Source organism: Macrotis lagotis, chromosome 1 (genome assembly GCF_037893015.1).
Source record: "Macrotis lagotis isolate mMagLag1 chromosome 1, bilby.v1.9.chrom.fasta, whole genome shotgun sequence".
Classification (NCBI taxonomy): domain Eukaryota; kingdom Metazoa; phylum Chordata; class Mammalia; order Peramelemorphia; family Peramelidae; genus Macrotis; species Macrotis lagotis.
In genome coordinates, this window is record NC_133658.1 from 912,705,901 (window position 1) to 912,766,848 (window position 60,948).

The window sequence follows — 60,948 nt, forward strand, 5'->3', positions numbered from 1 at the left end:
TTCCTACCTTCCCTGTCTCCTTCCTATCTTCCTCCTCCTTTCCTTCTTTCCTTCCTCCCTTCTTCCTCCTGTCCTCCCCTTCCTCCATCCTCTCTTCCTTCCTCCTTTCTTCCTGCCTTCCCTTCTCTCCTTCCTTTTCATCCACGAGAGCTCATGCAGAGGCTCACCTTTGGGACGTTGTCACCAGGATCTATGAAAGGACGATCCCTGCAGGAAGAAACCACGTCTCCTAGTAACAAGGTGCTCATATAGTTCTCATTCAGACACTGGTTCAGTGGAGAGAGCCCAAAGGCCTGAGTTCAAATTTGGCCTCAGACACTTAATAGCATTGTGACCCTGGGCAAGTCCTGTTACTTCTAATAGCATCTACCTCTCAGGGGGTTATCGTGAAAGTTTGTAAAGCACCCTGAAGGCCTTAAAATGCTATATGAGTTGTTCTGAATTATTATTTATTAATATATGTGCATGTGTATCTGTGTGCATGTGAACATATAAAGACACAGTCACACACATGGCTTTAGAGCTATTTCTGACCCCTTCTTATATGTCTTTGCACAACTTTCCTATAATCACTATAATATATGTCACACCATCCTTCATTTGTTGCCATGGTCGTCTTTGCTTACGAAGGACCACTATCATCATCTCCTACAGAGCTGAATCCACAACAGGTGAATTGATGATACTCACCAGGTGCCTGGCAGCAGAAGCTGAACCCTGGATTGGAATGTGTTGGAAGCGGCTGCTGTTGTTGATAGTGTTACTGTTTGTTGTTGTTCAGTCATATCTGACTCTGTGTGACCCCATTTGGGGTTTTCTTGGCAAAGACATTGGCCAAAGTTTGCCATTTCCTTCTCCACTTCGTTTTATAGATGAAGAAACTGAGGCAAGTAGGGTTGAGTTGATTTGTCTAGGTTCACACAGCCAGTTTCTGAGGTCACATTTGAACTCAGGTCTTCCTACCTCCAGGCTTGTTGCTCTCCCCATTGTACCACCTAAATACCAGGAACCCAGCCAACTTCTCCCCTGCCTCAGGCCCTCAAGACCCAGTTGAGGGGAACGTCACAGTGAAGGTTCCTACTAAACTAATCCTGTCTTTTATACCCCATATTCCAGGATGGAGAAGTTGGCTAAGAATTCCTCTGGGATGCAGCCAAGATGATCCAACCTTCCTATCCTGAGGTCTTTCAGAGCAGAAAGTTCCAGAAAGGAGCAGATTCTGGGACTGTTGATCCTGGAGCCATTTCTGAACCTCCAGTTCTGAGGACAGGACTTGGGTAAATTTAAAATGTCAAAAAAATAATGAGAAGGGGGATGGCTATATAAATATGGAGGACCTGCTCTCAGTATTTAGGGATGGAAAGGGAAATTACTACTATGGGTAACATTGTGGGCAGCTGGGGACCAGCAGGAAGAAGAGGTGCTCACGAGATGGATGAGTGCCCTTCCTCTTGCATCTTCCAGTACATGTTCATCCCCAGGGATGATCAATTGAGCCAAAGTCCAAATCTTGGGTTGAAGATTGTCTTGTCTCTCTGTCTACTAAAGATGGCCATCTAGGCTTTTACTGTTTGACTTACCAAAATGCTTTCAGTTCCATGATTTCATTTTGTTCTCACAATTATCTGTGGGACTAGTAGAGCAGATGAAGAAACTGAGATTCCAAAAAATCAAAAGGATCTGAAGCAGTGGCCAAGCTGCCTCACTCCTGGGTTTGTGCCAGTTCCACCTGAGCACCTGGGTTACCAGAGCCTTCCTTCTAGAAATTGCTTTGTTTTGTGTTGAATTTTCTATGGAAATGCCACTGAAGAATGTGAGATGCCCCTTTCCCAGATTGTGGGCCCCTCACAAGGTTCCCTTTAACCATTCCCTCTCTGCTGGTCGCTGGGGAATTCTGCCCTGTACAGTGGCAGAGTTGGCCTTCACGACCTCTCTCTCGTTCTGCAGCTCTGCTCTTCAAGACTCCAAGAGCAGAGAGGAAGAAGTCATGGCATCCTCGCTGCTGCCAGCCAGACCCCAGGTGAGTTAGGGCTTCTTCCCTCCCGTCTTCCTTCTCAGAGTGAGGACACTTTGCTTTCCTTTGTCCTGTATCTTTTTGCCAGGTGCTAGGTGGTGCAGTGGATAGAACACTGGCCTTGGAGTCAGGAGGATGGGAGTTCAGATCTGGCCTCAGACACTTACCACTCTGTAGCTGTGTGACCTTGGGCAAGTCACTTAACCCTGCCTAGCATCCAAGATCACTCCAGTCATCCTGATTTCCATCTAACCACTGGACCCAGAGGGCTCTGGAGGAGAAAGTGAGACTGGTGACTTAGCACAGCACCCCTCCTCATTCAAATCCAGTTCATGTACTTGTCATGGTATCACCTCACTGATGGTCTTCTTTGAAAATGCCCCATCCAGGAACCCTCAAGCTCCAGAAGACTCTGACTTCTGATGGACAATTTAGGAGTCAGGTTATTTTGGGGTCAGAGAGCTGGTTGGGGTCTTACCTTGGGTAGTTCATTCCCTTTATTTAACAGATGAGGAAATCAAGGCTTGGATGGGTGAAGAATGGAGTAGTTCCAATACTCCACAGGGTAAGGGGATGTCTGTTTTTGATTTTTGTGTGTGCTGGAGGCTTTCCTTTTGGGTTGACATCAAACCCTTAGTGACTTCTCCATTCCAGATCTAACTAAGTATACTTCAGAGGCTTGAAGCCCATGTTGCTCCAGTGATTCCCTTTTTTTCCCCTGATTTTATTAATGCCTCACCTTATATATCACAAAAACAAAAATAGCCAAACATGAACAAAATAAAGGAAGTGGTTCTGAGAACCACTCACCTATTTGGACAAAAAATGTATAGCTTTAAGGAAGTCCCCACTCCAATTGTGTAGATATACATTCAAACCATACTGGCTGTGAAAGTTGAGGGAATCCCCGGTTCTCTAGCATAGTCAGTGAGTAGATTATATTATTGTGTCTTTGTTTTTGCCGTACCCTAATTTCTTTATTGTTGTTATTATTGCTTTTTTAACATTTTAAAATTTTGAGTCCCATAATTATCTCCCTCCTTCCAGCCCCTTCCCCATCCATTGACTAGGCAAACAATATGAAGCTTATTATTATATGAAGTCATGCAAAACATGGAACTGTGTTAATTATATGGCCAGAAGAAAAATATAGAGAGTGGAAAAAAGTGGACAACAAAGCTTCAGTCTGCACTCAGAGTCTGTTAATTCTGTCTGAAGATTCATCATCATGAGTCCTTTGAAATTGTCATGGATCATCATATTGATCGGAGTAGCCAAGGCTTTCACAGCTGGTCATCATTACAATATTGCTATTATTGTGTCCTCCATCAATTCCAAGTGAATATCATGGATGACATCATCCGATGTTAAGCTCGCATCTCGGTAGAATGGTGGTGTCACTGTGGCTGAACATTCTACCCCAGTCTCCTGACTACCAGCCCTGGGACTGTTGAAAAAAGAACTGACATGATTCCGGCAGTCCTTCTTCTTGTGGCATTCTGGATAGAGGCCCGGGTCTGCAGTCTGAAGAGCTGAGTTCAAATGTGACCCTAGACACCAACTAAATATGTGGCCCTGGCAAGTCATTTGATCTCCGCTCACCTCCACTTCCTCATCTGTGATATAGGGCTAGTCTGTGACCCAAGGTTGTTGTGAAGATCAGATGAAGTAATATTTCTATAAAGCATTTTACAAACCTTAAAGTGCTATTTAAATGTTAGCTATTGTGAAAATGATGGTGATGATGCCAATGCCATGCTAGAGCTTTGTGACCAATGCACCAACTGCCTTTTTAATAAATGCGCTAGTGTTAGGCATCGGGGCAAACCATCTGACCTGGGATTTCCATCCTACTCTTGCTTTTTTCTTTTTTGAAAATTGTTGTAACATTTATCTTTCTCCATGTCTATTCTCCATATCTTTTCTTTAAAAAAAAAAAAATGTGAGGGGCAGCAAGGTAGTGCAGTGGATAGAATACCAGCCCTGGAGTCCAGGGAACCTGAGTTCAAATCCAGTCTCAGACACTTAATACTTAGCTGTATGACTTTGGACAAGTCACTTAACCCCACTGCCTTGCAAAAATAAAAAAAAGAAAGAAGAAAAAAATGTGAACTAGAAAATTGTCAGCTAACTGGATCATCTAACTGGATCATTTCCATATATAGCAAAGATCAGAAATATGGAGATTGTATATGTTCCTTATCACATATGTTAAATTTAATATTATAGGACCAACATTTTCTTGCTTATCTGTCTCTATATTAACTCCTTTTCAGGTGTCCTCTCTAATCTTTTTTTATTTGTTTGTTGAGGCAGCTGGGTAAGTGACTTGCCCAAGGTCACACAGCTAGTCAGAGTCAAGTGTCTGAGGCTAGATTTGAATTCATATCCTCCTGACTCCAGGGCCAATACTCTATCCACTACACAACCTAACCACTCCACATTCTCTGTATTTTAAAAAAATGTTTCATTGATGTTGTTTTCTTTCCTCTCTACATTGTGACCTTCTCTCTCCCTACCTCCCCAGATAGCTGATGGCACAGAAAATAGAGATTAGGCCTGGGGTGAGGAAGACTGGAGTTCAAATTCAGCCTCAGATACTAGTTGTGTGACCCTGAACAAATTATTTAACTTAATCTTGCCTCAGTTTCCTCAACTGTAAAATTACATCACCCACCCACAGGCTTGTTCTGAGGATCAAATGAGGTAGTATTTGTTAAAGCTCTGGCAAAGTCCCTGGAGTGGATCAGGCTTAAATAAATGTTTGTTCTTTTCCCTTGCTCCTTTTTTTTTTAGGTTTTTGTTTTTGCAAGGCAAATGGGGTTAAGTGGCTTGCCCAAGGCCACACAACTAGGTAGTCATTAAGTGTCTGAGACCAGATTTGAACCCAGGTACTCCTGACTCCAAGGCCAGTGCTTTATCCACTACACCACCTAGCCGCCCCTCCTCCTTTTTTCTTTAATAAAAACTCTTTCTTATAACAAAAGTGTAGCCAAGAAAAACAGAAGCAAACCCCCTTCTGTCCCTGTTGTCCTCCAACTCTTGATCACAAGGTAAGAAGTTTGCTCTGTCATCACTCTTCTTGATTGGCCATTGATCCCATTGCTGGTCTTTCAAAGTGTCTTTATATGATTCTGTGAACCGACTCAGTCCAGGTTGGTCTTCCCAGAGCCTTCAAACAACTGTATTCCATTTCTTTTCTTTACTTTACTTTACTTTTCTTTTCTTTTCTTTTCTCTTCTCTTTTTTTCTTTTCTTTTCTTTCTTTTTTTAAGATTTTTTGCAAGGTAAATGGGGTTAAGTGACTTGCCCAAGACCACACAGGTAGGTAATTATTAAGTGTCTGAGGCCGGATTTGAACCTGACTCCAGGGCTGGTGCTCTAGCCGCTCCTCCATTTCTTTTCAATGGGCTCCATAGTCAAGCTTCACCTGGACCTAATGACCAGAGCTTATCCTCAAGGACACCCAAGTCATCTTTTGCTGTCCATCTTTCCTTGGCTTCCAGCTCTGTATTACGTATTTTTGCTTTACTCCTTTTAGTTCAAAGAAAATTCCAAAATAGAGACTAAAATGGCCTAGTTTTGCCCTTTCTCCATATCCATTATTGTCCCATGCACTCCGATTAATAATGCTATCCTTGGGGATGGCTAGGTGGCACAGTGAATAGAACACTGGCCCTGGAATAAGGAGTACCTGAGTTCAAATCCGGCCTCAGACACTTAATAATTACCTAGCTGTGTGGCCTTGGGCAAGCCACTTAACTCCATTGCCTTGCAAAAACCTAAAAAAAAATAATAATGCTATCCTTTACATTCTCTAAATAGGATGAAAGAATTCTTCTTCATTTACAGTCCCTAGTGGTGCTTGGCCTCCTCAACTTATTACCTTCAACTCATTCCACCTTTTTTTTTTATTTTATCACTCCTGTGCCATCCTGTTATAGTCATCCTCTCATTACCTGACCTTCTTTCCATCTTCTGGCCTGGGCCTGGAGTCAAGAAGCCTCATCTTCCTAAATTCAAACCTGGCCTCAACTCTTCCTAGCTTAGTGACCCTGGGCAAGTCACTTCATCCTGTTTGTCTCAGTTTCCTCATCTGCAAAATGAGCTAGAGAAGGGAATGGCAAAACTACTCCAGTATCTTTGCCAAGAAAACCCCCAATGGGATTGTAAAGAGTCGGACATAATTGGAATAAGAAAACAACAACTCTGTATTTATCTTGTAGTTATTTAAAGATTGTCTCCCCCATTAGAATTTCTACTCCTTGAGGTAAGAGGCTCTTTTATTTTTTATTTTTTTAGGTTTTTGCAAAGCAACCGGGGTTAAGTGGCTTGCCCAAGGCCACACAGCTAGGTCATTATTAAATGTCTCAGGCTGGATTTGAACTCGGGTACTCCTGACTCCAGGGCTTGTGCTCTATCTACTGCACCACCTAGCTACCCCTCTCTAATACCTTTCTAGGAAGTTGCCCCTATCCTTCATCTTGATACACGGACCAAATTCTATCACTCCTCTGCTCCACTGGCTTCCTCTTCCCCCCATAAGGAAGCTCAAACTATGTAGAGTGACATTCATTTCATGTGTGACAACATCTTAACTTTGGATTTAATTTTAAGTGGATTTAATTTAATTTAACTTAATTTAAGTGGATTTAATTCACTTCCACTTTGACATGCTTTTCAGCCAGACTAGACTGATTATCTTTCAGAAATCCTCTATACTATCTGGCCTGTGTGGCTCTCCTTATGCTATTTTGAAAAATACCCTTTTATCAATGTCCTTTTTTGTGTATGAGTCATTTACATATATATATATTACCCTCTGGCCCCAAAGTAGTAAACATTCCCTTGTAACCCAGTGAAATGGTCATTGATTAATTAACTTTATAATGGTTAATTCAGCCCATCTTTGACCTTTTGACTCATGAAGTCAAATAGAATTGACCACAAGTAGACTGTATATTGACTCGGGAAAACAACACATTAATGTTATCTATCTTATATTTTATTTGTATTTATCTTGTTATACATTTCCCAAGTGGATCAGCTTGGGAGGGACACAAGTTTGATTCCTTTGATCTTGGACTATTTGGGACATTCTGCCCCTTCAGATCTTCCATCTCTTTTGAGAAGTATTTTTCTTAATCTTCTTTAATGGACTCAGGAATTTAGAAAAGATCCTGGAAGATAGTTAGCAGGGTGTCACTAGCCATGTTCATTTCTTACTGAACAGTAATTTGCCATTACATTCATATTCAACTTTGTTCAGCCGTTCCCCAGTTGATTCATCCACATTGTTTTCAGTTTGTTGAACTATAAAAATTGCTGTTAGCCATATTAAGATACCAGTGGACCTGGGATTAAGAAGGAACTGAGTTCAAATCCTGCCTCAAACACTTACTGTGACCCTGGGCAAGTCATTTAGTTATGGTTGCTTCCTCAAAAACCCAAACAAATAAAAATACCACTTGTTTTTCTCATTCTCCTCTCTACCCACTTATGTTCTACCCCACTGTGAACTCTTTCCTGAAATCTCACCCTTTCCCTTCAAAACTAATTCAAAAAGGCTTTTCCCTTAGAACTTGCAAAGTACTTTCTGCTCTTGTCTATTTGTGTGTGTGTCTACTATATATACTCACAGGTATATGACACCCCCTGTAGTAGGTTGGGGTCTTCATGGGAGGAAGGGACCACGTTTCATTTGTTCTTTGTGGCTTTCCAAGCATCTAGTCTATGGTTCTGCATAGGTACTTGGGAAGCCCCAAAGAACAAATGGAACATGGCCCCTGCCTCTCATGAAGACCACAATAAGCCCCCTCCTTAAAATGCCATTTGTTCTTTGTCTACTGAGCATGTCTATCACAGATTTGGTGCAGCCATAGAGAGCTGCCATCTGATGTGGTACCTGGTTCAAGATTTGGGACATGAAAGAATTCCCCAGACTCAAACTCAAAGATATGAGGAACATATGAACTTTATTTATACTATAAAAAAGTGGTCTATTCCTTAAAGGAGCCGGCAACTTGGAGGGGCCTAGATAGATAGAGACTTATAAAGGGAAGCAGAGAATGATGTATGTGCTGGAGTGGATTTGGGGAGGGTTTAGGGAGGGATTAGTTTTTGTCTTCTGGGCAAGCATGATTTAGCTTTATTATGTGAGAAAGTCAACTAATTGTCAAAGCCAAGTTTTGTCATTACTTGGGCAACTGTGCAACTCCTTTTATCTCAGCTTCCTTCTTGAGCCCCAACCTGCCATCTTGATAAGATAGCTTTGAGGGACAGTGCCTACAAAATAAATTTCTGATAGTATAACTATCATAGCTATTTGAAAAAGAATCATATCTCAGAGGGAGCTAGATGACTCAGTGGATAGAGCACTGGGCCTGGAGTCAGAAGGGCAAGAGTTCAAATCCAGCCTCATATACTTGCCACTTACTAGCTATATGACCTTGGACCCCGATTGCCCTCCATCTAGGGTCATCTCCAGTCATCCTGATTCATATCTGGCCACTGGACCCAGATGGCTCTGGAGGAGAAAGTGAGGCTGGTAACTTAGCAGAGCCACCCCATCCCCCCACTCAAATCTGATTCACATGCTTGTTATGGCATCACCTTCCTGATGTCCTGGCCTTTAAGAACAAAGGATGAACATCATCATCATCATCATCATCATCTGGTAAAGTCTTTGGATTCCCTGCAGAATCATGTTTTGAAATGCATTAAACATCATTATCTCACTCTAATGAGATTATTGATGTTGATTCTCTTTATGATTATGAGTTTAATATTAAAGTTTTTAATTCCCTTGGAGCTCACTTTGGGTGATGGTTTGTAAATAAAGCAACTTATAGACTGCAGTTTCAACCGCAAGGGATGCTAAGAAAAATATTTGACATAGCCTCTTGAAAACCCTCAATGCAAAGAGATCCCTATACATTCTGCCAACTTCATTTCTCTTCCATGGTCTATAGGAGGAATTTCTCGTGGTGAACAGGAATATATCTGTTGTTTCAGTACTCAGTGACTTTCCAAGATGTGGCTGTGGACTTCACAAGGGAGGAGTGGAAGTGTCTGGACTCAGATCAGAGAGATCTATACAGGGATGTGATGCTGGAGAATTATCGGAACCTTGTGTCCTTGGGTAAGGACTTATTTGTTCTAGGAATCAACTAACTCTCCATGGGAGGAATGTGTATTTTCACTTGTCAAAGGCTGTGGGGTTTCTGAAGTGATACCCTGGTGTTCCGGGCTGGGTCTGATTGGGATTAGTCAGATAAGTAGTATATATTAACAGGTAGGTAGTATAGGTCATTCTGCAGTTAGCAAAAGAATACTTCCTAAGCTATAATAGGAGAGTCAGAGGATTCAAAGAGGCTTAACCTTGAGGATGCTCTAGGTTGATTCAGCCCAGAGAATCTCACTTGCCTGCCTCATCCATCATGAGCCACCAGTCAGACAGGCACCAGAACTCCCGTCGAGCTCCCTGTGGTAGCTTTATATCCAGGGATAAAGGATAATGGCAGCCATAACATTTAGTGCCCTAAGCTAGCCAAGTCTGAAGAACATTTTCAGAATCTTTTAAGGAATAAATGATCCTAAATTGCATTCAGGTTTTACTCCAGCCACCTGAATCACCTGGAGCAGGGATTCTTAACCTTGAATTTGTTTTTATATTTTTATTGATAAAACACATCTTTACATAGCTAGAGAGATAGATTCCTAGGTATTTTATTTAATGTATTTCAAAATATGATTCTGATCAGGGAATCCATAGCCTTCACCAGACAGAGGTCCAGCACACCCTTAGAAGATGAAAAACTCTTGGTTTAGAATGAAGAAAAATAAGATTTATGCTCCCCATTCATTCCTTTTTTTTTTCTTTTGGTTTTTGCAAGGAAATGGGGTTAAGTGACTTGCCTAAAGTCACACAGCTAATTAATTATTAAGTTTCTGAGGCTAGATTTGAACTAAGGTCCTCCTGACTCCAGGCCTGTTGCTCTATCCACTGCACCACCTAGCTTCCCCTCAATTTTTTGAGTTCTAAACTGCATCCCTCCATTTCCTCTTTACTGTTTTGATGGCTGTGCCTTCCACCCTCCACAGTCTCTGTGGTGACATTCCCAGGATTAAGAAGGGACCCTTGAGACTGTGTGACAGAACAAACAAGAGCTGGCTTGGCCAGTCTCCCCTCTGTTGCCCTTTGACTACATAATCCTCAGCAAGTCACTTGTCCTCTCAGCACCTCTGAGCTGTAGGGAAGATGCTGATCAACACTGATCAAAAAAGGTTCTTCACTAGGAACAACTCTCTATACCAGTGAACTCAAAGGCCCAGCAATGAAGAAGAAAAGGAACCTCTCTTGGAACAAATGAACCAATTGTCAAAGGACTTTTATACCTATTCTGTGACATCTTAGGGACAGAGCAGTAAATATTTACTGTTCTAAGAGTCCAGAAGACCTGGGTTCTGATTTCGCTTCCCTGGTTACTCACTGTGCACTCTGAGGCAGGCCTGTCATCTCTATGAGCCTCAGGATCCTTCTCAGTAAAAGGAGGGTCCTAAGGGTCCTTAGCTCACAGGGTTAAGAAGATCAAATGAGATCTTGAATGCATTGAAGTCTTTATTAAGCCCATACTATGTTCACACAGTGGGGATAGTGACAGAAAAACAAGATGGGCCCTTCAAGGACCTGATGGGGAACATGGGAAGTTTCAACTGCATGTGGACAGGAGGTTCCATGGTCCTGAGGGACAGCAGCAAAGTAAATGGTACCTGATCTAGGCAGGCCTTCAGCTAACCTCAGTAGCACCCAACACAGTATTCACTGACAATTGCCTAATGATGGATCTCTCTTCTCTCTCTGGGAGCAGGTCTTCTGGTTTTCCAATCAGATGTGATCTCCCAGTTGGAGAATGGTGAAGTACCCTTGATGCCAAAGGGAGAGGTCCCCAGAGGCACTTGTGCAGGTGAGTAAGGGAGTGATAGCCTGGCAGAAAAGAGTCATTTTAAATAACAGTCTGGCTCTGGAGTCAAGGGACAGTCCCTCTGAAATTATGGCCAAGGAACATCCTTCAGAAGGCCCCCAAACTTTGGGCAAGATTTTTAGTAGTACGGTGCAGGAGTTCTTAACTTAGGGGCCTGTATACTTGTTTGTTTTATTTGTTTTTTAAAATTTCTTGGTAATTGTACTTTAAGATAATTGATTTCCTTTGGAATCTTTGTGGTTTACCCTTTGCATTTAAAAATGTGCTTTTAAGAAGGTGTCCATAGGCCTTTACTTCTCTCTCTCATCCTATTTGTTCTTCCCACTCTCTCCTTCTCTTCTTACTTCCCTCATACTTCACTCCAGTCACAGAAATAGCTGTCTCCTCTCTCCAATTAATTAGCACTTTCATCTGGACTCTGGAACCCATCTTCACATGCCCACTCTCATGATTTTTCCTATTCAATTCAGTCTAACAGTCATTTATTAAATACCTGTTGTTTTCAGGACATTGTTCTTCATCTCTTCTTGGCTACAAGTTTTTTTTGTCCAATATCTGATATGAATTTTAAAAAGAAACACTTTTGTTCACCCCCCTCCCCACCCCAAGATTTGGTACACAAGTGTCACAAATGAGACTTGAACACAGATTTTATGACTCCAGATCCTGGAATATTTTTCTTCAAGTTGCTAGGGGAGTGAGACATCCAAGGTAGGTCAAAACACCTGGGAAGCTGGTCCCAAGATTTACGTACAGACAGGCATGGACACCTGGAGAGCTGCCTCCCCTTTCTATCTTTCTATTTCTCTTTTCACCCATGGAGAAAACCAGCTCCCATTGCCCAGGCTACAAAGAGCAAGGGATTTTTTTCCATGATATCCATGTTATGTCTTTTTCTCCTCCTGATATTCAAGGGTCTAAGAAGAGGAAGAGAACAAATATATAAAGCCCTCCTATGAGCCAGGCACCATGCTTTATAAATGCTTTACCATTAACCTCTCATTTAATGCTCACAACAATCCTGGGAGGTTGGCGCTGTTATTATTCTCATTTTAGAGATGAGGAAGCTAGCTAGAGCAGACAGGTGGAGTGACTTATATATGGTCACTTAGTAAATGTTTGAGGTTGGATTTGAACTCAGATGTTCTTGATTCTAAGCCTAGTATGATTCTAAGCCTCCAGTATGACCCTCAGCTCTCCCCAATATTTGTACCCATTTGGTGGAATGTCTGATACATAGTGGGGCTTAATCATTACTTTTTCTCCTCCCCCCACAATACACATAGAAACATACACACACACAGAAACACACACACACACACACACACACACACACACACACACACACACACATTCTTTCAGACAGATCATTCTCAAGGCCTTAACTGTTTGTTCTGCAGTGATGATTTCCAATTCACATCCATAGATTGAATTTAACCACTCACTAGTGCTCTAGATCCATATTCAAAACATGTTCACTTGGATGACCCAAATTTACCCTAGATATGGTATTGCCTAAAACAGATTAATTGACTTTCTTCCAAAAATTCATACTCATCAACCTTCTCATTTCTATTTTTAAGTATTTTATTTATTTTAAATGGTAATTTTTACCAATCAATTTTTTGGCAAGATTTTGAGTTTTATATTCTTCTCCCTCCCTCCCTCCTTCTCTCCCCTCCCCTCCCCCTAAAAGAAAGCAATCTGATTTAGGCTCTATATTTATTACCATGCTAAACATAGATCAATATTGAATATGTTGTGAGAGATCCAAATGGAAGGGAAAAACACTAGAGAGAAAAAAATGACAATATAGAAGACAACTTTTAAAAATTGAAAATAATAAGCTTTGATCTTCATTTAAACTCCACAGTCTTTCTCTGGATATGGATGGATGTCTTTTCCATCACAAGTCTTTAAAATTTTCTTTGATTTTGTACTGCTGAAATGAACAGATCCATCAAGGTTGATCATCACCCCATGTTGTTAGTGTTTAGAATGTTCTTCTGGTCCTGCTCATTTCACACAGCATCAATTCATACAAATCTTTCCTGGCTTTTCTAAAATTCCAGCCCTCATGATTTCTTATAGAATAATAGTGTTCCATCACATTCATATAGCATAATTTGTTCAGGCATTCCCTAGTTGATTGGCATCCCCTCAATTTCCAATTCTTTATGTGGGATTTTTACTCTTTTTTGTGAACTCTTCAGGCTACAGACCCAGTAGTGGCATTGCTGGTTCAAAGGGTATGAACAGTTTAATTGCCCTTTGGGACATAATTTCATATTGCTCTCCAGAAAGGATGGATCAATTCATAAACCTTCTCATTTCTTAATTTTGAAGCAGGATTTTTTCAAGGCAGAAATGTCAGCATGTGTTGGTTGCTAGGAATAAATGAAATTTGCAGAAGAGGCTGCAAAAGCTGAAAGTAATAGCAAAATAGTGTCAGGGTCTATGCCTGAGGGTAATTGAAGTAGCAAACTCTACAAATAGTACAGCTTTTTTATTTGGCATCTTTAAGGAAAAGCCATATTGCTAACTTGAAGACATCTAGGTGAACCCAAGAGAGAGAGAAAGACCAACAGGAAAGAAGCCTCACTGGCCCTCCTCCCACCCCTGACCTGGACTGAGATGGACAACCTAAAAGAGGGCCTGGGAAATATAGGGAAGGATTACAATTAGAGACCTCATGGCAGAAGGTGGGAGTCCATGATGCTTTAAAGGGAAGTTGTGCCTAGAACTTGATACATGGCTTGGTACAAGTTCTCCCTAGGACTTCTTGGCTTGTACTTCAGGACTACTCCTTAGTCCATGGTAGCTTTAAAGGCCAGAGCGAGATGTGAACAGGTTACTCTATTCTGGGGTTGGGAGCTATATGTCCAGAGAAGGATCAGGGCAAAAACTGACTACCAAGCAGAATAAGGGGCATGATTAGGGAATGAATAGTCTCTTGGATAAAGACTGCTCCCCACCCCAAAAAAAAAGGATTTTACTATTTTCTTTTTAAAAATGTTTTTTCTAGATTACAGTCATTATTGAATCCTTTTGGTTCTTTAATGTCTCCTGATTTCACCTATTCTTTAGTTCTGCGGTGTTAATCTAGTCTATATCCTTATTCTCTCATAATTGAGTGATTTGAACAGATTTTTAGTCTCTCACTTCAAACTCTATCTAATGTGTTAGACTGCTATACCTGAAAAACTTCTTCTCTTAAGAATCTTGCTTAAAAAGTTTATTATAACTTAATGCCCCATGTGTTGAGTCTAATTGAGTTAGCTTTATTTTCAAGATCTCTAATGCTACCCCTCCAAAATTACATTCCAAGATTGTGAACTCTGCTTATTTTGCCTTCCTTTATATCCCCTATACATGCCATATTCTTTTCTTCTATGCTTTATCTCCTTCCCCTATAGACATCTTTTAAATGGTTTGTTTGATTATTTTACTTTTCACAAGTGACTTTCTAATGAATAAGAAGTATTAATAATGACAAAATGTCAATGTTAGATGAGACCTTAGAGTTATTTAGTCCAACATTCCAATTCCTACAGAAATCTCCCCTACAATATCCCTTACCCATCCTCTGCTCATATACCTCCACAGATCAGATTATCACTATTTTAGGTATAGGACAGTTCATTTTTTGAAAGCTAATTCTTCACGTTCTTCTGTTATAATAAGTTAAACATCTACCTCCTTGTAATTTCCTGAGCTGTCCACTAGGATAGTGTTGAATGTCTAATCCCCATGACAGAATTTTAGGTTACCGAGGATCACTGCTATGCTTCTGCTCTAGTCCCTTCTTCAAACTTAGAGTTTCCAGGGTTTTTTATTTTTATTTTATTCTTTTTTATTCTGAACTTGGCAAACTAAATAAAATGAACATTTCCATATATAGTTTAGAAGATAATTTTGCATGAAATTATGCTTTTATTTTTATATATAATATATCTAACACATTTAACTTGTAATTTTAAAAGCTGTCCCACTTGTCTGTGTTTCCTTCTAGCCTTCTTTCTAGTCTATTCATTTAAAAAACTGTTTCAAGGACCCCTTTTTTCCTTTTTCTTTCTGTTTTTGGTAAAAATACTTCCTTTAACCTACCTATATCTCCTGGGCCCAAATTGACAAAAAAATAACCCAAAACTCCTGTGAGAAATAGGTGTAATCAAGAAAATTAATTCACTCACTGTCCCTGTCAGAAAATGTATATATTATTATGCACCTTCACCCATCACTTCACTATGAGATTTCCTATTGTCTTAGCATGATGTAGTTCTCAAACTCTTTTTTAAGTCTTTTTTTTTTAGATTTTGGCAAGGCAAATGGGGTTAAGTAGCTTGCCCAAGACCACACAGCTAGGTAATTATTAAGTGTCTGAGACCAGATTTGAACCCAGATACTCCTGACTCCAGGGCCAGTGCTTTATCCACTGCCCCACCTAGCCACCCCAGTTCTCAAACTCTTACCATAGTCCTTCTTCATGGAGGAGACAGTTCAACAATTACAAAAAGCAATTTTTTTCCTTCCCAATAAGAAACAGTGAATATTGAGATGTTTTTTGTTTTCTTCAGATTTTGTTAATCAGGAGATGAAGGGTGAATCCAAAAAGACTTTTCCAGAGGATAACTTTTTGAGACTCACAAAGGATGATCCTTGGAATCGCAATTTGGGAGAAGGCTGGAAATGTGATGTCAGAAAGCAGAAAGATAAACAGGAGAGGAAATTCAAGCCAGTGTCAGTCATCCATGAATGTAATATGTTCACACAAAATTTCTACTTGGGGTCAGTTCTTGTTCCACAACAGAAAACTAAAACAGAAAATGGTCTTTTTAAATCAGTTGTCCATGCAAAGAGCTCTAAGCAGTATTCAAATATTCTTAAATGTCCTAAGACCTCTTCAGGTAAGAAACGTTGGAAGTTCAGCAAATCCACGAAGTCTTTTAGCTTCCATTCTGACCTTATTCAATATCATAAAAAACTTATGGGAGAAAAAGCATGTGAAAGGAAAAAAGGTGGAAAAGCCGTAAACAAAAAGCCATCCATTAGAGGGCATCAGAAAATTTATAATGGGGCAAAACCCTTTGTACACAATGAATTTAGAAAAGACTGCATTCAGAGGGGAAAGCCCATTGTTCTTAAGAGAATTCACAAAGGAGAGAAGCCTTTTGGATGTAATACATGTGGAAAATACTTCAGCAAAAGCTCATCACTGAAGAGACATCAGAGAATTCATACAGGAGAGAAACCCTTTGCATGTGATGAATGTGGGAAAACCTTCAGGCAAAACTCATCATTAAGCAGACATCAGAAAATTCATGCTAGAATGAAACCTTTTGCATGCAATGGGTGTGGGAAAGTTTTCATAGAGAGAGGAAAACTTAGTGACTATCAGATAGTTCATGCAGGAGAGAAGCCCTTTGAGTGTAAAGATTGTGGAAAGGCCTTTAGTGCATCCCTCAAAGAGCAATGGAAACTTTATATTGAGGAGAAACAATTCAAATGTAATGAATGTGGGAAATTCTTTAGCAATAGCTCATCACTTAAAGGACATGAGAAAATTCATACTGGAGAAAAACCCTTTGTTTGCAATGAGTGTGGCAAAGCCTTTGTAGAGAGAGGAAGACTTACTGAACATAAGAGAATTCACACTGGAGAGAAACCTTTTGCTTGTGAAGAATGTGGGAAAGCCTTCAGCAAAAGCTCTTCACTTAGGGGTCATCAGAGAATTCATACTGGAGAAAAACCCTTTACTTGCAATGAGTGTGGGAAAGCCTTCATAGAAAAAGGAAACCTTAGTGTACATAAAAGAATACATACTGGAGAGAAACCTTTTGAATGTAATGAATGTGGGAAGACCTTCTGCAAAAGCTCATCACTTAGGAAACATCACAGAACTCATACTGGAGAGAAACCCTTTGTCTGCAGTGAATGTGGGAAAGCCTTCATCGAAAGAGGAAGACTTACTGAACATAAGAGAATTCACACTGGAGAGAAACCCTTTGAGTGTAGTGATTGTGGGAAAGCCTTCAACCAAAGTTCATCCCTTAGGAAGCATCAAAGACTTCATACTGGAGAGAAACCTTTTATATGTCTTGAGTGTGGAAAAGCCTTCATACAAAAAGGAAACCTTAGTGTACACAAGAGAATTCATACTGGCGAGAAGCCCTTTGAATGTAATAAATGTGGGAAGACCTTTCGAACCAGCTCATCTCTAAGGAAGCATGAAAGAATTCATCTTGAAGAGAAACTATAAAACAGCCTTCACCTATGCTATACCATACAATTCTTTGAGGACTTGATAAAAAACAGAGGCACCCATTGAATGGAAAAATGTGGAAAGATCTGAAGTACCAGCTTATCTTTTAGTTCTTAAGAATCTGGCTTCCATCTATCCTCATAGGATTGTTTCACATTACTCTCTTTCATGAATGTAGAGGTCATGAACTCTACCTTCCAAATTGGCTTGCTTGCTGCTTCCTAAATTCTGAATTCCAGTGCTCATACAGGATGATGATGTTTTTCTCAAAGAAGACCATGACATCAGGGAGGTGCTATTATAACAAGCATGTGATTTGGATTTGAGTGGGGCGGGGCTATGCTAAGTTATCAGTCTCACTTTCTCCAGAGCTATCTGGATCCAGTGGCCGACATGAGTCAGGACAGCTGGAGATAGTCCTGGGTTTGAGGCAATCCAGGTTAAGTGACTTGCCTGAGGTCACATAGCTAAATCAAGTATATGAGACTGGATTTGAACTCAGGTCCTCCTGACTCCAGGGCTGGTACTGTATATACTTTGCCACCTAGTCACCATATTGTATACACACATGAACCCCTATTTGCCTTTTCACATGTTGTCACCAATGCTTGAAACACATTTGCTTCTCTACCTCTTAAAATCCCTGATGTCTTTCAAGGGTCAGTGTATATCTTTGGAAAACTTTCTCTGCTCCCCATAGCTATAGAGCTTGCCTTAGATTTTATAGGAGATAGATTAGATAGAAAGAGAGATAGATGTAGATAAATCCATCCATCTATCTATTCATGTCTGTCTATATATTTTTCTCTTAATATATTGTGTTTTTCCTCCAGTAGCCCATGAGCTCTGAGGATAAGAACTCGTTTTTACTTTGTATTTGTACATGATAGGTGATTAATAGATGCTTATTGTATTGGATCTTAGCATTGGATGCTCCATATTGGAACAGATCCTTTGAATACAATTAATGTGGGAAAATTCCATAAGTAAGGGAAACTCTAATGCAAGTAAGTTGACTCCTGCTGGAAAATAAGTTTTTTTTTTATTATAAAGAATTTTTGAAAAGTCTTCAACTGTTCATCCTTTAGGGTTCATTCAACATATATTTATATAGTTCCTATGTTCAAGGCACTGCTCGACATTAGAAATACAATGCTAAAAAAGGAAATGGCCATAACCTTCAAGGAATTTCATTGAATGAACTAGAAGGGTACAGGAAATATACTGGGTAAAATCTATTAATAGAATATAGGAAAATATTTACAAATAATTCAATCTTTATGAACCACCAGAAAATTAATATTGGAGGGGAACCTTATGAGTGTAATGAACCAGAGAATGACTTTAACAACAGATCTTCCTGTAAGGAATAGTGAGGAATTTACTGAGTCATAGAATGTGATTTAGTCTCACATTAGTGACCTGAAAGAGTCCCTTCTGCAACACCTTCAAAACCTTTCCTGAAAGACTTCTGGTGAGTGAGATCCCAGCACCTTTTGAGGCAATAATTCCAACTTTTATGGTAATATATTATTCTGCCTGGGCAATTTCTGTTTCTATCCATTGCCCTACCCCCACTCCCACTTTCCATTGTCTTAGTCTTATTTTCCTAAGTTAAATATTACCACTTTTGCCATCCCCAGAGAGCAGACAGCAAGAATGGATAGAAGTTGTAAAGATTCAGAGAAAACTTCCAAATAATTAGAGCTGCTCTAAAATGGAACAAAGTGTATTGAGTTTGTGGGTTCTTCCTTAGAGTCAAGTAGAGACTGAATAACCAGTTGTCTACTATGTGGCATCAGGGCTTCCCTTCAGGTATGCATTGGACTAAATGAAGCTAAGGTCCCTTTAAAATCTAACATCTAGGGGCGGCTAGGTGGTGCCAGTGGATAGAGTACCAGCCCTGGAGTCAGGAGTACCTGAGTTCAAATGTGACCTGAGACACTTAATAATTGCCTAGCTGTGTGGCCTTGGGCAAGTCACTTAACCCCATTGCCTTGCAAAAACCTAAAAATAAAAATAAAATAAAATCTAAAATTTGGTCAGAGGAAAGAGTGAAAAAAAATCACTAAAGAAGCAAGGAGTATTACAGTACTTCTTCACATACTCCTGAGTGTTCTGTTTAAGGGAAAATTTTCTAATAATTAGGACAGCCCCAACTGGAGAGTTAGAGGTTTTCTCTTCATTTGAGCTTTTCTTGCAAAGAGTGCAGAAACACTCACTATATAGATTATAGGACTATTTCTTTTGGAACTACAGGATGACCTGAAATCCTAATGAGGTCCTTCTGACTTCTTAAATTCTGTGATTCTGTGAGCCAATCTTTATTGGGATAGGGAGCTCCAAGTCAATAATAGTTGACATTCATATAATGTTTACTATGAGCAGCTCACTATGCAAATTGCTTTATAATTACCTCACAGTAACCCTGGGAACTAAATACTGTTATTATCTCAACTTTGCAATTGAGGAAACTGAAGCAGACAGAGGTTTGAGTTATTTGCTCTGGGTTACAATAGTGTCAGAAGTTGGATTTGAACTCTGGTTTTCCAAACTTCAAACCAGCACTGTACCAGTAGTTATACCTTAAAGATTACAAGAAATTTCTTCAAATGTAAGGAAGGTAGAGAAATCTTCAGTCAGAGGGACAAATGCTTAGAGAACATGAAAGAAACTCAATCTAATAAATTTGTGATGAAATCAAATGTGATTTGATGTGACAAATTTTTTGTGACAAATTGTCAACTCTTCTAACAGTATTAGGCACTGTAACTGAAGCACTAAGAAGTAAAGCAGCTGGCCCATCACGGTCATCCAGACCAACACCAAGGCTGCCCTCTATCTATTATACAACTCTACTCATTAAGAGAAAAATACTGGAGAGAAATTCTTTCAGTGATCTAAATATCCTAAATCTCTCAACCATAACGCCATCCTTACATTTCAGAAATTGTATATAAGAGAAATACTATTGATATTATCTTGGAATGGTGGCATGGTGGATAGCATGTTGGAACTGGAGTTGGGAAACCCAGACTCAGACTAACTGACCATAAGACAATTAACTTTGCTGAACTTTAGTTTTGTCATCATCTCTATGGTAAGGATTATAATCATTGTAAAACATACCTCATAGGATATCACATTGATCAAGTGCAATTGTGGATGAGAAGCCCTTATGTTTTAAGCCAGCTCTCATTATCCTTAAGTTCATGCTGGAAGTTACCTGTAGATATTTGGTAAACACTGGATAGCTGAGATGTCAAGGCTTATTGGATATGCACTTGTTTGCAGGTTTGTAAAATAAAAGTGAGCTTGTTTCCAGCTCTAACATCATGAATATGTGTGTATGTATGTATTTTTGTATATGAATCTTTGCATAGATATCCTTTTTTCTTTTGAATATATACACATATACATACTTTCTAAGATTATTTGATCCAAAAATATGACCTGCTTTGTGCTTCTTAGAACATATTACCAGATTGGCATCAAAATATATTACATGCTTTGACATATTTTTGATTGTCCTAGTTTTTCCCTTCAGTCCTACTGACATTACATTTGAACTCTTTAATTTTTTTTACTCTTTTAATAATGGTGAGACAGTCCCTCAGTAGGTTGTTTCTGTCCTATAACTTATTTGGATTTTTCTGAAATGTCCATATTTTAATGCCATTTTTTTGTTATATCAGTTCCTAGAAAATCCTACAATTCAAGTTTTTTATCTGCTACATACCATTTTTTCTGTAATTGAATCAATTTGAAATTTTTTATTTATTTTTTAATTTTAGAAAAGTTTTATTTATTTTGAGTTTTACAATTTTTGCTCCGATCTTGCTTCCCTCCCCACTCCACAGAAGCCAATTTGTTAGTCTTTACGTCATTCCCGTAGTATACATTCATCTAAATTGAATGTGATGACATCTTTGAAATTCTTGAGTATTAAAGCAATGAAACCAACTCCTACTTCTGTACATTAATTTTAGATAAACTACTTTTCCTTGACATTTTTCTGTATGTGCATCTATAATGTATACATGTATGCACAGGTATGTGTTTATATTATTTCTATATCTAGTTATGTGAATATACGAACATGGAATTCATGCATTCATTTGGAATTATTGATTTTTGCATCACCTTTTTTTCTGAATATAACCCTCTTCCTAATGAATCATTCTTTTTAATAAAAAATAAAAGGGAGCAGAGGGAAAGTAGTTCAACAAAACCAACCAACATATAAATTATTTCCAATTATATATAAATGTCTATGCATATATATGTATATATCCATATATATGTGCAATATTCCATACTCAGAGTCTCCCCATGTCTGCTAAAAAGGAAGCTTGGTGTGTTTTCTTCACTGTGGGCCTAAGCCTAATCAATATATATATACATGGTGTTTTTTTGTTTTATCTGGTTGCAATTGTGTGAGTTTCCTGGGTTTTAAGGTACTTAACATTTTTTCCAATAGTGATTCCTTTTTTTTTTCAATTTCAATCAATTCACATTATTTTAGTTCTTCAATTGATTTTTGGAATTTCTCTAACCTGTTCCATTGGACAGTCTAATTTTTTTTAACCTAAGATCAAACAGTTTATTTCTTACTTTATGTAAAATATTTTCGCACTCTGAAAGGGCACGTCATTAAAGGTGAGTTGAACTAGATGATCACTAAGGTCCCCTTACAACTCTGCTATTCTGAAAAGAAGGAAGTCAAACTCAACATGAATAACATGGCATGAATGAAATATGAATTACAAACAGAACAAATAAGTAACTAATATAAGCAAGCAAAACTTTATAGTTATCACTATAGCTATATCACTAGGACATATGATGGGAATATATTCTAGAATGATATAGCCTTCTAAAGGAATAGGGTATTTAAAATTAGGTAATACAACTATATAAGCTCTTTTAGAGCAGGACTATTTTTTGCCTTTCTTTAACCAATAAATAGTCCAGCATCTGCCAAATAGTAAGCACATAATAAATGTATAATTACTGACAGGAAGGAACAAACAGAAGAATTTCAAACTATCTTTCAAAAAGTAAAAATCAATATCAAATAGAATAAAGTTGAATAGTATTCATTAGAAAAAATAAAATTGAATAACATTCTTAAGATGTTAGAAAACTGAAAAAATAATTTGTTACAGACAAAATAACATTTAAAAGATAGCAAAGTATAGATTAATTAGATTTACAAAAAAATTTTTTTAAAGCCCTTAATGCTATGAGTCAATTATTATGGAAAATTTTCTAGAGTGAAGAATATTGGGCAGGGTCCATAACAAGGTAAAGCACTCCAGCTTGGAGAAAGACAATCTATGATTCACCAAGATATATATGTTAAAACTAAAAATATTTTTAAAAAAGAATTTATTAAATTTTTTCATGCAAAACACTGAATATGCAATCCAAAAAGCAAGATAGCTCTTGTTCACAGAGCTTATATTCTAATGGTGGAAATAATCCATGTACAAGTTAAATGGAAAAACTGGATAACACATAGGGTTAAGTGGCAAAGCAGATGGTAATTCATTTTTAATGTCATTTCAAATGAAACCCTATTCCTTTTGTTAAACGATCTGACAATAGAATTTTCAAGAACTCTCTTTTCTCACTCTTAAGTTAGTATAACTTCTGAGGAGATGAAGGCTGTGGGATCCACCAAGGTAGATGCATATCCATAAGGGTTACTCTTGGATGTTGGCTGTGAGGGCAGGGTCTCTGGTCTGGGTGCCACTGAGATTCTGAGGCTTCTTGGACTTACCTGCTGCTCATCAGTGACAAGGTATTAGGAATTGCTCCCTTTATTGATGGTGTGGGAGTCAGACTGGGAACCATAATAGTATTTTGAGGGAGTGGCAGAGCAATTCCTAGGACTGGCTCTGACTTCAATGTTGTTTTTACAGGGACTTACAGAAAGGTAGTAGTCACAATGGTGATATGACCCATATTGTACTTGCCAACTCATGTCTTTCAGAGTTCTTAGTCACTTCATTTGGATTAACTGGCCTGCCCCTTTGATAATATTGAGTTGAAAGTTGGTGGGAAGGAATGTTCTTCCCCAGAGCTATTAAATACCTGCTAGTAAAATGGTGACTGGTGTTGTTTGTTGCAAGGATAAAAGACCCCATTTCCACAAGAAAAAAAAAAAGCTTTTAAATACCACTTACAGCAACATTGGACTCTTGGAAGAACTTCACTATACTCCACCTGAGCACATCTTATATATAGTATTATATTTAGATCTATGTTCCACCAATTAAGAAAGACATTGATAAGTAGAGGCAATAGGATAAGAAAGGGCCATGAATTTATGGCATATGAAGAGTAGTTGAAAAAAAACCTATATTTTAACCCAGAGAGGAAAAAACTAGGAACTTGGAAAGATATTGTAGTAATCTTCCAAGGCTAACATATGGAGGAGGAATTAGATCTGTATTCTTTGGCCCTAGAGGCAGTATTAGGACTAATGGGTCAAACTTCAAAGGAAATCAATTTAGGCTTGATGAAATAGGGAAAAAATCCTAATAATAAAGGTGGATAAAACAATGTAAACAGAAAGAGCAAACAGTGGGAAATTATGTTGCAAGATGATAAAGTTTAATCATGGCTCCAAAGAAGAGAATTTACAAGGATGGGAGATCACAATATGTGGAAGACTACAAATGTTTTCAGATTTTTTTCAATGTATTAATGGGTTTTGCTGATTTTTTCTTTAAAGAAATATTCTTAGGGGCAGCTAGGTGACGCAGTGGTTAGAGCACCAGCCCTGAAGTCAGGAGTACCTGAGTTCAAATCGGGCCCCAGACACTTAAAAAATGGCCTAGTTGTGTGACCTTAGGCAAGTCACTTAACCCCATTGCCTTGCAAAAAAATTTTCTTAGTTAAATAGGATGGTTCTCTAGCATGTTAAGTGGAGGGATAGAGTGAAACTGAGGCAATGTAAAAAAAATTCTTTAAATACATAGATAACAAGAAGAAACCAGCATTTACAGACAAAAGCAACTTTAAGATTTCTACAATAAATTTATTCTAGAAATATATTTAAAAGAAAATTAGGCTGTTTATAATACATTCGCCTTTCACATACAATGCTCTTTTTCTCTTCTATTGTGTTTATAAGATGTATATTTAAATGACAAGACAGATAAGATAATGTGTGCATAATACTATGTATAAGAAAATTATGTATGATTAAAATTATGATTAATCATGATATATGATTAAAATAAAGATAAAATGAGATCATGTCTATACAATAATATTATGTGCTATATATAGGATAAATGGATAACTTTACATACATTTATGGTGCTATAAAAATCATCATTTGTGACAGTGCTCATTTTAGTTTGTGTTTGTTAAGGTCAGAATAGAAAAAATAAAAAAGAGGGAAATAAGCAGAGAGAGTGAGCAGAACCAGAAGAATAATTTATAGTAATAGTAATTATATTTATATGTATTTACAAAAACTTTTTAAAATTTGCAAATGATTTACATACACATATTATCTCATTTGAAATACACAACTATTAGATGTAGATGGTATTTAACAGATAAGAAAACAAACAGATAAATGAAATAACATGCCTAAGGTCACACTACTACTATTTGAGGCAGTATCAGGTCTTTCCAATTTCAAGTCCAATTCTATCTGTTGTGCCAATAGTGTTTACAGTATTATAAAGGATAACTTTAAAAGAATTCTGATCAATGCAGAGACTAATCATGACTAGATTGAGGATATAGGATCAGTCATGCTAGAAAGATTGACCACAGGCCTAGAATTAGGCATACATTTTTAGATACCACCAAACACAAAGCAAATTTATATTGGTTGTATTTTTGGTTAGAAAGAGAGGTTTTTAATTTGTGGAAGGGAGAATTGTTAGGGGACTGGCAGAGTTACAGTGATGCAAAAAAGGAGACTTCTGAAAAAATAGAACATCAGCAGGAAATTCAGAAAGGGAGGTGGGAAAGGATGGTTTTAGTACTACCATTTTAAATTTAATGTATATATTAAATTGCTGTACATGATGTCAAGTAAATTCAATAAAGATAAGCCAAGGTACATACTCTGAACAAAATCTATTTATTAACAGTAACATGCATAACTGTTAACAAAATGAGTTAAACTGGCCATCTCAAGGACCTCAGGCAAGATGGCAGAGAGAAGCCAGGTACTGTCTTAAGTTCTCCTGGCTTTCCCTCAGAACTAAGATAACCAAGCCTCTTAACAGAGTTTGGATCCACAAAACTCAAAGAAGAACCTAGGAAAAGAACATCTAGCAGCAAGGTCTGTCCCAGGGGAACATGAACAAGCTGGGGGAAGAGATCAGAGAGTCAGCACAAAGGTAGCAGGGTGAGGCCCAGGGAACTAACCTGAGAATAGTGGCAGAGGTGGCAGGGAGAGCTTCAGTATGGCAGTTAGACATCGATCTGGTCAGTTTGGCTGGTCTGGAAGACCAGGGTCATGAGACCCCCTTGTTTTCAGTGAAGTCCCCATGTTTCCAGTTGAGTCCCTTCCCCCCCATTTCTGTGAGAGAAAGTGACTCTTCCCAGAACAAACTTAGTAACAATGCCCCCAGGCTCAGCTGTGGTCAGCAGCTCTACCCAAATGCTGATTGAGGATTAAGGAGATTAACTATATAGCCCAAGGGAACAGCTCACTTTTTCAAGGATAAGGGTGACTCATCAAGGTCAGACACTCCAGCACCCCCTACTGGCCTGCCCACTTGAAGTTCCTAAGCCCAGCAAGCAAAGCCTTTAGAAATTTCAATGCCAAAGGTCTGTGAACCAGTCCCTCCCCCCAACACAAGATCCTAGGAAAATAAAGAAAACTTAGTAGAATGGAGTTCCTTTGAAAGTTACCTTGAAGACAAGAATCCTAACTTAGAGAGAACCAGAACTTCAGAGAATAGACTTGGTCTCCAACCCAGAAAGACTTCTTAGAAGAGATCAGGAAGAAGTTTAAAAATCAATGGGGAAAATTGGGAAAAGAAATGCAAGAGAAAATTATTATCTTGCAGCAAGAAAATGAAAATAAAATTGGACAAGTGCTAAAATATTATAATTCTCTCAAAACCACAATTGGGCAAATGGAAAACTCCTTCAAAAATAGAATTGACCAATTGGAAAAGGAGCTTAAAAAAGTAAATTAAGAAAATTCTTCTCTTAAAAAAAGATTGGAAGCTGTGGAAACCAATGACTTCTTCATGAGACAACAAGAATCTATTAAATAAAACCAAAAAAAAAAAAATGAAAAAATAGAAGAAAATGTAAAATATCTTATCAGCAAAACAACTAACCTGGAGAATAGATCCAGAAGAAACAACTTCAAAATCATTGGGCTTCTTGAAAACATTGAAGAGAAAAAAAAAAAGCCTGAATCAATACTTCAGGGGTGGCTAGGTGGCACAGTGGATAAAGCACTGGCCCTGGAGTCAGGAGTACCTGGGTTCAAATCTGGTCTCAGACACTTAATAATTACCTAGCTATGTGGCCTTGAGCAAGCCACTTAACCCCATTTGCCTTGCAAAAACCTAAAAAAAATCAATACTTCAGAAAATAGTGAAGGAGAATTGCCCTGATATCATGGAACCAGGGGCAAAACAGTTATTGAAAGAATACATCAATCCCCTCCTGAAAGACATCCTAAAATGAAAACACCAAGGAATATTGTGGCCAAATTCCAGAACTATTAGAGAAAATCCTGCAAGTAGACAGAAAGAAATAATTTAAATATAAAGGAGCCACAGTAAGGATTGGCTGCATCAGCATTAAGGAATTGAAGGGCCTGTGTTTGATATTCCACAAGGGAGCTTGGAATGCAGTTAAGAATTCACTATCCGGCAAAACTGAGCCTTCTCTTCAGGGGAAAGGATGGACATTAATTAAATGAATTTCATAAATTTCATTAAAATAGGAGTCTTCCAACTTTTCCTGCTGAAGAGACCAGAGCTAAACAGAAAATTTGGACTTCAAAAAGGAGGCTCAAGAGTTACATGAAAAGGTAAAAGAGGGAAAAGGAAAAAAAAAACTTAGCTGATAAGATGAAACTGGCTATATCCCTACCTGGGAGAAAGATTCTTATAACTCTTGAGAATTGTAATTATTAGAGAGAATATATTTAGCCAGAAGTAATGGATTCTCATGACTTGTTTTTGATTCTGATAGAATGGTCTAAAAATAATATCTCCTTAAAAAGGGGGACAGTAAAGAGAGGTGAGGACAGAGGAGATTGAATGGAGTAAATTACATCACATGAAGAGTACAAAGGACCGAATGCAATAGAGGGGAAGAAGGGAGGAGATGACAACCACCTGAATCTTACTGTCATCAGATTTTGCTCAAAGAAAGATTAACATACACACATTCAGTTAAGTTTAGAAATTTATTTTGCCTTTCAAGTATTAAGAGGGGGAGGGGAGAGGAAAAGAGGAACTAACAAAAGGAAGGGAAGGAAGAAGGGGCAAAGGGAAAGAGGAAAGAAAGGGGAGGGGGGTTCAATATAAGGGGGCAAACACACCGAAGGAGGTCATATTCAGAAGCAAAATGCTAGGGAATATGGATAAGGTGAAAAAAGGGGGGAAATGCATACAAAGGGAAGATAGCATAGAGGCAATAAAAAATTAGTCATTATAACTTTGAATGTGAATTAGATAAACTCTCCCATAAAACATAAGTGAATAGCAGAGTAGAATAAAAACCAGAATCCTACAACACACTGCTTACAAGAAACTCATTTGAAGCAGAGAGAAACATATAGAGTATAGGTAAAAGGTTGAAGGAAAATATATTATGCTTCAGCTGAAGTGAAAAAGGCAAGGGTAGCAATCCTTATCTCAGACAAAGCAGCTGCAAAAATAGATTTCATTAAAGGAGATAAGGAAGGAAACTATATCCTCCTAAAGGGTTTCATAGACAGTGAAGCAATTTCAATACTAAATATGTATGCATCAAGTGGTATAGCATCCATATTCTTAGAGGAGAAGCTGAATGAATTACAGGAAGTCATAGAAAGCAAAACTCTACCAGTGGGAGACTTCAACCTCTCTCTCTCTCTCAGAATTAGGTAAATATAACCATAAAATAAACAAGAAGTAAGTTAAGGAGGTAAATAGAATGTTAGAAAACATAGACATAATAGACCTTTGGAGAAAAGTGAATGGAGATAGGAAGGAATATAACTTTTTTCTGCAATACATGGCACCTATCCAAAAACTGACCATGTACTAGGGCATAGAAAGTTCATAATCAATTGCAAAAAAGTCAGAAATAGTGAATACTACCTTCTCAGACCATAATGCAATAAAAATCATGTGCAATAATGGGCCATGGAGAGACAGACCTAAAACTAATTGGAAACTAACCTTATTTTAAAGAATGAGTGGATCAAACAACAAATTACAGGATAGTATTAATGATTTCATCCTAGACAATGACAATAGTTTTCTATAGGTTTCTATAGGACACAGTCAAAGCATTTATTAGGAAGTATATTTTATCTCTAAATGCTTGCATGAATAAAATAGAGAAAGAAGAAATCAATGAAATAAACATACAACTAAAAAAATTAGAGAAAGAACAAATGAAAACCCCCAATTAAATACCAATTTAGAAATTCTAAAAATTAAAGGATAAATTAATAAAATCAAAAGCAAGACAGCTATTAAAACCAACAGGGGTTTATGAGAAAAACCAATAAAATAGATAAAGCTTTGATTAATTTGATATATAAAAAGAAGAAAACTAAATTACTAGTAACATAAATGAAAAAAGTGAACTCAGCACCAATGAGGGAAATAAAGAAAATAATTTGGAACTATTTTGTCCAACTATATGCCAATAAATTTGAAAATCTAAGTGAAATAGGTGAATATTTACAAAAATATAAGTTGCCCATATTAAATGAAGAGGAAATTAAATACCTAAATAATCCTATCTCAGAAAAAGAAATTCGAGAAGCCATAAATGAACTCCGTAAGAAAAAATCTCCAGGGCCTGATGGATTCACAAGTGAATTCTATCAAACTTTTAAGGAACAGTGGGTTCCAATTCTATATTAAACTCTTTGAAAAAAATCGGTGAAGATGGAACTCTGCCTAACTCTTTCTATGACACCAATATAGTACTGATACCTAAACCAGGAAGAGTCAAAATAGAGAAAGAAAATTATGGACCAATTTCCCTAATGAATATGGATGCAACAATCTTAAAATCTTAGCAAAGCGATTACTGCAAGTTATCACTAGGATAATACATTATGACCAAGAAGGATTTATCCCAGGAATGCTGGACTAGTTCAGTATTAGGAAAACTGTCAGTATAATTGGCTATATCAATAACAAACCTAACAGAAATCATATGATTATCTCAATAGATGCTGAAAAAGCCTTTGACAAAATTCAGCATCCATTCCTACTAAAAACACTAGAGTATGTAGGAATAAATGGATTGTTTCTTAGAATGATAAGCAGTATCTATCTGAAAGCATCAAAAGCATTACTTTATCTCCATTATATGTAATAGGGATAAGCTAGAGGTATTCCCAATAAGATCAGGGATGAAACAAGGATGCTCATTTCACTACTGCCATTCAATATTGTATTATAAATGTTAGCTTCAACAATAAGAAAAGAAAAAGAAATTGAAGGAATTAGAATTGGGAAGGAAGAAACAAAACTTTCACTCTTTGCAGATGACATGATGGTATACCTAGAGAATCCTTAAAAATTATCTAAAAAAACTACTAGAAACAATTAGCAACTTTAGCAAGGTCGCAGGATATAAAATAGGCCCATATAAATCCTCAGCATTTCTATATATTACTAGCAAGATACAGCAGCAAGGCTAGAAAGAGAAATACATTTAAAACAACTTCATACAATATAAACTACTTGGGAGTCTACCTACCAAGGCAAACCCAGAAACTCTATGAAAACAACTATAAAACACTTTTACCACAAGTAAAATCAGATTTAAATAACTGGGCAAATATCAACTGCTCATGGATAGGCTGAGCCAATATAATAAAAAATGATAATCCTACCTAAATTAAACTACCTAATTAGTGCCTTACCAATCCAACTTCCAAAAAATTATTTTAATGAGCTAGAAAAAATTGTAACTAAATTCATATGGAGAAACAAAAAGTCAAGAATAGCAAGGGATTTAATGAAAAAAGTGCAAAAAACATGTGGCTTAGCCTTACCTGATCTAAAATTAAATGATAAAGCATCAGTCATCAAAACTATCTGGTACTGGCTAAAAAACAGAGTGGCAGATTAGTGGAATAGATTAGGTGCAAAAGAAACAGCAGCAAAAGATTATAGTAATCTGCTGTTTGATAAACCCAAAGAGTCCTGCTTCTAGGATAAGAAATCTCTCTTTGATAAAAACTGTTGGGAAAATTGGAAGATAGTATGGCAGAAACTTGGATTAGACCAACATCTCACACCCTATACCAAGATAAGATTAAAATGGGTGCGGGATTTAGACATAAAATACAATAATATTATAGGCAAACTAGGAGAACAAGGAATAGTTTACCTGTCAAAACTATGGAAAGGGAAGCAGTTTATGATCAAGGAAGAGATGGAGAACATTGTTAAAAACAAACTGGATAATTTTGATTACATTAAATTACAAAAGCGTTTCCACAAACAAAACCACTGTAACCACAATCAAAAGAATATAGTAAATTGGGAAATAATTTTTACAACTAGTGTTTCTGACAAAGGACTCATTTCTAAAATATATAGAGAATTGAATCAAATTTATTTTTAAAAAACCTTGTCATTCCCCAACTGACAAATGGTCAAAGGATATGCAGAGGCAATTTACAGATGAGGAAATCAAAGCGATCCATAGTCATATGAAAAATTGCTCTAAATCATTACTGATTAGAGAAATGAAAATTAAAGCACCTCACACATCTCAGACTGCAAATATAACCAGAAAGGACAATGATCAATGTTGGAGGGAATATGGGAAATCTGGAACACTAATGCATTGTTGGTGGAGCTGTGAATTGAGAGAGCAATTTGGAATTATGCCCAAAGGGCAAGAAAAATGTGCATACCCTTTGATCCAGCAATACCACTATTAGGTCTGTACTCTGAAGAGATCATGAAACAAGGGTAAAAACATCCTTGTACAAAAATATTCATAGCAGCTCTGTGGTGGCAAAGAATTGGAGATCACATGAATGTCCATCATTTGGGGAATGACTGAACAAATTGTGGTATATGGACTATTGTTCTATTAGAAACCAGGAGGGATGGGTTTCAGAGAAATCTGGAAAGACTTGCATGAACTGATGTTGAATGAGAAGAGCAGAACCAGAACACTGTACAGCAACATGGGGGAGGTGGTCAACCCTTAATGGACTTGTTCATTCCATCAGTGCGATAATCAGTGATAATTTTAGGGGGTCTGCAATGGAAAATACCATCTGTATCCAGATAAGGAACTGTGAAGTTTGAACAAAGTCCAAAGATTATTATCTTCAATTTTTAAAATAAAAGTTGTCTTATGTACTACATAATTCTGATATCTCTAATATTTTATTTCTTCCTCAAAGGATATGTTTTTTCTCTCAACACATTTAGTTTTGACCAATGCACAGCATGGATACTGTGTAGAGATTATCAAATTGCCTTCTGGGGGTGGGGAAGGGAGGGTGGGAGAAAAACTGTAAAATAAAAAAACCTTACCAAAAATTGGTAGGTAGAAATTACTATTGTATATAATTGGGAAACAAAATATTTATATAATAAGAAAAGAATTGGTCATCTCAATAAGGCCAGTGTTACCATTGAGAAGGAACCCTCGTTATTGAGACAAGAAAAAAAAGGTGACTTAGAACATTATAATTGACTATACTAAGAAAAGTGGACTGAACTTTAGGAGGGGCTAAATCATGTCAGGCTAATCTGACAATAAGGAATGTTAATTGTTTTGTGGAACCCATCTGCCTCTTGTAACCTTTGCTATGAGATCATATAAAGGAGATCAAATCTCCCCTACTTGAATAAGGACAGACAAGGACAGAAAACTTATATTTTGGGAGATGACTCTAACTTAAATTATTGAGGTTTAAAGAACAAGCAGAATCCAAATAGATAATAGTATAGTATTATACCTTTAAATTCATTCAGAGAGAAAGGTAAATTCCTGAGCTTTAACTCAAGGATATAGAAAAGTGGCAGAAGGCAGATATTAATTCCATTATTAAAATCAATTACATTGTAAAACCATCTCAGTAGAAACTATAGGTTGCATTAATTTTGATATTTTCAATAGTAGATTGTTTCATGTGTAACAGATTGACTAATCAGAGTTCAACCCGTATGAAAATTTACAATGTGTGGCTTAAAGCAAACTCTCACCCAACTATCTTCCTTGTTCATCCCTAGAGACTAGAAAAAGGAAGAATTACTCCCTGGGAGTCTTTTATATGCACTCTCTATTCCATCTCATTAGCCAATCAAAAGTTCAATAACCCACAAGGTGATTGAGCTGGAAGTAGAATTCTGGGACTGTGCATGCCCCAAAATTCATATGAGGGATTTCCTTAAGCCAGGCCCATTGCAAATGTTTCTAAAAGATGAGCTATCATTGAATAGTCCTTGTTAAATATTCAACTTTTTCTGTCCTTAGTATATAGAAACATTCATATTTTTGATGACTGTTATATTAAGTTATAATGAGAAAATTTTTAAAGACTATAAACTCCTTCAGGGCAGCTGGGTGGTTTAGTGGCCCTGGAGTCAGGAGGTCCTGAGTTCAAATCTAACCTCAGACACTTAATAATTACCTAGTTGCACAACCTTGTATAAGTCCCTTAACCCCAATGCCTTACAAAAAAAGAATATAAACTCCTTGAGGCCAGGAATTATCTTGACTTTATATCATTTGCCACAGTGCTTAACAGATGTGTGTTTACTTATTCATAATTTGGCTACAGAACAGGAACAATCAGTAGAAGTTACAGAGTTCAATTTAAACTTGATATAAGGGAAAACTCAACAAAAATTAAGACTACCCATAAGTGGTGGTACCCCCTGAAGGGTTAATACCCCTTCTGATCCTGATCAAGGCCATGTACTTGTTCCCCCACCCAAAGTCCCCCATCACCTTTGCATGAGCTTGGTTGTTTTTTGCATGTGCCAGATACTCCCTCTAGAAACTAGCCATTCCTGGAGGTTGAATCTTGGGAGGGTTGACTGCCCACCCGGAGGTTAAATGTTTAATTAATTTCAGAACCTTGGCCACAAGTCTTCCCAGGTCATGCACAGACTCTTCACAAGGTCATGTGTGTACTCTTCACATATCCTGGTTAAGTGCCAAACAAGCTTATTTAAGCCTTTTGGCAGTGTGCCACCTTTGTCTGGGACACCTTAAAAATCCCTAACATTGAGCAGCCCCTAGGAGTTTCACCCATGGAAAGGACACTCTGCCTGGGGTGTTTCCCAATCAGGACTCTGAAGGCTGTAACCCCCAGGAACTCCACAGCTGCTATTGATTCAGATGTTGGTGTTCCCCACATTGTTTTCTCTTTCTCCTCTATGCTTATAGTTACCTTATCACAGTGGGGTTGTTGTTGCTATTTGAATGCTTATGCTGTGCTTTTAGAAAGTGTTCTATTCCGTGTATGTTATTATGATTTTGCTTCAGTATCTTTAATAAATTCATTATCAATCATTTAAATTGGTGAGTGTGTCATTTTGTGGAAGCCAATACCGAATCCTTAATCAAATGCCCCCTCATTGGAACTCTTCACTTAGAAGCTAGATGACCATTTATACAGTTAGTCAAGGTGAGATTCTTTTTCGGGGCTTCTGAAGTCCCTTCCAATACCGAAACACTGATATTTTGGATGTAATTAATAGGGAAAGGCCTTCATCAGTTATTCAAGTTATTTCCCTACTCTGCCCACTCTTCTAGATTTTAACCCATCCTCATTCTGTCCCCTACCTCCCCCAGAAGGTATTTAGGTTTTAGCATTTTTGTTGGGTTTGTGAAAACATCTTTTAAACCCTTCTCTTTACTTTTCATCTCAGGTTCAACCCTGGTTAAGCTTCAGATAAAACCGAGTATCTCATCTCAGAAGGATGAGAAAAGAATTTTCCTTTCTTCTCTTCATTTCTTACCTATATATAGATGAGCAATGAATGAAATACAATGATTTAGTGTATTTTGTTTGTCCATCAATTTTTTTAAATCACATTTTGGGATTAAAAGTAAAAGTGAGTATTTAGAATGAAGATAAAATCAAAGAGGTTTAAAAATAAGTCAATAACTCCTGACACATGTGGCTCCCTGATTCCTAGCTCCCATTTGAATAGTGGTAATGCAGTTCTTAGTTCATGTTCTGATAATCATCATTCTTGCTTGGGAATCACTGAACTGTTCATGTTAGTTTGACACTTAACTTCTCTTGAATACTCAAATGTCTTCTTGGTGTATTGGCACCTTGTTTCTTCTTCTCATGTCCTCAAGGTCAAGGAGAAGAGGGAATAACTTGGGAAGCCAGACAGGCCCACCATCATCAGCAGGTTCCGAAACTTAAGTGTCTCCCAAAATCTGTGAGTGGAGCCAGGCCACAGGAATAAGAAATTGATGGCAGCTCTGAATCCTGCCCTGGTCAGACCCCTTCTGGTGTCTGATGTTGGATACTAGGCACCTGTGTATAAAGAAGCCACTGTATAAAGAGGGCCCCCAAGATGGTGAAGGGCTTTCAGTAAATATTATATGTTAAACTGTTTATTCTGGAGGAGACTGGGGGAGGACATAATAGCCACATTCAAGTGAAAGGCTTTCATGTCAAAGAGGGATTAGAGTTGTTCTGTTTAATCATAGAGGGCAGAACCAGCAACAATGGATGGGCATTCAAGAGACACCAAATTAGCTTTAATGTGGAAGGGTGGGGGTTGGGGAATTCCTAACAATTACAGCTGTCCATAAATGAACTACCCCAAAAGGTGTTTCCCCTTCCTTGGAGGTCTGCAAGCAGAGGTCGAATGACAACTTTTAGCATATATTGGGATTAATTTTGTACTGGATGGCTGCTGAGACCTTCTCCATCCAGTTCTATGATTTTGTGATTTGGGCCTCCCTCTGGGAAGAAGATGCTGTTTATGTCTCAGCCTCTTCCATCAAGTTCCAGCAGATCCCACAAAAGAATATAGACAACCATGGGGTTTGGGCAAAGGAAGGTCCTCTGGGACTGAGATCATAACACTTCTAATGGCAATGGGAGAGTAAAGTGTGTGAAATATGAAGTTTCTCTTCAAACTCTAGATTCCATCAACTGGAAGGGCCATTCACCGATGGATAGACTCTTTTTGGATAATCCATAGCTCTAATATCTCTGGAAACTCCAGATGGCAGTTAGACTCTAGTCAATTTTAGTGCCAGGCTCTGGCTCCACACACATAGAAAGCCCAGATCTAAGGCTATATTCCAAAATTTATGGTTCAAGTGGCAGAAGAGAATATTAATGAAGTCTTCACTTCAATAGGACATTGAGCTGGACACTCAAAATGCCCCCATCCCCAGATAGTATACTATTCAATACTGCCTCTCAACAAAGTAGCCATTTCCTCAAACCACCTCATGTTAAAACTCTCACCGTCCTTAATTAAGCACAATTGACATTGTCTGAATGGGATTTCAAATCATGTGACAACTTCCTAGAAAGGTATTAGAGTGGGGTAGTTTGGTGGTGTAGTAGATAGAGCATCAGCCCTGGAGTCAGGAGTACCTGAGTTCAAATGTGACCTCAGACACTTAATAATGACCTAGCTGTGTGGCCTTGGGCAAGCCACTTAACCCCATTTGCCTTGCTAAAAACTAAAAAAAAAAACTGGGTCTCAGATATTTAATTACCTAGCTGTGTGACCTTGGGCAAGTCACTTAACCCCATTGCCTAGGGGAAAACAAAAACAAAAACAAAAAAGGCATTAGAAGATACAAATTATTCTGGTTCTGGTTTCCCATGGATGGCCTTTCATGCATGTAGTCCTCTGAAAGGATTCTCATCCCAAATTCCCTTCCTTAAAACTTTATCAGTTAAGAGTCATTTGGACTACAGGAAGGATAAACACTGTAGGCTGACTCATTAGTCCTTCTGCAAAGAAAGCAAGTTCATTACATGGTCAATAATATTGATAGATGAAATTTACATGGAACATTACATAGATCTTCTCATTTTTACATTTTTGCCTAATGTGGTACTGAGCATACTTATTTTACAGATCAAAATAAGTTTCTTATTCGTGGTCATAGAGCTAGTATATGTATAGATTTGACCTTGTAGGATACATTGAAAGAATAATAATTTTGCAGTAGGGGTGGGGGGGATGTTGGGAAGAGCATGATTCCATGACAGGTCTTCAGGAAATTTTGGAACACAAAATTTCTGGGGTTGGAATCCAGACATACCAACACTGTAGTACAATTAAATAACTACCAAGACAAACCACCACTGACTGCATCTAAGAATTCTTATGGGTCCATCTCTCTGATTGGCTATTAGTTTGGGGGAAAGAAAAAGCGACAATAACCATAATTCAGTGGTATTAGAACAACTTCCCATCCTAATCATCATTAAATTAAGAGAGCCATCCTTAGTCCCTCCAATTCAAAAGTGCTTTTCTAGATTCAAGAAATAAAACTCTCATTCTTCTCTTATTCATCATTTAATTTTTAAATAATTTATTTCTAGCTTAACTTTAAACATTAACAAAACCAATTAATGACTGAATATTTACAGTTCAATACATTAATTTCAACATTTAAAATTTCCATAGTTATTCCACATCTACATTACATTTATCAAATCATTTCTACATATTTATAAGCATATTTCCCCTCCTTCCTTTTATGTAATCTGCATGAATTTTTGTGCTTCTGGTTTGCTTCATGTTATTTCATAAATTTTTTTTGCAAGGCAAATGAGATTAAGTGGCTTGCCCAAGGCTATTTCATAAATTTTTAAAACATATTTCTTCAGGGGCGGCTAGGTGGTGCAGTGGATAGAGCACCAGCCCTGGAGTCAGGAGTACCCGAGTTCAAATCTGGCCTTGGACACTTAATAATTACCTAGCTGTGTGGCCTTGGGTAAGCCACTTAACCCCATTTGCCTTGGAAAAAACACCTAAAAATATTTCTTCATATTTCTAAGGATCTTTGATCTCATCGAGGGGAGAGAGGGATAGACCAAATGTGCAGACTGTAGCTCATTTATACTTGTTTCATTTGGTGCTACTGTTCATGTCATTCCATAAATCTTTCAGGGAAGGGAAGGGGGCAACACACTACATTCTGAAGGGAAGGAGGACTTCCTCTAGATACCTTGAAATTGTATGAATATCAAACTATGTTGCAACATTTCTCATTAATTTTAAACATATTGATATTTATGCTTTCAAAGAATAAGAAGATCCCATGAACTAAAAGTGTACAGAGGAGGTCAGTATAGGAGATACTCACAAATGATATTCTAAATACATAAAGAGAAACTGCCATTCATGAAGAAAACAGGGCGTTGTTTGAAAGGACTGGTAGGGGTACACAGGAAATTCATCAATTCAGATCTTAAAAAGTCACGTACAGAAGGTAAAAGAAAGGGAAAGTAATAAGATGAATTAAAAAGTATGATCCAAAATCATAAGAATTGTGTCAAAAAAGCCAAAGTTCAGAATGAGCTGGGCCAGGTTAAGTTAAACCAAGGGCAACAAAATATCTTTTATTTATTTATACTTGGGGGGAAAGGAGGAACAAAGGAGGAATAAGACCGATGCATGGGCTAGATGGGATAACTGACAATAAATAAAGCAAAGCTACTCAATTCTTATTTGTCTCCATTTTCTCTACCAAATGACCTTTGGATTTGGTGATGACATCTGAAAATGAATACCAAGGACTTGACAAACCAAGGAATGGAAATCATCAAAGCATTTAGCAGTCCATGGACAATTCAAAGCCACTGGCTCAAATCATTATCAAGTACTGGAAGAAATGACATGTATCTGCTGAGTCACTTGTCAAGTCACCTTTGAAAAGTTCTGGAAAATGGGAGCAATGCTATACAGGAGGTGAGCCATTAGTGATTTTCTATCAACTTGGTCTTCAGTGGGGGTCCCTCCCTCCCCATGCATGACCTTACACTGGTTAAAATTTTGATAAATGCTTTTGGATAAAAAGGCATAGCTAGCATACTATTCAAATGTATAGATGATATAAATCCAGGAACAATAGCTAACACAATAAATGACAGGTCCAAAGATATCTTGACCAGTGAGGATATTGGACTGAATCTAATAAGATGTTATTTATAAAACAAATACCAAGACTTGGGTTAAAAAATGAAGAAAGTCTATTTAAACAGCAGTTTCTCTGAAAAATATTTGGGGATTTTAGTTGATTCAATATGAGTCAACAATGTGATATAGCAGCCAAAAAGTTAGCTTTCAAGAATAAGGAGGTAAAAGTCTTGTTATGCTCTGCTAGAATAAAACCACATCTAGAGTATTGTATTCAATTTTAGGTACCACAGTTTAGAGAGGACACATAATCCAGTGATCTGAAAGAGGTCATCCAGGATGTTAAAGTTCATGTCTTAAAATATCTGATTGAAGTAAGGGTAGATATTTAACCTGGAATAGAATAGACTTGGGGGGGGGGTGGCATATGACAGACATCTTCAAGTACCTGAAGGACTACATATTATATATGTTTTGTTGCTTGATCACAGAAGGTAGAACTAAGAGCAGTGGAAGGAAGCTGCAAAAATACAAATTTAAGCTTAATAAAAAATTTAAAAATTCCTAACTTCCAGAGTCATGACATAGTAGAATGGGCTGCTTCAGGAAGTAAGTGGGTTCCCCTCTTTGGAAATCTCTAAAGAAATGATGGATGACCTTTTTTAGGGTTATTGAAATTTAACAACTGAGGATCCTTTCAACTCTGAAATTCTATGTTATCATCTCATTATATTGATATATCAGTATCCAGGCATTACCCAATTATTGGGTATTTCAGTTATTTCCAGTTTTTGTTTTGTTTTTTTGTCGGGGGGGGGAATCAACAAAAATGTAATGAATTATTCACTACAGTCATAGGATTTCTCACTAGCATGAATTCTCTGATGTACAGCAAGGGATGAGCTATGGGTGAAGCCTTTTCCACATTCACTACATATATAAGGTTTTTCTCCAGTATGAATTCTTTGATGTTGGATGACACTCCCCTGCCGACTAAAAGTTTTTCCACATTCATCACACTTATAAGGTTTGTCTACAGTATGAACTATCTGATGTTGAATAAGACCAGCAGATTGGTTGAAGGCCTTCCCACATTCATTACATTTATAAGGTTTTTCCCCAGTATGAATTCTCTGATGTCGAGTAAGGTACAGTCCCTGACTGAAAGCTTTTCCACATTCAAAACATTTGTAGGGTTTATCTCCACTATGGATTCTCTGATGGAGAGTGAGAGAAGAGCTATTTTGGAAGGCTCTGTTACACATATTACATTTATAACATTTCTCTCCAGTATGGACTCTCTGATGACGAGTAAGGTACATACTACGACTAAAAGATTTTCCACATTCACTACACATATAGGGTTTCTCCCCAGTATGAATTTTCCGATGTTCAGTGAGATTTCCTGGATGACGGAAGGCTTGCCCACATTCATTACATTTATATGGTTTTTCTCCAGTATGAATTCGCTGATGCAGAGTAAGAAATGAGCTGTTAATGAAGGCTTTACCACATTCACTGCATTTATAAGGTTTCTCACCTGTATGAATTCTATGATGTAAAGTAAGTTGTGAACTATTACTGAAGGCTTTGCCACATTCATTACATTTATAGAGTTTCTCCCCAGTATGAGTCCTTTGATGTTCAGTAAGGTGTCCTCTCTGTCGAAAGCTTTTCCCACATTCATTACATTTATAGGGTTTCTCTCCATTATGAATTTTCTGATGTTCTGTAAGATGGCCCCTCCGACTGAAAGTTTTCTCACATACATTACATTTGTAGGGTTTCTCTCCAGTATGAATTCTCTTATGAAGAACAAGGCCTGTGCACTTGCTGAAGGCTTTCCCACATTCAAGACATTCATAAGGTTTTTCTCCAGTGTGAATTCTATGATGAACAATAAAGGTTGAGCTGTTGCTGAAGGCTTTTCCACATTCATTACATTTGTATGGTTTTTCTCCAGTATGAATTCTTTGATGCTGATTAAAGTACATAATTTGACTAAAGGCTTTTCCACATTCACTACATTTGTATGGTTTTTCTCTGTTATGAATTTTCTGATGTTCAGTAAGGTGTCCTCTCTGACTGAAGGCCTTTTCACATACATCACACTTATAGGGTCTCTCTCCAGTATGAATTCTCTGATGTACAATAAGAGATGAACTGTTGCTGAAGGCTTTTCCACATTCACTACATTTATAGGGTCTCTCTCCAGTATGAATTCTCTGATGCCGAGTAAGATACATAATTTGGCTAAAGGCTTTTCCACATTCATTACATTGATAGGGTCTCTCTCCAGTATGAGTTCTCTGATGTCTAGTAAGGTATAATATCTGGCTGAAGGCTTTTCCACATTGACTACATTGATAGGGCCTGTCTCCAGTATGAATTTTCTGATGACGAGCAAGATACATAATCTGACTGAAGGCTTTTCCACATTCACTACATTTATAGGGTCTCTCTCTAGTGTGTATTCTCTGATGTCTAGTAAGGTACATACTTCGACTAAAAGTTTTCCCACATTCAAGACATTCATAAGGTTTTTCTCCAGTATGAATTCTCTGATGCAAAATAAGGGATGTGCTATTATTGAAAGATTTTTCACATTCAGTACATTTATATGGTTTCTCTCCAGTAGGAATTCTTCTATATTGAGTAAGGTGTCGTTTTTGGTGAAAACTTTTTCCAAATTCAGTAAATGTATAGGATTTCTCTCCAGTGGGGATTCTATGATAGCGAATAAGGTCTGAGTGGTAACAAAAGGTTTTATTATATTCATTATTCTTCCAAAGTTTCCTCCCTGAGGAGATTCTATTGGGTTTAATTAGGTCTGAATACTGTTTTAAGTTATTTCCAAAGGTATCATATTTATGGATCATCTTTTCTGTAGGACTACTCCACTGTATATCAGAGAAAAACTTGTGATTAGAATTTCTCCTAAATTTGTCATATTCGTGATTTCTCATCTTACTAGAATTGTTCTTATGAGTGATTATTTGTTTGAACTCTCTTCCCTGATTGACCTGTTGCCTCTTGAACCCATCACATTTGAAGATTTCTTCAAGTTTGAAGTCCCAAGAATCATCCCTTGTGAGTCTTCCTTGGGATAATTCTTCCAAATAAATCCTCTCCATTGGAATTATCTCCCTGGTTTCTGGCCAATCTGAAAGACAAAAAAATGCAAATGAACTAGTTCATTCAACAAGCAGTTACTAAATGTCTCCTTTTTGTTAGGTATCACACTGGGCATTGGGGATACAAATTAAAAAACAAAATAGTCCCTTAAGGTGTTTATTTTCCATTTGGGGAAGACAGCAAATATCTGTAGACATATATACATATATGCATGATATATAGGAAGTAAATATAAAATAATTTTGGGGAGAGGTGGATACTAATAACCAAGAGCAATCTTACACTGATTTGGAAGGAAGCTAGGGGGTTGGTGGTAGAGGACTATGTTGAGTCAAGTTACAGGGCATCCAACTAGAGTAGATCAGACCAATGTAGCACAGAATGCTCTACCACAGGTCAGGCACAAATAGGTCATGTGAACATTTGGGGTGGATTTGGTGGATTCTCTAAATTTTGCATTTCTGCTGTGTTGCTTCAATTCTGCCTTGCTCATAGATCACAGCATCTTCTCTAATGAGGACATACCATACTGGGTGGTCTTGTGCCAGTATCTCCCATGTGATGCAATCAATTTTGGAGAGACTTTAACAATGTCTTTGTATCACCTTTTCTGACCTCACTGTGAACACTGCCCTTGTGCGAGTTTTTCATAAAATAGTCTTTTAGGCATAGTTCATGATATCAAGGAACTTACAATCAAATGGGAAGATAACGTAAGTTATATATAGAATAAACTGGAGATTATCAACAAAGGAAAAATCAGGCAGTAAAGGTGAGGGGTGGGAAAGAATCCTAGGCACAGAAGTTATTCAATGAAAATGCCTGGAGTAGAGAGGTGTTACACTGGGTACAAGGAACAGCAAGGAGACCAGTATAACTGGATCACAAAATACATAATAGAGAGGTAAGATTATGAAGACTAGAAAGGTCAAAAAGGCCAGATTATGGATGACTTTAAAGCAAAACAGGATTTTATATTTGATCATAAAGGTAAAAGGATACCACTAAAGTTGATTAAATGGGAGAAGGGAGTGACATGGCCAGATCTGAACTTTAGGAAGATCAATCATGACATCTGAATTGAGGATGGGGATAAAACCTGAAATAACCAACAGTTTGTTGTAATAGTTCATGTATGAGGTCCTGAACCAAGTGTCAAGAGATCAAAGGGATATTTTGGGGAAGTATTAAGAAGGCAGAATCAAAAAGAATTTGCAAGAGTTTGTATGTAGCAGTGATTTATTAAGCAGCGTAAGATGTTTAATAGCTACATAGAGATGCAAGAATTGAGATTGGGAGAAAGTTTAGGGCTAGACAAGAAGATCTGAGAATCATCTGCATAAAAATGATAATTGAATCCAAGGAAGCTGATGAACTCACTAAACAAAATAATGTATAAGGAAAAAAAGAATAGGAGCCCCCCCCACCCTTCACCTTTACTACCTGATTTTTCTGCCTTCCATCAGGTTTCAACCAAAAGAGTCTTGAAGGACACCCAAGGTAAGTGAACATGACCTTTCTCAATGTCTCCAGACCTCATTAACTGAGCCCCTTCTCTAAACTTTGAGAAAGCTGGTTCTATTGCTTATTCTGATATTACATTTCACTTTCTGAGGACCCTGCCTTTCTTTTCACTAAGAAAATTGAGACTTTTCTCTTTGCACCTCAAAATTTCTCTATCATCACCCACTACTCTTTTCCTTTTCTCCAGTTCTTGGGAAGGCTAATTCATCCACCTATACTCTTGACCTCCCTACCTGCTGTCATCTACAGCAGTGTCACTTCAATCATCTCTTTCTCACCAATGTTAAATTTCTCAATATCTACAAATTTCTTCCCAGAAACATACCAATGTTTCTCCCATCCCTGAAAACAAGACAAAGTAAAAACTCTTCAACAGATCCTCCCATCCCCTCAAGTCATCATTATCCATGTTTCTTCCTTTGGTTATAAACTTCTCACCTCTCCAGAGATGGATTAGATGGAGTATTTCTTGTTCTCTTAATTGATCTATGTCTACGTCTATGTCTATGTCTATGTCTACGTCTACATCTACATCTATGTCTACATCTATGTCTATGTCTATGTCTATTGATCTATGTCTAAATATTGTGCCCATTTCAACGTTATTTGGCATAGGGTGTGAGTTTTCCCAGGAACTTTTGTCATATAATGAGTTTTCTCAGAAACTAGAAGAAGCTACCTACTCACCTTCATTCTTTTCTTAATTCTTTTCAATCTGGTTTTTAATCTCATCTTTCAACTGAAAGGCTTTTCCCAAATTAGCAACAATCTCTCACTAAATCTTGGGGTACATCCAAGATTAGTGGCTATGATATAGATAATTCAGCAAAGGCAATTGAGGAGTAATCACAGTGGCATCAGGATAACCAGGAAAAGCTTTACCAGATCCAAAACAATAAAGTGGCAGTTATCAAAACTGCCTGGTACTGGTTAAGAAATAGAGTAATAGATCAGTGGATTAGAATAGGTACAAAAGAAACAGTAGTAAATGACTATTTAAATTACTATTATTATTACTATTATATTAATATTAATTAATATTAATTAATATTACTATTACATTAATATTATTACTATTATAATTATTACTATTAAATCACTATTTCAAATCTACTGTTTGACAAACTCAAAGACTCTAGCTTCTGAGATAATAACTCATTATTTGACAAAAACTTCTGGGAAAACTGGAAAATAGAATGACCCACATCTCACACCCTATACCAAGTAAGGTTGAAATGGGTACAATATTTAGACATAAAGGGTGATAACCATAGATCAATTAAGAACAATTAAGAGAACAAGAAATACTCTAACTAGCATATCTCTTGGAGGGGAGCAGTTTATGACCAAACAAGAAATAGAGTACTTATAAATTGTAAAATTGATGATTTTGACTATATTAAATTAAAAATGTTTTTGTACTAATAAAACCAATACAGCCAATATTAGGAAGAAGGGAGAAAACTGGGAAAGAATTTTCACATTTAGTGATTCTGATAAAGGACTCATTTCTAAAAATATAGAGAACTGAATCAAATGTGTAAGATTACAAATCCTCCAATTGAGTCAAATAGTCAAAGAATATGAACAGGCAGTTTTCAGATAAGAAATTAAAGCCATTTATACTCATATTAAAAATGCTCCAAATCATTATTAATTAGAGAAATACAAGTGAGGTGCCATCTCACACATCTATCAAATTGGCTAGGATGAAAAAAGGAAAAGGATCAAATTGTGATATTGAGGTATTGCTGGTGGAGTTGTGACCAGATCTAGCCATTCTGGAGAGCAATCTGGAACTATGCCCAAAGAATAATAAAACCAAACCTACCCTTTGATCCAGCAATACCTATACTAGGTCTATATCCCAAAGAAATAATAAAAATGGTACAAGTTACACATGTTCAAAAATATTTATAGCAATATTTATAGTGTTAAAGATTTGGAAATTGAGGGGATATTCATCACTTGAACAAGATATAGTATATGAATGTTATGGAGTATTATTGTTCTGTACTATCCCAAATGGTTGGACTTTAGAGAAGCATAGAAAGACCTGCAAGAATTGATGCAGAGTGAAATGAGCAGTTAAACTAAGAGAACATTGTACACATTAACAAAAACACTGTGAGATGATCAACTATGATGAGTGCAGCTCCTCTCTGAAGTTCAGAGAGCTAGGATACCCCTGGGAGACTATCTATGGACAATGTCACCTATATCCAGAAGGAAAAGACTATGGAGTCTAAATGCAGAGCAAAATATACCAGGTTTACTTGTTCAAAAACTCTTAATGTTTTTCTTTTCTTTTTCATGTTTTATTTCTTTCCCCTTAGTTCTAATTCCTCTTTCATGGCATGACTAATTTGTAAATATGTTAAACATGAATGTACATATATAACTTTTACCAGACCATTTGCTATCATGGGGAGGGAAAGGGAAGGGAATACGTGCAAATGGATGAGCAAATGGATAAACACTGGAAAAACTACTATTGCACGTAATTGAAAAAATAAAATTTTAATGATGTAAAAAAAAGAAAAAGGAGGAACAACAAACAGTAAAAAAAAAAAACCCCACCAAAAATAGATAACCAGGAGAGAACACTGTCAGGAAAATACACAGAGGAAAAAAGTTTTAAATATGGAATTTTAAAATTGGTGAGAAGACAATTATGTGATTTAAAAAAAATGCTATGTAAATTTACTTCAAAACTTCACAAATCTGAGGCTTCATCTGTGTGTGTGCTCAATTCTGTAATCTCTGTTTTAGTGAACTTATTCACAGTTTGAGATGAGACCTGACAGAGGATTAGAATGGGTAGAGATGGAGTTCCCAGGGCTTAGTGTCAGAGAAGTTTCTTTGATTACGGATGTTATATATAGTAAACAAGGAAAAGATGAGAGTTGGAGAAAAGGACTACATAGAGGAAAGGGAAGAGAGACCAACTCTTATACATATATATATATATATATATATATATATGTGTGTGTGTGTGTGTGTGTGTGTGTGTCTTTTCCCTTTTCCCTTTTAGCTTCTGAAGCTACCCTATCTTAACATTTGGAATTCTGATCCCTTCCTGCCCTCTAAAGATATTGCCTTGAAGTAGCATGATGGTACTAGGGAATAACATTAGTTTGGGAACCAGAGCAGCCATGTGACCTTGGAGCAAGTCAGATCTCCTCTTGGCCTAATGTATAAAATACATGGGTTGGAAGCACTCTGCTCTCAATCTAGGTCTCAGTGATGACTTCTTCCACCAGGAACCCTAGTCTTTTCACTTTACAACCCTAGTTTTAGCCTTTCCTTCTTTTTTTTTATTTTTTTTTTTAGGTTTTTTTGCAAGGCAAATGGGGTTAAGTGGCTTGCCCAAGGCCACACAGCTAGGTAATTATTAAGTGTCTGAGACCAGATTTGAACCCAGGTACTCCTGACTCCAAGGCCGGTGCTTTATCCACTATGCCACCTAGCCACCCTAAAAGAGACTTGGGGATAGAGAATCATCTAAGAATTCATTGGGGGGGGGAACAGGATTGGCAAAGCAATAGGGTAAGTGACTTGCCCAAGGTCACACAAGTAATTATTAAGTGTCTGAGATTAGATTTGAACTCAGATCCTCCTCTCTCCAGAGCTGGTGCTCTATCCATTGCACCACATAGCTGCTCATGATGAAAAGTCTATGCCCATCTCCACAGCCTTGGGAGCTTTGATGAATGTTCCCTGCCCACCATTTTATTTTATTTTATTTTTTAATTTTTTATTCCTGGCCACCATTTTATAGGCATTTCATTCTCAAATCTTTCTTTTTTGGCAAGGCAATGGGGTTAAGTGACTTGCCCACACATAGCTAGGTAATTATTAAGTGTCTGAGACCGAATTTGAACTCAGGTCCTCCTGACTCCAGAGCTGGTGCTCTATCCACTGTGCTACCTAGCTGCCTGGAATTTCCTTCTAAATGATCAAATGGGATCTTGCTTGTAATGACTCCCTCATGTCTTATTTCATTCACTCACCTGGACAGGGGGCTGTTGAGATTTTTGTCTCCAATATCCATGGTGCTTCCCCTCGCTCCAACCTGCAGATGACTTCTGGTTTGAAACCTTGAAGCCCTGATTATGAAGAAAGAAATGAGAAAGAGGTAGAGATAGCAAGCTATCTTATAATTCAATCCCACAGTCTATCTCTTTTGGGAAAAGAGGGAATGATCCAAGGAGCCAAGGTTACTTGACTTCTAACGGATATTTTGTGTTGGGTAAATAGGTCATGGAGAAGATTTGGGATTAAAAAATTAATTTACTTGTCTCTTTCTTCCTAAGGAAGGTGGGGACCAGGCAGCTAGGTGGCACAGTGGATAAAGCACCAACCCTGGAATGAAGAAGACCTGAGTTCCAATACAGATTCAGACACTTAATACTTATTTAGCTGTGTGATTTTGGGCAAGTCACTTAACCCCCACTGCCTTACAAAAACAAACAAATGAACAAAATAATGGAAGATGGGGACCACTGATATATTCATCCATCTTAACTGGGATTTGAGAAAGAAAATCTGACCTGAAGAGAGGAGAGAGGATGGGGAAGGTAGAGCTCTGAAAACAGAGGTTGGCGATTTCTATTTGTAAAAAAAAACCAAAGAGGGAGTAGGCAAGGATCAAGAATTTCCAAGTCTCTGTCACATCAGATGCCCACAAAGCCTTTGGGAAATACAGGTACAGGGCATTTTTATCACTGTAAAGAGCCTTCCTTACCTAAGAAAACCAGGTTCCTGTAGTTCTCCAGCATCACATCTCTGTATAAGTTCTTCTGGGAAAGGTTCAGCTGTCCCCATTCCCCCTGGGTGAAATCCACAGAAACATCCTTGAAGGTCACTGACTCCTGAAATATAAAATAAATATCTCTTATGTAGGAATCATCCTCCCATGTGAATTCAGAAAGGTAAAGATGGAAGCTAGAGCTCACAATGGATTCCCAGCCAAATAGAAGGGGCAATCAATCAGTCACTAAGCTTTTGGTTAGGACCCATGCCAGGCCAAGCACTAGGTCACATAGGAGACAGACCACAAGGAAAAGGAAATTGTCCCTGTCCTTCAGGAATTGTCCCTGTCCTTCAGGAATTTGCATCCTATAAGGAAAGGCATGGAAGTGAGAAATGGAGTATCTTAGAAGGGGAACAGCAGGCAGGCCAGTTTGGTTGGCATGTAGAGATCATAAGAAGGAATGATGGGAAATAGGACTGCACAGATTGTTTGGAGACAGACTACAAAGAGAGTATTCTTTCTAGGTCTCCTCTTTGGTGAACTTTAGATACCAGCCAGAGATGTTGTGTCTCTTGAGTAAGTCAGTGACATAAATAGACCAATGGTTTAGGAATATCAACTCAGGGCAGTCAATGCTCAATTAAATTAAAATTAAAATATTGATACTTACTCTTTGATCCAGCAGTACCACCACTGGATCTCTACCCTGGAGAGATCATGAAAAGGGGTAAAAACATCACTTGTACAAAAATATTCATAGCAGCCCTATTTGTGATGGCAAAGAATTGGAAATTAAGTGAATGTCCATCAATTGGGGAATGGCTTAATGTGGTATATGTATGTTATGGAACACTATTGTTCTATTAGAAACCAGGAGGGATGGGAATTCAGAGAAGCCTGGAAGGATTTGCATGAACTGATGCTGAGGGAGATGAACAGAACCAGAAGAACATTGTACACCCTAACAGGAACATGGGGGTGATGATCAACCTTAATGGACTCGCTCATTTCATCAGTGCAACAATCAGGGACAATTTGGGGCTGTCTGCAATGGAGAATACCATCTGTATCCCGAGAAAGAATTGTGGAGTTTAAACAAAGACCAAAGACTATTACCTTTAAGAAGAAAAAAAGAATAAGAAAAAAACATTATCTTATTATGAAATCTTGCTAACTCATATTTTGTTTTTTCCTTAATGATGATTTCTCTCTCAACACTTTCAATGTTGATCAATGTATAGCCTGGAAACAATTGCAAAAACTATCAAACTGTCTTCTGGGGGTGGGGGGGAAGGAAGCAAGATTGGGGGGGGAAATTGTAAATTCAAAAAAGAAATTATAAAAAACAGTTGAATTTAAAAAATAATTGAGACTATTTAATTGGCAGCTTTTGTAACCCTGCTGATCATACTACCAAAGGGTAACTGAACAGGACCGAACAAAAAAAAACAAAATTCATCTGAAGGAACAAAAAAGGTAAAAAAAAAAAAATCAAAGGAAATCATAAAGAAAAAATGATATAACAAAGCAGTAGAAAGTAAGATTATTTAGTCTTGGCTAGAAAAATGGAAGAAATTAAATAAACAAGATCCACATTCCAAACATAGCAGTCGAGTATTAATGAGCCATATGATATAAGCACCTGGTATAAAGACCCCTAGCTCCTCTGGGTGCACTGCTTTTACATCATCTATCTATTTACATCCCCTTCTCTGTACTCACACAGCCACAATCCTCACTCACATCCGTCATAGAACCAGACACACTTGGAAGAGGACCAGGTTTAAGTAGAAACAAAAGAAAATATGTTGGGATGTGGTGAGTTTCAACTGCCTCTGGAACATTGGTTCAAATTATCCAATAGGAAACTGGTGATGTGGGCCTAAAGTTCAGGGAATAGTATGGGTTGGAGATGAGATATGAATCCTTTTCATAGAGATGATAATGAAAGTCATGGGAACAGAGAAGATCAGCTGGAGGCAGCAGAGTTGGGTCTCAAGTCAGGAAGACTCTAGTTCCACACTTGCCTCAAACCCAGGCTTAGCTGTGTGACCCTGGGCAAGTCACTAACCTCAGTCAACATCAACTTCCTCAAATGAAAAATGGGGATGATTACAGTACCTCCCTCCCAGGGTTGATGAGAGGACCAAATGAGAAAATATTTGTAAAGTGCTTCTTAGCATCATACTTAAGAGACGTTTAATAGGCTTGTTCTCTTCTTCCCTCCCATGAGAGACAGGAGGCTCCAGAGCAGAGCTTTGGGGACTTTCTCCAGTCAGTGAGTAGAGGTCAAATGGATCCACACTCCAGGAATCCAGCCCTTCTACTCCTCCCCAGTGCTGATCTCTCCTTGGGTTTCCTCCTAGCCCTCCCTCCCCACCTTCTATGCTGAGAACCTCAACTAGGACTTCAACAAATAACCTGACTCCACTTGCAGAGCGCTCCTTCTCATTTCAGATTCTTCTGGCATCGTCCCCTACTATTTCTTCTTTTACTTCAGTCTCTGATGAAGAGGCGGCTCTTCTCCTTGCCAGGCCAACCCCTCTTTATATAGCCTAAATTCCATGCCCTCTCATCTTTTCCCACAGATAATAATGTACCACAATTATTCCATTCTCTCTAATCTTCAATCTCCCTTTATCTGTTGGTTCTTTACCTGCTACCTATAAATATGCCCATGACTCTTTTATCCTTTAATTAAATTTTATTTTAAATAATCAATTTTATCTTCTTTCCATCTCCTCCCACCTGGGGAAAATTCCCACTCTGACCATGACCAAAAAACCTATGTCTCATTCCACAGCCTGAGTTCACCAGCTCTCAAAATATGGATCATCACTTCTCTCCTGAATCTTGATAGGTCAGTGCCTTGGATCAGAGTTCTCAAGTATTTCAAAGTTGTTTGTCTTTCAGTACTATTATTGTCTAAGTGGTTCTCCTGATTCTGCTTACTTTAATCTCCATCAGCTTTATAAGCCTTCCTAGGATTCTCTGAAACCAGTCCCTTTAAACATTTCTTACATCACAATATTCTATTATATTCAAAAACCACTTACTTAATTTACTTAACCATTCCCTAATTGATGGAAAATCCTTTAATTTCTATTCTTTGCCACCACAAAAGAGCATCTATTTATTTTGGTACATAGTAGGTATTCAGAGAGAGATAAAATGGGTAATTTTGATCATGTAAAATTGAAAATCTTTTCACAAACTACATGAAAATTTTGTTCATGAAACATAGCTACCTCATTGAGAAGCAATTCATTTACTATTGTTCTATTAGAAACCAGGAGGGATGGGAATTCAGGGAATCCTGGAAAGATTTGCATGAACTGATGCTGAGAGAGATGAGCAGAACCAGAAAAACATTGTACAACCTAACAGCAACATGGGGGTCATGATCAATCTTGATGGACTTGCTCATTCCATCATAAGGGGCAATTTTGGGCTATCTGCAATGGAAAATACCAGCTGTATCCAGAGAAAGAATTGTGGACTTTGAACAAAGACCAAAGACTATTACTGTTATCTTGTTATGTAATTTTTCTATCTCATACTTTATTTTTCTTCCTTAAGGATATGATTTCTCTCTCATCACATTCAACTTAGGATCAATGTATACCATGCAAACAATGTAAAGACTAACAGACTGCTTTCTGTGGGGGGGGGGGGTGGAGGGAGGGAAGCAAGAATGGGGGAAAAATTGTAAAACTCAAAATAAATAAAATCTTTCTTAAAAAAAGAGAGAGAAGCAGTTCATTAGGGAGCATATATTTGTAGTAAAAATCTCTGACAAAGATATGCTTTCCAGGATATAAAAGCTATTGATATATAGGATGGGGTAATGTTCCCTTTGCTATCAAACTGCCTCATTTTATCCTCAGACCCGTAATCCTATCACAGGGAAAGTATCTCAAGGAAAAATTTTTTTAAAAAATTTGTACAAAGATGTTTATAACAAAGCGAAATTTAATACTGAAAACTGAAAACTGCAAATGCTTGGCAGGTTGTGGTACATAATGATACACGGCATGTGGCCCTATCAAATACAACAAATGTGATGCTTATAAAGAATGATGATGAGGTCTGTGTGGAATAACACAATTGGAGGAATTAGAGGAAAAATTGTGGGAAGGATTAGGTAGAGGGAAAGCCCCCCTGGTCAAGAATAATGAAATAATACAAAAGGGTAGGTCAGTCAAAGCATGAGAGGTCTGCTGCTCCTTTTAATGACCTGGATAAATCACAAAATCACCTTGGCTTTTGACTTCTTGTGTCAATGAGAAGGGTTAAACCTGCTAATTGTCAATGGTCCCTTCCAGCTCTAATGATCAGTGGGTCATTTATCAGAATGGGCTGACTCTTTGGAGGAAGAACAAGGAGCTCCAGTTGGTCAGAGACTATCTAGGTCAAAGAATGCTGTTAATAAAACATCAACTCACCTGGTACATGGCTTTAAGGAACCTAGAAGTCATTTCCTCCCTTTGATGTCCCTTTCTTAAGGAAAGCCAGTCTTGAGAAGGGAGACCTAGAGGAAAAGAAGGGAGTTATAAGTGAGGTCACTGTTGCCTCACAGCTCCCAAAGCCAAACAAACCCAGCTGGGTGCCCCCCCGCCAATCTTTGTGCCCTAGAGACAGAAAGGGCAAATAGAGTCCAGAAATACCTCAAACTTTCCTAAGATAAGACATGAAAGCCTAAGATTGGATTCTATTTCTGTGCTTGAAGCACAATCCAAAGAATAAAGGTCAAGACTAGAAATCAGAACTTCAGATTGAATTTGATCCCATGTAACTTTGTGGTAATGAGTTTGCAACTAAATCTCTATATTCCTCAGTTTCCTTCTCATTTCATGATATAAACCACTGCCTTTTTCCTGAGGGAAATCAAATCTGAGTTCTTTGATGATCTCTATTTGAAGGGAGGTACCATCTCAGTGATGATGCTCCATAATGGGAAAAATACAAGATGAATGAGGTTACATGTTTGAAGCACTTCCTAATCTTTAAAGGACTATATAAAGATCAGTTAGCATTAGTGACATTACAAAAAGTGCCTCATCTCTTAATAGGTTGTCAACCCAGTCTCAATCACCAGGCACTCCATGACACTGTGGGAGCTTCTAGAACGGCCTCTCATCAAGTCAAACTCCCATTGAGCCATGTCTTCCAGCTGGTCCCAGTCCCCATCACGGCCACAGGACCAAGACGTCATTATATGCAACCCCTCTCTAAGGGGCACTTGGCACAGACATAGTCACTTCATCACATTTTATGATGAAGTACTTGGGCAAGAGCCTGATTTTTAAATCTAGGGACATAAGGTTGAAAGATGATTCAAGCTATTAGGGAAACAGTTATGTTCACAAGAAGATTAACAGAGGGTATCAAGAGACTGAGAAACTTGAGGGAGATGTTATTCTCTGTTGTGGGGAAAAGAGGAAGGCTTCCTGGGAAGCAATGATACCTGGAAGGGACCTTGAAGACTACTCTCATGCTATCCATCTTGTCCTCACACCAGCTCTAAATTGAACAGTTAGGGGATTCAGTGAGTGGACATAGGGACCAGAGTAGGGAGGACAGGAGTTCAAATGTGGCCTTAGACACAGGTTGTGAGGTCCTGGGCAAGTTGTTTAACCTCTTTTTGCCTCAGTTTTCTCAACTGTAAACTGGGGACAGTGATAGCAGCCATCTCTGAGAATGCTCTTGTGAGGATCAGATGAGATCCTGTTAGTAAAGGGCTCAGCTCAGGGCCTAGCACTCAGTGGGTACCTGTTCCCTTCCCTGTCCCTTTGGCTCCCATCTCTGGACCCAAAAGGCTGAGTCTCAATTCCAGCCTGGCCCCTGTGACTATGTGACTTTGGACAAGTCACCTTGCTTCTCTGTGTCTGTTTCCTCTTCTTTAAATGAGAGGTTGGGCTGAAGAAGGTCTTTTCTGGCTCCATCTTTGATCCCATCCCCGGCCCTGAGGGGCCTCCTGCCTCTCTCACACACATCTGCTTCTTCAAGTCAAATAAAGAAATATTTAAGAAAGAGCAGCCTTGGGTCAGGTCCTGAGGTGAACTCTGAGAATACAAGGAACAATCACAACTCCACAATCTCTGCTCTCAAGGAACCCTAGTCTAACAGAGATCACATCCAAACAACTCAACTCAGACAAGATCTATCCAGGAGAAACTGAGGTCATCTCAGGGGGCTCAGGAGAGGCTCCTGCTAGAAGTTGAGATCTTAACTGGGACCTAAAGGAAGCCAGGGAACCCTGGAGGGAGATGAGGAGGGAAAGTATCCAGGCATGGGAGACGGTGTGTCTTGTGTGAGGAACTGCAAGGAACAGGGTGGACAGCAAGGCATAAAGACTGTAAATTCTACATAGAGCTCATTGATTTAAAAGAGGAAGGGAGCTGGAGAGCCATCAAATCTAACTAGTTTTACAAATGGGGAAACTGAGGCACACAGAGATTAACAGCATGGTCATAAAGCTAGTGTCTTGAGACCATATTTGACCCCAGGTCTTCCTGACTTCATCCCTAGTTCTACAAAGTCCCTTTCTCTTCTCTTTGTCTCACACACTCTTCACAAATGTACTACTCCTCCACAGCCCCAAGCCTCCAAGGCCCCTAACACATTTCCTGCCCTGAATCAGGTAGAAACTCCTTGATACAGCATTCTTCCCCTCTTCTGGTCCCACCCAAAGCCCTCCCCTTCTCCCCTTCTCCCTTCTCCCATACCCACTTCCTCCATTCTTGTCCCTTTCCCTCCCCTCCCCCACTTATACAACACCTTGAAGCCAGGGTTCCCTCACACCTCACATTTCTGATCTATAAAATGAAGGGTGAAGAGCTCCAGCGCTAGAATCTAGGATTCATTCCTCACAAACCGCATTTCTTCCTTCTATTCCAGCTTTGCAAACTCCCTATCCTCTCTCTCAAATATAGTTTTTTTATTCTTTAATTTGTTTAAATTTTTAAAAAAAATTTGAGCTCCAAATTTTCTCTATCATTCTTACCCTTCCCCAGTTAATCCACCGAGAAGTCAAACAATATGATACCCACTATGCATGTGAAGTCATATGAAACAAATTTTTCATATTAGCCATAGCCAAAAGGCTATGGAAAGGCAAGGAAAATAGTGGGAAAAGTCTGTTTCATTTTGCACTGAGTTCATTAGTTCTCTCTCTCTGAAGGTAAATAGCATTTTTCATTGTGTGCCTTTTAGAATTGTCCTGGATCACTGTATTGATCAGAGTAGCCTAGTCTTCCACAGGTGGTCACTATTACAACATTGCTGTTGTTCTGCACAGAGTTCTCCTGGTTATGCTCATTTCACTTTGCATCAGTTCAAAGAAGACTTTCCAGGTTTTTCTGAAACCAACCTGCTCATTTCTTTTAGCATAATAGAATTCCAGCACTTTTTCAGCCATTACTCACTTTTTTGGGGCTGCTTCTCAATTTCCAATTCTTTGCCACCATACAAAGAGCTACTATAGATGTTGTACAGAGAGGATCTTTTCTTTGATCTCTTTGGGATACTAGTAGTAGTACTACTGAGTCAAAAGCCATGAAGTTTTACAGTCTCTGGGGCATGGCTCCAAATTATAAATCTCAGGATTTGCAGAATCCGCTCCATCATTAGCTCCCACTCCAGTGGTGCTGAGTCCTATCCAGTCTACTTTGCTCAGCTTGCCACTACGTTGATTTAGTCCCTCATCACCATTCTCTGGCCACTGGTCCATGTATGGAGTATCTCCCCTCTCTAGTTCAACCTTCACACAGCTATCAAAATAATTTTCTAATGCACAGATCTGACTGTGTCACTCCCCTGCCCCCAAACCTTCGTGAGAGCCTTCCAGACAATGAACAAACTCCTCCCCAACTTGGCAACACCCTACCTTTCCAATCTTAGTTCACACCAATCCTCCTCCTCTTCAGGTATTCTCAGTTCCAGCCACACTGGTCTTTCAGTTTTGAGCTGTTCTTTTGCAGCATGATGTAATGGGAAAAAACCTAGATTTGAAGTAAGGGGACCGGACTCCAATCGTGGCTCTGCCACCTCTCTTAACTGCAGGCAAGCCCACCTCTCCTGACTTCTAATTCTTAATGTAGGAAGTGAGAGAACTGGGCTTGGTCCCCTCATTCACCTGCTTATTGTCTTTGCCTGCAATGCACTCCATCAAGGGAGGAGGGATCAAAAGAGGAGAGTCAAGGAGAGAGCCTGGGGGGGTGGGCACCCACCCTCAAGAGGTCCAGCAGTAAACTCTGCACCATGGAAGGAGGCAGAGGCCATGTGCAGGACACCTTACAGAGGGCAGTGTCCTCCAGTCTGCTCCAGGTTGGGGATGAAGGCAGGGGATGTTTCAATTTTGCCTTTGTATCCCTCACCTACAATAGCATTTGACAGAAACAAAGAGCTTCAAAAATGCCCGTTGATGGACTGCTGGAGGCAGAGAGACTCTTAACACACTGAAGTCTTCTAAATGAGATCAATAAGTTTTCAAAAAGCCTGGCCTAACCATCCACACAGGAAAAACTAAAAAGATGACAAATGCCTGTTGATATGTTCATAAATCACTACAAATGTCTTGGACAGATTCTATAAAAGGACAATGAGAGTCCCCACATTGGACAGGAGGAAGAGCACTGGCTAGACAGCCTTTGGGAAACTGCAAAGTTCTTTTAACAAACTCAAACTTCTCCCTTTGCTTTTGATTTGAAGTCAAAAAGCCCAAGTTGAAATGCTCTCCTTCTGCTTAGTAACTATGTTACTTCAAACAAGTCCCTAATTTAAATGGGGTTGAGTTATCTTTTTTGTAAAATGAGGAGATTGGGTTACATGAGTTCCATGGGACCTTCTGGCTCTATGAAAGAAGCAGCATGGCTTCATCAACCTTAGACCATGCCCAACAATGAGGAAGGATGGAAGGATGGAAGAATGGAAGGCTGGAAGAAAGAAGAGAAGAGGATGAGAGGGAGGGAATGAAGGAAGGGAGGAAGGGACGAGAGAAGGAGGGAGGGAAGGAAGGATGGAAGGAAGGGAGGGAAGAAATCAGAATGTTAAGTAATTATAATGGTCAAGCTTGGTCCCAGAAAAGAACTGAGAAAATGTACTTCATTTGAAGAACTGGGTGGGATGTGGGGGGAGGGGGCCAGGGAATGGAACAATTCCTATACTGCCAGACCTGGTCAAACAGGTTGACAGGTTGACTGTCTTTTTTTTTTTAAATCTTTAAAAAAAAATCAGGGGTCTAGGAGAAGTCCAATGACCAGGATTAAGGAAGATATATTCTTACTCTACTCTGTTCTGGTCAGACCACACCAGGAACACTACACCAATTTCTCAGTGACACATTTTATAAAGAATATTAATAGAGCTGAAGAGTTTCCAGAAGAAGGAAAACAACATAGTGAACAGTTGTAAATTCCTACCATATGAAAAGGTGGGGGTGTGAAGGATTAGGATGGTGTGAAATGCATGCAGAAGAGCAAATAATAGTTCTCATCAAATACTGCACTGTCATTTTCATAAGAGGTTAAATTTGTTCCTTTGGTTCTAGGAAGACCAGGAATCATAGGTAAAAGTTGCAAGAGAGGGGCGGCTAGGTGGTGCAGTGGATAGAGTACTGGCCTTGGAGTCAGGAGTACCTGAGTTCAAATCTGGCCTCAGACACTTAATAATTACCTAGCCGTGTGGCCTTGGGCAAGCCACTTAACCCCATTGCCTTGCAAAAACTTTAAAAAAAAAAAAAAAGAAAGTTGTGAGAGACACATACACACAGAGACAGAGTCAGAGACAGAGATAGAGAAAGAAAAAAATTTAAGTCTGATGAAAGAAAAACCAACAATGAGAACTGTCCAAAGTGCTTCAGATGGTAGATCTCCACTCTCATTCATTCACGGTCTTCAAATATAGCTTGATGATCATTTGCTATGATTTAGAGTTTTTTTTTTCCTTTGGGGGCAGGAGAACTTTGAACTATGTGTCCTCTGAGGTTCATTCCAACTTTGAAATATGTTTGTTCATGTAGGGACCCTTCCTGAGCATTTGTCATATTTAATCTGGCCAGGGTCCATAAACCAGGGGAGAACACAGAGGGAATGTCACCTCCTTAAGCCTGTCTTTACATCAAGTTCACTGAAGATTATGACTGCATTTGGTTTCTTGGCTCCAAAATGTGCTGTTGACGTGTAATAGAGTTCACTTAAACATTCAGATCTTTGCACACATGCTGCTTGTTTAATCATGCCTTCTCATAGATTTTGCAAGTGAACTTTTTGAACCCAAGTCTAAGATTTTAGATTCATCACTAACCAGTTCACCATATTATCTAGTACAGCCTTTCCAGGTCTGATTCTGCCCCCTACATTAGCCATCTGTCTCAGTTTGGGGCCACAGAGAGGAGGCAAAGGGGGCACAGTAGATAAAGGGCTGAGCCTGAAGTCAGTAAAACCTAACCTCAAATTCAGCCTTAGACACTTGTTAGCTGTGTGACCTGAGACAAGTCACTTCTCTGCCTGCCTCAGCTTATCAAAACATAAAGTCAAAAGCAGGCAGAGCTCCCTGGGGTATTCTAGGAAAGACCTTTCAAAATGACATTCAGCCATTAATCAGACTAGACTTAAAATTTAACCAGTTTGGAGCAGACACAATTGTAAAATCATCTGATTCCTATCTCTCCAACTATTCCATAAGAATGCTGTGGAAATCTGCCAAACGCTTTGCAATCATCCAGGTTAAAAACATCATAGTAATCTTTGGTCTTTGCGGACAGACGAAGATTTGTGGCAATGACTTCGCTCCATTTTCCAGTTCTTTTAGAGATTGGAACCTTTTGTCCTAGGTCTTAGTCAACCAATATTTATTCAATATTTATGACCAGCGGAGCACCGTGTGCTAAGTGCCGTGACACAAAGAAAGGCAAAAAAGGGCAGCCAGGTGGTTCAGCGGATAGGGCACTGGCCTGGCAGTCAAGTCAGGAGGCTGGGGGTTCTAATCCTGCCTCGCAGGCTTGCCACACATTAGCTGTGTGACCTGGGCGTGTCACTTAGCTCTGCCTGCCTCGAATCCAGGGCCACCCGCAGTCAGCCCCTGGACCGGGGGGCTTCGGAGGAGAGAGTGAGGCTGGTGCCGTAGCACGGCCCCCCCAAATCTAATGCACGTGCCTGTTGTGACGTCACCTCTCTGGTGTCACGGTGTCCTTCCAGAAGGAAGGCCAAACCCCATCCAAGCTTGAGCCCCTGCCCTCAACGCGAACCAGGTTTCTAACAACAGCGAGCACTAAGCTTGCCAAGCAGTCTGCCCAAGCTGTTGGAATGGATCCTCACCCCAATCCTGGGGAGCGGGAGCATTATCATCCCTTTCTGACAGCTAAGGAAACTGAGGCAGGTCCAAGTGAAGTGGCTGGCCTAAGCCCCTGGGGCTGCATTCGGACTCGGGTCTTCCAGTGTCCAGCTGCATCCGCTGCTCCGCAACCAAGGGTGAGCCCTCTGGGGAGGCGGGGCCGGGGCCTGGGAGGCGGGGCCCGGGGCGGGGCCGGGGCCTGGGAGGCGGGGCCCGGGGGCGGGGCTGCTGTGCGAGGAGGCGGGGCCCGGGGCGGGGCCGGGGTTGCTGTGCGAGGAGGCGGGGCCCGGGCGGGGAGGCGGGGCCGGGGCCTGGGAGGCGGGGCCCGGGGCGGGGCCGGGGGCTGGGGGGGGCGCTGGTGTACGGGGAGGCGGGGCCGGGGCGGGGCCGGGGCCTGGGAGGCGGGGCCCGGGGCGGGGCCGGGGCCTGGGAGGCGGGGCCGGGGCCTGGTGTACGGGGAGGCGGGGCCAGGACGGGGAGGCGGGGCCCGGGGCAGGGCCGGGAGGCGGGGGCTGGTGTGCGAGGAGGAGGGGCCCGGGCGGGGAGGCGGGGCCCGGGGCGGGGCCGGGGGGGGGGGACGGGGGCTGCTGTGCGAGGAGGCGGGGCCCGGGCGGGGAGGCGGGGCCTGGTGGACGGGGGAGGCGGGGCCTGGGCGGGGCGGGGGAGGGGCTGGTGTGCGAGGAGGCGGGGCCGGGGCGGGGCCGGGGCCTGGGAGGCGGGGCCGGGGGCGGGGCCTGGGGCTGCTGTGCGAGGAGGCGGGGCCAGGATGGGGAGGCGGGGCCGTGGCCTGGGAGGCGGGGCCCGGGGCGGGGGCCGGGGGAGGGGTCTCCCACTCTCTCCCCCCTCCTCCTCTCTCTATTCTGACTGCTCCGACCCTCCTCCCGCCGCAGAGCCAGGCCCCCACGCGGGGCCCCCACGCGGGGCCCGCTCCTTCGTGGGTCTCTGGCCTGGCTATAAAGGATCCTCGCACCAGCCCTTTCGGGGGCTCAGCCCCGGGGCTGCCCATGGGGACCCCTGGGCGCGACCTCAGTTTCCACTTCCTGGGCAGCCCCCTCCCCCACCGCGTCGTTCCACCCCCGCCCAGCCCCGGCTCGGCCCCTCCCCCTATCCCCACCCCCATCCCGGGCGCGGCAGAGCCCCTCCCCCAATTCCCTTCCCCCACCTCTGGGCCGGCGGAGCCCCTCCCCCATCCGAGGCCCCGCAGGGCCCCTCCCCCGCCCCTCACGCCCACTCACACGTCTCGCGGGGAGGGGAGCGGCGGGCCCGGTCCCTCGGAGCCGCCCAACCACAAAACCCCGGAAGGCCTGTCTGGGGGCGGACTGCGCCTGCGCGGGCATCCCCGCGAGACTACAAGTACCAGAATGCTCCGGGCCGCGCTCCAGAGAGAGGACGGGGCCGGGAGACTGCGGGGAGGGGCTTCCTCGACGGAGGCCGGAAGGCCGGCCCATTGGGGGTCACCCCCGAGTCCTGACGGAGGGGGAGCCCGGGGCCCGGGCGTGGGCGGGGCGGGGGCCTGGGGCCCCGGGTGGGCCTTGCGCCCCTCCCCCGCCCGACGCCCTGGGTCAGGGTCGGCTCCACAAAGGCCCTGCAGCGGGAGGCCCCGAGTTCCCGTCCGGCCCCAGACGCTTCCCAGTGACCCGGCCGGG

General features: G+C 39.5%; 2 protein-coding genes across 4 annotated transcripts in view; one reads left to right on the top strand and one right to left on the bottom strand.

Annotated features, from left to right (window-relative positions):
• LOC141509773 (uncharacterized) overlaps positions 1-20,591 on the top strand; it is a 21,166-nt gene extending 575 nt beyond the window's left edge. Inside the window, exons 2-6 of one of the 2 annotated variants that reach the window (XM_074219562.1) lie at positions 1,117-1,277; positions 1,948-2,020; positions 9,029-9,155; positions 10,885-10,980; positions 15,576-20,591. In XM_074219562.1, coding sequence (XP_074075663.1) covers positions 1,159-1,277; positions 1,948-2,020; positions 9,029-9,155; positions 10,885-10,980; positions 15,576-17,257 — 2,097 coding nt within the window. In that variant the 5' untranslated portion in view covers positions 1,117-1,158 and the 3' untranslated portion in view covers positions 17,258-20,591. Of the gene's footprint in view, positions 1-1,116; positions 1,278-1,688; positions 2,021-9,028; positions 9,156-10,884; positions 10,981-15,575 lie in introns of those variants that run through there. The other variant, XM_074219561.1, reaches the window with a different exon arrangement.
• A 16,127-nt stretch (positions 20,592-36,718) lies between these two features.
• LOC141509766 (uncharacterized) lies at positions 36,719-60,595 on the bottom strand. 2 transcript variants are annotated; one of them, XM_074219543.1, is made up of 5 exons: positions 60,538-60,595; positions 52,414-52,499; positions 47,960-48,086; positions 47,226-47,321; positions 36,719-41,716 (listed from the first exon to the last, which is right to left on the bottom strand). In XM_074219543.1, the coding sequence occupies exons 2-5, from the start codon at positions 52,444-52,446 to the stop codon at positions 39,393-39,395; spliced, it is 2,580 nt and encodes an 859-aa protein (XP_074075644.1). In that variant the 5' UTR covers positions 52,447-52,499; positions 60,538-60,595; the 3' UTR covers positions 36,719-39,392. The 2 variants fall into 2 exon arrangements, with proteins under 2 accessions (XP_074075644.1, XP_074075646.1); XM_074219545.1 differs by lacking the exon at positions 60,538-60,595 and adding an exon at positions 59,287-59,434 and having other exon boundaries at positions 36,720-41,716.
• Positions 60,596-60,948: the final 353 nt, after the last annotated feature.

Excerpts from the sequence above, each read along its gene's own strand:
- LOC141509766 (XM_074219543.1), bottom strand. The coding sequence starts at position 52,446 with ATGACTTCTAGGTTCCTTAAAGCCATGTACCAG. Across the intron at positions 48,087-52,413 it reads TCCTTAAAGCCATGTACCAG|GAGTCAGTGACCTTCAAGGA; the intron begins GTGAGTTGATGT and ends TTTATATTTCAG. Across the intron at positions 47,322-47,959 it reads CAGGAACCTGGTTTTCTTAG|GGCTTCAAGGTTTCAAACCA; the intron begins GTAAGGAAGGCT and ends CTTCATAATCAG.